General features: G+C 32.2%; 1 protein-coding gene across 1 annotated transcript; it reads left to right on the top strand.

Annotated features, from left to right (window-relative positions):
• The first annotated feature begins 19548 nt into the window (after positions 1 to 19548).
• LOC128992278 (neuroligin-4, Y-linked-like) lies at positions 19549 to 45225 on the top strand. Its single transcript, XM_054415768.1, has 16 exons — positions 19549 to 19596; positions 26525 to 26566; positions 27744 to 27932; positions 28427 to 28575; positions 28788 to 29005; positions 29165 to 29314; positions 30337 to 30534; positions 35362 to 35643; positions 36521 to 36791; positions 38093 to 38315; positions 39544 to 39695; positions 41123 to 41241; positions 42011 to 42153; positions 42923 to 43111; positions 43733 to 43961; positions 44412 to 45225. The coding sequence occupies exons 3-16, from the start codon at positions 27846 to 27848 to the stop codon at positions 44726 to 44728; spliced, it is 2727 nt and encodes a 908-aa protein (XP_054271743.1). The 5' UTR covers positions 19549 to 19596; positions 26525 to 26566; positions 27744 to 27845; the 3' UTR covers positions 44729 to 45225.
• The last annotated feature ends 26864 nt before the right edge of the window (positions 45226 to 72089 follow it).

Consider the following 72089-nt stretch of genomic DNA (forward strand, 5'->3'; position numbering starts at 1 on the left):
CGCACACATATGGTCGTTCTAGGAGATTCTCCATAATCTGAATCATCGAAATGTTATTAGTGTACTGACTAAATAATCTATTTCCCACTACTATTGAACACACATTTTTGTTCTGTTAGTACAACAGATAATGTTTATATTTGATGGAATATCTGTTTGTACACTACTAATACACCGAATGTAAATAAAAATCATTTACATATAACAACCACTTTAAATACTAAATTTGATACATAATACGATAGCTGGAGATGTATGTAACCCCACTACTAATTCACAAAAATTTAAATATGATAATTACATTAAATACTTTATTTGATAATTATAATATGTGATGAAGTGTCTGTTTCCGCACTACTAATGCACAAAATTGAAATGTAGTAATCACTATAAATACTATCTTTGATAATTAGTTGTATGAAATACTATTGTTTCCCACTACTACTTCACAAAACTAAAATGATTATTTTTATAAATATAATAATAAAATGCTTACATTTATCAATACTATTAAACGTAGTTTGAAATGTGATATTTAATAATCTTAGTTCACTTCTAAAATGGTTTACACTTATAATGAAAAGAAAAATTGTTATTTAATGATAAATACTTACAATTATTATTGTGATGATCCAATGATGACACAAAGCGCGAACTCGTGATGGATAAATTACTCGATTTAATAGAGTCACGAATACGTCTAATCACTGTGGTAGCTGGGAGCAGACTGGATAGAGATTGACGGGGGAGCGTGAGACGAGCGTCTTGTTGCTATGCGGAGAACTAAACTACTCTCTGATTGGTCAAAATAAGTTAACATCCTATTGGTGGTAAATAGTGTGCGCTATGCGGAGAACAAAGAATACAAGGGAGGAGCGGGGGGGCCGCTTGGAGCGCAGGTGTTGGGGAGCAGCTGCGGCTGACAGTGAGTGATGGTGTAGGGAGGGTTGGCTTGGAGACCTCCCACGATGCGTAGGGTGGTTCCAGACAACAAAGGATGACCTTGAACCTGCCCGATGGTGGTAGGGGTTAGCGACGGGGGTATGGGTAGCGTCGGGGGTGGCGTCGGGGGTGGCGTCGGGGGCGGCGTCGGGGGTGGGGGTGGCGTCGGGGGTGGAGGTGGCGTCGGGGGCGGGGGCGGCATCGTGTGACGTCACACGCTCACACGCTCAATCACGCTCAATCCCGCAGGAGCGGCAAAAACACCCTACTATGGATAATTTTCTTAATTTATGGCTAAGTTAAACGAAATTCCATAGTAAGTTCAAATTTACTTTAAAAGTTAATCATTAATTAACTAACGGTACAGGATATCAGGGATTGGACGATTAGTTTTTTTAATTTAGTTACTTATATAATTATGTAATTTTTTTATATAAGATATTTCGTTTAAAATGTATACCGAATAAATTGATATCTTTCGAAGTTGACGCTTTTAAAGTTCTCATCTATAGCTCGGCCGCTTAGAAAACGACCTGCGCGCTAATGCTAAACCAATGCTGGAGGAGGTCGTTTTCTAAGCGGCCGAACTATAGTTAAGGCAGATAATTTATCTTGCACTTACTAGTATATAATCGTAAATATAGTGTTATAAATGTCACAGTATTTTTATATATAATGATATGGGGTTTTAATGTCAATCCACTTATAACTGTATAAATATATTGCTGAGCTAAATGTTTATTGCAACGCTATTTATGAAATAATATTTCTAATTGATTACATTTCATTGTGGATGGGTTGGAAATGATACAACGAGTTGTTTAAAACAGATGACTATATAGTAACGGAAGAAAATACTCATATTTATTATTTTCATGTAAAAATGTTTGATGTAAGTCAAAGATGAAACCATTGCATACATTTTTCCGTTGGATGGAGTTCATTCAAATAGAGTATATATTCTAGACATAAACAAAAAGGGAAATAACACATATATACGTTGATCACACCAAATCTTTTATCTCTATAGGCTAGTGCAGTATATCATAAGTGTGCGGTACCTACAAACTCTACTATTACAAAGTCCAATTTATTATTTTCAAACAATCTTTTTTATAAACTTATCATTTTTAAACCCTTTTGTTTGATATTATTGGAAACACATTTTTAAGCCTTCAACTTATCTTTGGCTGAATAGTCGTAATTTTACAAGAACAGGTTTTTAACTCTTAATTTTATCGACTATTTTAAAACCCTACGGTAAAATAGTCACTGAACATTTTCTATATACGCCTAATCAGAATCATTCACCTTTTTTTACTGTTTTGCTTTAAATCTCACTACAAATTATTATATATACGTTGTTAAATAAGATTCAAAACAAAGTCACAATAGCAAGATAGCTAAAGAATCAAAGGTACAATTATTATCAAACAAACGTGCTATTGTATTGTAAAATTAAATCCAATTATAAAACTAACTATAACTACTTATAATTACTATATATTAGGTAAGATAGTTATCTCATTTACTTCAACCATGATATTGCAAATATAATTACTGTGACAATAACGGCGACGGGTAAAATTTGCCAATCAGGTGAAAAGTTAATTAAAGTTCAGTAGTTGTGTACTCAACTAGCGCCACTACTCATTAAATTTATGCAACCAATAGTTTCCTTATTACGCAAAATAGGTTTTTCCCAAATTAGTTTACTGTAATCTATATTATTTTCATGGATATTTAATCCTAAAATTGAATGGTATTTTTAACTATGATAATTTTTCCATGCATATATTGCGAATGGGTGATTAAATAAATGTTCCTGTTTGCTGAGGGTATTCGTTATAATGAGTTGTATGCCTTCCTGATAATGTAAAAAAATGAAATATTGAAAATATATTAACCAAAAAACCCCATTGGAATGTTTTAAAAATTTGCTTTTTAAAACTCAAACTGAACTAACAATATTATTAATGTAAAAAGTACCTAAATATTGATTGATGTTGTGAACTACAATCATGAAACGTCATCAACGTGGATGCATCAACTAACATCAGCTGATCTGATTGTAAGCGGTAGATAATCATCCATCTAGCCGCCAACACAGTCATTATCTAACTGATTAGTATAGTCATTAGTCCTTGCATTACTATCCAACTCTGGTGGACTGATCGAAGATTTGTGTTTAAAAAAATAGTCTCTGTTAAACCGAAGCTCCTATCTCATTGCTACACCTAAAAGCCACTTTTCCGCTGAAAACCAATAAAAAGTGAATTTGCTTTTATTATTTCTTTGAATATTGTTGTTCACGATTATAGTTTTTTTTTACATTCTTTTTTAATGGTAAACTAACACAAATTTACAATGAAATTGCTATATCACTATTATGAGGGGAACGAGCTGGGTTAGTGGTTAGAGCGCGGGACTTCAGTCCCTGAGATCCTGGGTTCGATCCCCGCCAAGTCACCAATGGATTTTATCGAAGTGATAATGCCGCAACCCCTAGGTCTAGTCTGAATGTGAAAAACAATCCCAGACTCGTGCCTAGCGTCCTAGAAAATAAACGCTATAATGATATATTGGTTGAATAAATTATCTGCAACAGTCGAAGACTACCACCAATTATATTATTAAAGTAGTGCAAACATAATCAAACCTCTAACTACGCAAATCACGACGAAAATTAAATTTTTGTTTCTCAATTACAACAAAAGCTATAAATCATTACGATGATGGGTCCGTTAATATTGTAATATAAAATTCTCCCCGAAGCCAACTCCGGTATACCCTATTAACCTATCACCAGAAGTGCTACTGATAAACTGTAATTTTGTTGTAGATGGTTTATGTAAAATTGAATAAGCCTTAACCTGATGACGTACGCAAATTATATGGTAAGTCAATGTCTAAGAACGTAAAAATATAAACATGTTTTGGGTTGGCACCCCTAAACATTTAAAGGACATTTTTTTTAGCAGCAATAATTAACTAATTACGGAACCTAGTTCCGGTTATCTTTTTAACTGTAACAATAACATGGCATTAAGCTAGGTTTTTTTTATATTTAGCGAATTATTGTATAGATAGTTAATCAAATCCATTAACTAATTTTAAAATCAGGTATTGTATGCTGCATCAGCAATTTAAGTAATGATAATTAGATCAATTTACGGTGTTACATGTAAATAGATACTTTTGTTAAGAACCTTTGAGTTCAACACATCCAAAATAAACCCCCTCGTACTAAACCATATTACATTAGTATAATCCGTTTAAATAGTGAACAAAATGTTGTGTAGTAAACAAATTCGACTAAAAATAAAAACATATAGGCCTATCATAGCTGTGGCTCTTGTTCTTTTCCCTTTTTCATTTGGTACATTTAAATGTTTGTATTGCTTATAAAGCTATCATCCATAAAGACCTAGTATTCTTTTTAACATAATAAACACTAAACGAAGATTTAAACATAGATCTAAAATGCGCTTCGTTACTATATTTAGTTAACTTAAAAATATAATTGCATACAATTGGCGAGCATTGCTTATGAGTGTGTTGTGGCTACAGTTAATTATAGTGGACATGCAATGGGAGGGTCGACAGGCTGTTTATCTTAATATGTAGCATAGTCTTGTCTGCTACAATCAACCTGAGTGTGTATATGAGATGTTAGTGAACAAAAGAAGATAATACTATGACGAACTACGTTGGCTTCAGTAAAAGGTACCTATATCTAAATAAACAAACTCTATCACAAGCATTATGTAAGAAAAAACCGATATATTTAACGTTGAACAAGAAGAATATTACCGTTGTGGCATATTAAATGTCTAACCATATCAACTTAGTAACAGCATTTATGAAAACGCCCAGACATATAATTGTAATATTTGATGTTACCAGGGTATCTTAAAAAAACGTGTCTTAATGATGGGGCAGTTAATATATTTTTAGTTTCACATTTAAGTTTTGAGTCATCCATTTTTTATCAATGTTTGGCGTCACAACTCAAAATATTTAAAGTAATAGCGGAAAAAATAAAATCTTGTTAGAAACTGTTTACTGCCCCTAAAATTCCACGAAATGAAAAAAATGTAATAATATTTGTGCAAATATAATATAAATTTTAAAAGAATCGTTCTCAATATGATTTTTTATGTTTATGTTTGAATATGTAATCAAAAGGTGAATTGTTGGTGAAAATGTACGTTATAAGTAAGGTTATTTAGATGTTATCCAGACTATATTATGAAAAGAATTTGCTTGATAAAACTTTTAGGGAAATCCTAAATTTCGTAAATTGAAAGTATGCAAATATATAAATAAATGAATCACATTTAAAAACTCCATCAAGCAAAATATTTTAACATTATTGTAAAGTTCTACTTTAATAAACCACGATGTGCTAATAAAAGTTTGTCTTTTACTGCACCAGATACAAAAGCAATTCTCTCAAGTGCAATGCAAACGATAACTAACTGGGATCAACATTTGTTTTAACTATCTATCGTTTTACCAAGCATATGGTTAACGTTTATAACGTTTATTTCAACGCGAGTTTCACACTATATTCATTGATATTTTGTAAACAGCTCTAGGTTAATGATGTATAACGTAACGCAGTAACAAGGATAAGGTCTGAAACCTAACCTAACCTAAAAATATCAATGGCATTAATTACCACAAATAAAATAAAATTACAACCAAACAGTTTATGTAATAGTATCACATATTTCTGCCTAGATTATTATTTATGTGTAAACGAGTGAATCGATATTTTTATTGATATACAGGGTGGCTGTTTATCAGTGTTACAACATGTTTTTGGTGTAGGTAGAAAGTAAATTTATTTATTTATTCTCGACGGCAAACACAATTTTACAAACAATACATTAATACAATTCAATACATTAGTAAGCAAACAATACCAAAAGTAATTCTAAGGTATCAATCTAAGGTAAATGAAGTGTGATGATGCATATAAGAGTTTCCAAGTAAAAAAATTAGCTTCAAAAAATATATTTGAAGTTTAAAAAATAACAATTTTTTTAAACGCAGTACAGCGATTTCTCAATTACCTGTAAATGGATTACAATTTAAAATCCACTCTTTCACTTCATTTACTTTGTACTTACACCAAAATAAATTCGTAACACTGATGACCAGCCACCCTGTATAGTGGTCTATAGTAGTTAACCATTCAAATACAATTTTGGACCTGCTTTTTAGTTAAACCATAAAAAATTATTTTGAATATTGATAGATTCAGGGAATTACAATTAAATAAATTAATAATATGTTTAAAAAACCGGTGATTATATATATATATATTTTTATCCTCCACTTTTAATATACAGGAAGCTTTATACTCTTTTTATGTCACAAAGGTACGATTTCGCTTAATAAAATAGCTTTGTTTGTTTTACTCCGCACCGTTATATCCTTAGGAGAGAACCACTAAGCAAACGTTTACCCTTTATCCACACAAAGGCCTGTATTCTTTAGCCAGAATATACAAGAACGTAAGTGGTTTATATATAACTCACTGGACCCTATTTTCGCACCGACATTGACTCAGCTTACCTTTCTACTAATAAAATTGGAACCAGAAATCAATATTATATTGTTTTAGCATGATTATTATGTCATTTATTTAACAGTAGAACACAAACGTTAAGTTTTTATAGAAATACTTATCTTACTTACTAAATAAAAATAATCTATTGTTACAGTATATAAAATGTTATCTATATTGGATATTGGTTCAAATTGTTATATTATTACTCTTTAATTAATTAAATAATTACCTTTAACTACCACTGCGTTGCTGATGACCAGATAATTTGACAGGCTGTGTCAATAACAGGCTATCTTGGATTTCAGATGAATCCTCTTCATGGTTCCCTCATAAATTCGTCTACACCAAATAGTGGGTCTGCTAAGAGTCTCTCTCTCTCTCACTGGTCTAGTAGTAAAAGTAAATCGATAGTAAACGAAAAATTTTAAATATAATTCAGTATGATATTGCAAATATTTTTTTTCAAAATAAACACAAGAAAGTAACATAATTTAATAGAAAACGTATTTTTAGTATGTTTTGGTTTTACTAAAATGCCATTACAATTATACTAAACATTTACAGTCAACTGATTCCTTACTCAGTTGGATGTTTATTTCACTCATACTTAATGTATTTATGTGTGAACAACAGCATACATTCTGACATTATATTAATATTTCACGCCATTCCAGGATATGCTAGAGTGCGTGTGCTATTAGGCAGATTGTACAAAAGTGATAAGTTACCATGTTGTGATAATAGGTCCCAACTGTAACCTGATAATACGGCGATACTACATATTTTAAGTGTATATTTTTCCACAACCTCATGTATGACACATTAGGATGTAAATACAAATTAAATTTGTTATAAGTCCCAATTAATTGTAATTGTTTTAGAAGTTTTAGTAGTATGAACAATGTACACAATTGCAATAACATTGCTGTAATATTCCTTTGTATTTTGTGTTGTTTTTTTTATATTACTTATCATAATCTTATTTAATTCATAAAAATGACGAACACCTGTTTTGAAAAATACACTGTTTTAATTTGGTTGATAATTGAACATTATTAGGTCACAATATCTCAGAGTGGGGATACATGCAGACTGAATCAAAAGATTTCTTTTAAATAATTCAAATACTTAATAATATAAAGTTGAATGGTAATTTAAAATAAATAATTAGGCTAGACTTTGTGAACAATTTGGATTTTTATTGGATTTTGGTTCAAGCAGGTCCAAAATGTCTGCAGCTCCAATAAAAATTTTGAAACTTCTCATCAAACTTCGGTTAAATTGTCTTAATCAATCCCTCATTAGTGACGCGTTGATAAATTTTTCTTATGTATGCTGTGTGAAAAGATATAAGAGTATTGTTTTAATTCTATGACCGACAATAACCTCTTCATTTTAATAGTAGGTGCTTCTTCACCAATATGAAAAAGATAATTATTTTAAATATTAATTTTTTGCTTGAGTTTATTTACAAATAATATTTTCTCTGGTTATATTTTTTTCAAGAGTAAAAAATATAAAAATATCAAATACTATATAAACTATATACTGTAGCCCAGATCCACCCCCTACTTATTCAATATCATATGTGTTGTTAAACATGATCTCCTTCATCACACCTATTTATATTACAATTGAAATTTTTAAAAAATATCTATTATTTAAAAAGAAAAGACTACTAAAATACATTTCCTAAGCTACATGGTTTATGTTCTGTATAAACATTTTTTTGCGGTTTACTTACATCCCTCAGAAAACATATTAAACATATAAGAAATTCATAAGGCAATTGGCAAAGAGGCGTTTAGACTATCTCACAAATAAATTTGAAAATTAAAACACATCAAGCAGGTTTGATAATATTTCTGATAAAATAAACCAGAGTTTAGAAGAAAATACTTGTTATGTTAAATGAACATCTTCCCCAAAATTAAACGGGTTACCAAGCATTTTAGTCGTGTAAATGTTTTTGATGCTTTGCTTGTCCCCGGTGGCGTTGTTCAAGAGTAATACATATTATACGGTACTCATCCGAAGAATTTTTAATTTCATACTTTCAATGAGACATATAAAAAGATTTTTACTCAACGGGTTCTCAAATGTTCTAAAAAAAAAGCTATATGAACAACATAATAATTTTTAACAACAATTTAATTTACTACTGTCCAATGAATGAAGTCAAGCTCATTCAGATAACATTTTCAGTGTAAGGTATAAAATGTATGTTTCAGGAAAATACATGATAAATCCTAACTGAAACGTGAATGACTTATATGAAAATAGATCTGTCCTTCAACTTCTTGACACGCAAACGGTGATGCCAACATTTGGAACTGACGTTTCATGTAGAACTGTTATGAATCATCTGCGTTTATTTTTACTGTAAAAACATATTTACTACATACACGAATAAAGAATTACTGCGTACGATCATGATAGCTCAACCAATTTAATAAAAAAACCTACACCATTTTTAAGGGTTATAGCATGAGTAAAAAATAGTTAGTTTTCAACAATTTTATAAAAAGATTAGATTTTATAGCCATACATTTTATGCAACATACATTTTAATTAGTAACATGGAATGCATAAAATATTATGAAGGAATATTATTTTATACGTTATTACTTAGGATTATTACCTACTCAGAACCTAGTCTTGGCCATACATACATACATAATTTCCCTTTCTTTGTAATACAAAATTTAGTTCTAGATTCGAGTCCCTGAATAGTTTATAAGTCTTAAACGTAGTTATTATTAGTCAATAACAACACTGAAGGATTATAACACTATAATAAATAACTTCTTGCTCAGCATTGTACGTGTTATTAAATTTTATTTATTAAATTTCGATTGGACACTCCAATCATCATCAAAGCCAAAAGGCGAATTTGTCATTCGCCTATTGGCTCTGATGATAATTGGAGTGTCCAATCGAAATCGATCACCACTTACCATCTTTTTTGTATATTTATCGTCTTGTGAATAACAGTATAAGCGTAAATATATGTTTTAAGTGTTAAAAGACGTTTCTTTTATTTACTTTCGATACCTATAATAAAGGCAACGCATTACTGTTTCAACACTATAAAACAGTGTGGCCTCCTTCACTAATGTATATAATCTCTGCGACGGACAGGGGTCGGATATAACTGACTAATGACCACATCTTACACAGAGCTGGATCATATCCAATATTATGCAGATCATATTCCTCCCTTCAGACTAAACCAATGTGACTTGTTTCACCCTTGAAGAGTAAATAATCCAATCGTTATGTATTTAAACAATTACATTTTAGTATAAACTCGTGATTTGATGACTTTAAATGGTTAAAGATCAGCATCCTATAGAAATGATAAGCTATAGTACTTTTTTTCTTGACTAACATAATTAATTCTGTATTTAAATATGAAAAATGTTACTACCTTTATAATTTCTATATAATAATCCTTTAAGTGAACAGTACTTGATAATAAATATCCTATACATCAGAACTTTTTTGTAACGATGATACATTAATCTTAACACAATACAAGTTTTAATTCAATACATACACCTTTCACGAAAAAAGAAATATTAATTAAAAAACGTAAAAATTAATTAAATAAATTGGAATGTAAATAGTTTACATATTATTGAATAAGTAGATCATGTTATTGAGAACATGACAAAAGAAAGAAGAAACAAAAGAAAGAAGAAACAAAACAAAATGTAAATTTAAATTCAGCTGATTTGAACAACTTTTTACAATGCTTACTATCTTAAACTATAATCATGTTTAAAGGACTAACAATTCAGAATTTCTTTAGACCTGTTGGTTGCAATCAGGGTTTGGACGTGGCTTTGTGAGGGGCTATAAGCAGCCTGAACCATTTTTGTGGTGGGAAAATTTATTAAAGATTGGTTTTCCTTTGTCTTTATATACCAGATACAAACTATGGCCTGCCATTCCAACTCTCTGGGTAATACCATTGACTATTGGATACTATTGTTGTATTAATAGTCAAAGGTAATACTCTTTTGGACGATGTTTACACGACGGTTGGTAAATTTAATAACTTTGCGAGTTTCACAAGTTGATCTACCAACAGTCAGATAAATCTTGTTTAATACTTTACAATTGAATTTCGTTGTACTACTCATAATTAAATTTCACGTCAGGGTTTGTAACATGGTTCACAGCTGTTATTAGAGTTACATAAATTCCAAGAATTTAAAATTTTCGGTCTCACAATTTTTTTTATTGTGTGGCCGTTTAAAATTACACTTGGTGGTCTTGAAATACATTTTCTGTACTGAGGGAAGATTTCAATATATAATATGCTTATCTTATAACAATAACGTTGTAGCCCAGGATCATTCTAAGTATATAGTTTAGGGTAATTCAATGAGCTATTATCTCGGTTGAGCTGTCTTGTTATTTTTATCTGATTAGATATTAATTAATTTTGGAGGAAATCCTCTTTCAATTTAAGAAAACTAAATTTTGTAAGATATTTTCCAAAATATTTACATTAAACTTTTTGTAAAGACTGGAGTATTTTATAAAGCATCTTTTTTAATGATTATAAATCAATAATGTTCAATGTAACACAGTAATACACATAAACAGCACACACTATTAATCAGCTGTTGGTATAACCTGATCCAATAGTCAATTATAACTACTATGAGTAAATTGACACTATCATATAATATACAATATTATATAATAGAACTGTTGTAAAGTTCTATTAAGGAAGAGGGGTTCCAGTGACCATTACGTAGATCTAAAAGCACTCAACCTCTTCCACTTTTGATCCAACATCAAATAAACGGATGGTGAAAGTGCTATCCTATTTCATTTGAGTGTTGTTCCTGAATCTCTCTAAAAAACCGTACAGAAAAATTATACTTCTACATTATAATACATTATAGCTTACTCTTACCTTATAGTTGCATTATGTGTGTAATAATAATATGTGTGCATAATAGTACAGTACACAAGACTTAACAACAAAACAATCACTTAAGAATTAACAAATTACTAAATTAATGAAATTAAACGTTTGTCTAGCTGTACATTTTCTCCTATATGCTGTGTTGCATAAGTTATTTGTATCTTGTTGCAGATCGGTTTCTTTCATGATGATGTTTTTGATGGTACCATTGAAATATTAAAAGATGATTTTTATATATTTAAGTAGCAGCAGTAAATGATCTAGCTGGCATGAGGAACATTAAAACTGAATTTTCTAAAATAACAAATTCTTTTGTTTATTTTTTACTACTTATTTGTTTTAATTTTACTTTTTAAATGATTTTTCAGTATTTTCTCATTTAAATTTGGTATAGATATTATTAAATAATTTTAATCACACAATAAAAACTATTATATAATTGTTTTGTGTCTGCTTTTAACGAAAAAGAAATCAAGTCAATAAAGTATTTATTTATTTATTTATTTTAGTATTTCTTATTCGTTCAATCAGTTTCAATTACTTATTAATTTGTAAAAAAAATTATTCAAAATTACCTTTTAAAAGAAGCGTATAGGATCTCATGTATTATTGTACCCAAATTATCTGTCCTGCCGTGCAAATACAATATTTGTTGACCGTTCGTCCGGATAAGCTGGTGACATTGGATGTACGGGAAGCCATAAATAAACAACAGAGGATTTAACTCCCATGAGGCCAAATACTACTTCGGATTCATGGGCAGAATTACCTTGTATATTTACAATCAATTGAGTTCTTATTATAATGTTGTAGAAATATTCAAGTGAATGTGTAACATTTACGTTTACGCTTATCATGACAAATTTAAAATTGAATTAAAATCGTACTTTAGTGAAATACATAAAATAAGTATATATATCATAGTGTTAACCATACATTGAGTTAAATAAAGATGCAACAGAAGATGTCATCATTTTTTAGATTAACTTCTTCCTTAAAAGGAACGAGTTTATAATAATACAGGTATTTTTGATACAAAGAATAATGTTAAATTGAGTTATAAGCATGTAATATGTTAAGTTCCACGCTATTCCGAAATAGAATATGGTGTAATAATGTTCTTAACTGCTTTTGTAGAAATAGTTAGATAGGTTTGGTATGCAGACTCTGGATATATATTTAGGATTAAAATAATGTACATTTTTATTATAGATTAAAATTAGTCTTATTAAATTGTTTCATAGCACTCGTTTTGTGTTTATCTCTTTGCAATCTTTACATTATTGAAATGAAACTTTAAAAACAAAGTAAAATGTATAAAATAACTTTACCCATAGTATTTTATTAATTTTCATTAAAGGTTTTTATGTTGTCAATTATTTATGTCCTCACAAAAGTAACCCTTTTATTATGATACATTCGCATTCCGTAGAAAATAATATATTACATATAATTTTAACTTTGGAAGGGTTGTTTGGATGTGCAAAAATTATGTACAACATGGTTCACAATGTCATACGAGCTATATAAACATTGTATAAATACACCGTTTTTAGTCTATTGTAATGGATATACTTACATCAAGTGTTATAAGGGGAGAAAGAGTAGAACTATGGGGGCTTCACTAACTAGGTGTTTGTATAAGGGTGGGTGAAGCCCTCATGTTTATATAACACACACGACGGATAACAATAATTACATTATGTAGATACTACAGTTTTGTTTAACATACAGTCATTAGTTATACGTCATTGAAATTACGATTAGTAAAGTAATTTTTTTGGGATGAATCACTATGTACGTAAAGAAGTTATAATGGCGTTTCAATAAAAGTTAATTTAGGTTTGCCAACTTCTTTAATTGTTATTTGTAATTATCTTAGATACTTCAGTATTATTGAATATATTGAAACCATTAATGTTTCTACCCATAAAACCCTTGGATACTATCATTAGACTCAACAAAAATCCAATTACACGTTCTGTCTATAGCGTGATATCTACATCTAAATCCTTGGTTTGTGATGTATTATCTTAGATTCCACACCAAGTAAAAACATACTCATATTATAAATATTAGTCCCAAAAAGGTAGCAGAAAGGCTAAGCAGGTGTAATACAACTGAGTATATTACCTGAGTATCACGCCATCTTGTAATCTATTAAATGGCGACTCGACACGATATTTCAGGTAATGTGCCACTAGGTGCCACTGTAATAACTAAATAGATTAGTAAGAATTCTGAAAATGGTACCTTTTTGCATAAACGTTTTAGGAAAAATTTAAACTATAACATGAAAAGAAAAAATACATTTAGCAGGCCACGTAAGCTATGAACGATATGAAGATATTTTACAACTATACATAGTTAAATGCTTAATTGCCACTGGTTGTGATATTTATTAGTTCCAATCTGACTACGCAATGAATCGAAATTGTTACGGTTGCAAATTCGTAGGTCGGAATTACTATTGAACTTCAATAATTCCAAAAATGAATCCAATGTTTGGAATGTTATTGTAATGTAGAGATAATCGTAAAAGACATCCAATTTCAATTCAACAATCAAACTATTTAAAACAAATTTCAAATGTTTCTTTTATTATACTGTACTTTTACATATCAAAATTGCAAATAATTAAAAAATTTCCTAATATAATATATTTGAAATTGTTGTTAAGCTCTTTGATGGTATGGAAATAATGTTTAATAAATATTTTATCTTATACAAATCTTATAGCCCCTAAAATACCAATACATATTTACACTGTCCATTCTTAAAATCTTCTGTTATAATATTTCAAAAGGTATTCAAACGATGAACCAAGTATTGATTTTCTCTATTCATAAAACGTACTAGGATTATTTTCATCAACCATGTACTTACTAAGGATTCTATTGACGTTTTACATTTCTTACAACCCGTTGTTTTATGAGCAAATAAAAATATTTATTTTGATACAGTGGTAGTATATAAATATAAATAACTTCTGTTACTATTTTGATATTACAGTAGTAAATACTGTTCATTACAACAAAAATGTAAAGCGGCGAAGTAAAATCTACCGGGTATTTAACAAGGTTGCTTTAAATTCTTGATTTTTATCAGATTTAATACGCCTGGCCTTGTTAAGAAACACGCCATTATTATAACATGTGTGATCATAAGTTAGCAGGAACGCAAATCATTAAATATAAAGTAGGGTTTTTTATATTTAATTTAAAATCTTTTGTTCAGCCAGCTTCTATTTTTATTTAAAAAAAAGGACTATATTAGCACAAATTTCTTATTATTTTAATTGTTTTAGCTAGTGATATTCATGAATGAGTATGAAACAATGGACTAAATATGTAAATAAGTGTACAGGATAATTTAATGAAACATTACACATAGATAGAGACGTTTTTAAAAGTAAAATTGCTACTGAATAACTTCTGTCAACTTGTTTTACAATGGAAGCGAATTTATGGCCCCGCCTTTTTAATTGCTATTCTTGACGCTCTTTGCCTATAATTCAACTCGCCATTTTAAGCTTTGTTTCCACTGCTGTAATTCCCTAAATGCTGTTGAGTTTTCCAACATGATTTGCATTTTTATCTTACAGTTCTAAATTGTATTTTTAATTGCCAGACCAAAGATTTTAAACCTAATGCATTTTAACGATATGGATTATTTTTGAAATCTTTGCCTATGTGATATTAATTTGCCTTTTCTGTTGCAGGAAAAATAATTAATTATTGACAAGAGGCAATACTTTTAAAGGTAAGATCCACAATTAATTAAAGTTTTTTGTTGGCTTTTAAGTTTATATTCATGTAAGATTTGGTTATGAGATGCACATGTTTCCCATATATTTGTTTGTATATGTAATATTTTCTAGAAATAAGAGCTAAAAAGTAAACTGTTAAATACCATCCAATGTCAAACTTAACAAAATAAAAGTTGTGTTAATAATGCCTGTTTATGGTTGTATCCAACGGGTAAACAATAAAATAGATTTCTGTCTAGCACGATTGCTAAATCAGCATTCAAACAATGTATGGTAGGTCTTCTTCAAATATAATACGTATTAAAATAATATAAAATACATTATAATTTATAAGAATTTATAGCTTATTTTGAGTCATAAAGTTATAGGGACATTCCTTAAAAGTTTTCAAACTTAGGTACATACAAAATCAATTTGTCTTTAAAAAACGCACTTTGCAAAACTACAGATCAGGACCATTTTTTTTACACTTAACCATCAAAATCGGACTAAAAATGTGGAAGGAGTTCTTTTCACATAAATTGGCTTAGCGTATTATATAGATATATAGATAGATGTGATAAATAGGTTTTTATAATCCGACAAAACTGCTCCAATAGTACATGTAGGTTGTTTACATGTTTCGGCTTCCACCCGCTATGTCAACACATTGCAGTTGGATGAAAAAATACTTGTCTTTGTTTACTAATGCAAAGGTATACTCGTATATATCATACGATACAATTTACATAATAAAACTATTTTTTCTTCCCCAAATGGGAATAAAGTTTGCAGGACTGCTGCGGCGGGAGTATTTTGTTATTATTTAATGTCACAGCAAATCGCTTTAACTGTTATAGTGAAATTCTGTTTTAGAATATAAGATGAATCGGCGTTAATTATAACTCGCCTTCCAGTCCAAATTCTTGGGTCGCTAGCGGCACGGTAGAAAATTGGTGGGTCGCATCCGGCACGGGTCGCTTCTGGCACGGTCGCTTCTGGAACGGTCGCTTCTGGCACGGGTCGCTTCTGGCACGGTCGCTTCTGGAACGGTCGCTTCTGGCACGGTCGCTTCTAGAACGGTCGCTTCTGGCACGGTCGCTTCTGGCACGGGTCGCTTCTGGCACGGTCGCATCTGGCACGGTCGCATCTGGCACGGGTCGCTTCTGGCACGACACCCCTGGTTACTGTCACAAACTTTTATCCGTACAGTTCACCTTTGTACTGTACCGGCTCACCCCTTGATTTGCTGGATACGTTCCACGCGCAGATCTGTAGTCTTTGGACGGGCAAATGCAAGGTGAAAAGAGGCCGCAAACCTCTTAAAAAAAATAATTTTTATATATAGGGTATAAACTATAACAGCAGGTCTCATGGTAACACCTAGTGACGGGATTGATTTACTTTTTTCGTTTTGAGGTCCCTAGAAGCCAAAAACATGATCAATTCAAATTTATACATATAACACAATAACTGGAGTAGATTTTTTTTTCAACGTAACACTAATGTGTAAGCCTGTGTATATTTGAACGAGTTCATGAACCAGGGGTGAAACAAAATTTTAATTTCATGACAAAATCACAGCTTTGAGGAACTATAACACAATTATTATATATTTAGCAGACATTTTTAACATTAATACCCTATGGATTGAAATACTAAGTAAGGTACATTTAATGTGTGGCAAGAACAATTTACATATCAATTGTCAAGTCCTACGTATAAAGTATGTTTGACGCAATACATATAATATACTATAAGTTTGACTGGGACGGTGGCGTCGTCCTGTAATCCAGCTACTAGGAGGTCACGAATTGTGGATATTTATAGGCATGCACTGTGGATGCAACACTCCCTGGTGTTGATTAACGGTGTCCGGACAGTTGCGGACACGGAAAATTGGGGACACGTCTTAAAAACCGATAATTACGGACACTAGGCCTGCTTAATTTGATTTTAAACACGCCAAAATTATTTTACCATTTTGACAGTCCAAAGCCTGTGTAAAGTGTGACGGAAATCAGTCTTAAAATCATATATCATGTATGTATCTGCTCTTTAGGTGGAAATCACACTCTTTCCAGAACATGTGTCCGCAGTTGTCCGGCAGTGAAATAATTGTAGAGACCTGTCAAACTCTTGTCAGGTAGCATTAATCCCTAGTGTCCACAATTGTCCGGTTTTAAGACGTGTCCCCAATGGTGCGGTATTCTGATTAACGTCCGCACTAGTGAGTACTACGATTACCTGCAGTGCTATCCTGATAACTAGACCAATTCGTTAATACCAATGCAAAAATTTGGTTCGGATTCCACTATAAACTGTAGGTTCCTTAGTTGCCATTAGCTGTATGGGCTATTAATTAACAGCTGTGTCTCAGGAAGTGTCGGTATAGTCACTAACAAGAATGAAATGACACAAAGTTAATCATAAAATTATTATAGGTTATAAACTTAAAACTATATGAAACTTTTGCATTTTTTATTGAAATGGGATGTAACATTAAATTATCTAGTAAAACGTTTTAGAAATAGTAATAAATAACAGGTTTTCACAAATAAATACAAAACCATAAAAGAATCGTCACCGATTTTCCGGTGTCTGTAAGATTAATTTTGCAGTAGGTGCTGACGTTTAGACAACGCTGGCCCATTTGTTTCTTGCTTGGGAGGCGCCGTCTGAAAATAGACAATGGCAAACAATCCTGTTCATACCCATAGTTCCCCAATTCATTTAGGGCGACAGTTTTGAAGATAGCGATATAAAAGTAAGTTATTTGTATTCACTTTTAAATAAAAGGTTTTGTGAAAGAAAACATGTAACAGATAATTTTTCCGTTGCATTAGTAATTAAATATGCAAGCATTTTCAAAAATAATATTTATCGGGTTAAATTAAAGCACTACAGTATTCAACTGTGCAAAACAGTATGTAGATAGCATAAATTAACAACTCTATTCATTACAACCTAAACTTTACCTTCCTAATCTAAACTAACTTAAAACAAACTTAATATAATCATGAATCTACATAACACCCGACCTACCTACCTAACATGTTTAAATAAGAACTGATTAGTTCACATTCATAATAAACGCCCAATTGCATTTACAAATGCCTCTACTGGTTTGTCCTCTTTGTATAAACTTAATGTTTTGTCGTCTTAGATTTCTTCTTCTTCCCTAGACGATCATTTCAATCATTCATGTTTTTGATAGTATTCAATTCACTTAACACAGAAATGGCAACAGAGACAAGCAGACAAGAGGCATTACAGTAATAAGATTTAAACGATCGTAGTTTATTCAGTTTTTTTTTCACAGTAGGTGTTTTTGCCCCATTGTTTTCAGTTAAAAATCTAGTTTATAATGATGTATAAATTACTATAGGTTCCCATTGTCGCCTAATGCATTATTTCCGTAAAAAACTATGTATGCAATTATAAGGTATATAAAAACAGACGTTTAACCCAATTAAAAATTAAGATAGTCGACTACAAAAAGAAACTGTTGTCCGTGCCATATTTTGTTGTTGAATGCACTGAGTTGTATTCTTACCTATTGCCAGTGATTTTAAGATGCAATATTGTGTTGTATTTTTGTATTAATTGCAAATAAAGCCTATCAATAAAGTCAAAAAGGTCTTCCAGCCAAGGGGTCATTTCTGCGTAAAGCTTAACTTGATAACTACGATCTCGTCTATAACTACTTATAGCTCTGCATTTATACACAGAAAAAGAATTTTAGTAGTTAAAATTCTAAATAAAGGTTTCCTTAATAGAGGGTTATTTTTTATTTTTACATCATGGTATCTAAATCTAAATGTAACACCAAAGATTGGTTTACAAATGCATGAACCGTTATCGATTTTCTAGCCCACTGAAGCATGTATTAGCGATGATTAAGCTCGGTATCATCCTGTAGTAAATATTAGATCTATAGTGCATAGTTTATAAACACTGGTTGGTTTACAGCCCTTCCACATGTTTAAAAGTATGCCTATGTATTGTACACTTTTATTCGATTGCCTAAATTTGCCCATCATAAATATGAAAGTTTTGAACTCAGAAGAGTGAAAATAAATAGTTTACCCTGCTGGAATGTCTTACATCTATCCAACTATGTCTTAACTACTTGTCTCCAAAACATTTCAAAATCTGTCGATTCATTGGATCGAATTTCCAAGGGCTCGTCGTATATAATCTTTAAGGACATAAATAGTCCAGCTTACCTGAAAGTACTCATTAAGAAAATCCTGAACCTTTTCACATAGATTGTGTACAACAAATTAATGTGGGTATCGAATTAAAAAAATAAATAAATAACTATGTTTCAGGTGCTGAGCAATATCGACAGACTCTCTGCTGTTGACTAGGCAAAAGGTAATTTCTCAATTTTGGCCTATAAACCTTATATTTAAGTCAAAATAGTTGGTTTTGATTTCAGCAAACACATTTTAGTAAGAATATCGTAAATCATATGGTAAAATATACAAAACAGATTTAATTCATTCAAGATAAACGAGAAAGTATTGTACTTGACTTTAGTAGTATGGTCTAGAAACTCTCCACCTACCACTTCAGTGATCCGAGAATGAAATCGGGGTCTTCCTGCATGCACTTAAAGGGTTTTCCATTGTAGTCTGTAGGCAGCACTACCCACAGCCACATTTATTGAGCAATTTGTATGGTAACATGTTAATAAAGCTCCCGGACAGCTAAACATTGTACTTGTTATAATGAGACAGAAAAGTTTCTGAACGGAATACAGATCTCTCACCACCCACACCAATATGTAGCCTTACCACATAAACGAACGATCAGTGCATGAGCTTCCTACCTCCCTTAACTCAAGGCCGATCAATGTCCGACCAATTTCTAAGATTGTTGGATTCGGCCACTGCCAGAATCTCAATGTCGTCAGCATATTCCCTCAACGAATGTGCCTCTGTCAGAGAAGATTAGGTTACCACAATGTTCCAGAGGAGGAGAGGCAGAACATTCCCTTTGGGATACCCTCGTTTATTTCTAAGCTAAACGTAAGCTAGATTTTAGGTAATTGTTAGGTAGGTTGTGTTTTATCGTGTGAAATTCACCAGCTGTTTTCGACGTATGAGCTTTCTAATGAGAACTGGCTTATTAGATAAGGCACATTTCGTCCAGGGTATTCTAGGTTATAAAGTAACAGAATGCCGGAAACAGTGGGAGCGCTAGGGCTTAGGTCACATGTTGGCCTGTTGATAAAATGTGACAAACAATTCCAGGTCTGCGTCCAACAGAGTAGAGGGTTTTTTTAGTGAGTAGTATGATCCTCTCAGGAATCTAACACCACACTGTGTGCGTAAAAGACGAACCGTTGTTTACCGTAACACCGCCCACCAGCGCGCCTTCCCCCACCACCGCGTCAAACGCCCGCCATGTTTGCGTGAGGCCGGAGTTGGTGCGAAATTTAAATTGCGTGTTAATAAATGGGCTGATGGCTCGTGTTCAACCTTCGAGTTCTTACTAGAAAAAAAAATAAATGAGTTTTATTGTGATAACATTTCTGTTAATAATAGTCTTTATTTACAATTACCTGACATAGCCAAAAATTCAGAGATACATGTAATATATCTACATGATTAATTGATTTGAACATCTGAACGTGAAGGTTTTCATTGCATATTCAGTTCTTGGGGCCAAAAATTCTAAACATATTTATAATCAAGCTTCTAGTATGGCAAGCATTCCTTTTTTTTATAACTAGAGAGTATATCCTGGCTAAAAATCATACTTTAACGTTTCTAACTAATTATTAATGACCTAAAAGTTATAGATGTAGTTTTTTTTATACAGTTATAATTTTGATTATAACAATCTGTTAGCACTGCAGAACTGTATGTAAAAGCAAATAAAAGTAATATATTATTTTATTAAGGTGTGACCATGAATGCATTTTAAGGCCTATTACTGTAGGCTATGATTCACTCACAAATAGGCTACATTTACAAGATTCTTGAATTTGTTTTCAAACTTTTAAAGACACAATACCAGAAGTTATTCCTTACTAGATTAGAATCACAATTTTAAGGGTGATTAAATGAATTTCAAAATTGGAATTGGAATCAAATGGAACTGTACAATTCCAATGCTGAAGGACAGAATGAAAATATTAAAAAATAATGACTGTGAAATAAAACAAATATATTTTGCAAGAGTAACTTAACTAATTTAGAAACAGGCACAATAGGAATTTTATTGATGAGGAAGTTGAGGTTTAGTAAATAAAACAAATTAATTAGTCAAATACAGTGTATTTAAACATTTCACAAAAACAAAGTGAATCTTCTTTTATCCAAGTCTTAGATCATTACATTTGGAGTTTTTTTCATTGGAGAAACTGATCTATCAATTTGAGTGTGTTTGCTGTGGTGGATTTGGCTGATGTCCGTTTGATTTTCACTGTGCTTTGTCTTGGCGTCTTAATCTCCATGGGTTCAATTGGAGTCTGAAACAAAAAAGGCCTTAGTTTTTTTATAACATTACTCGATAAAAAAAGTAAGAGGTGGTCCTTTACTGATTCAGATTTTTAAACTGTTTCAATCAAAAAACCAATCAAGATTAAACCAAACTAGACAAAACTGTGAGTGTGAGATAATAATTCGCTTCTACTGAAATGAGCTGTAAAAATTTAAAAATCAAGGCTACACTTGCGCTGACACCAGGTAGAAGTAATAAAAGTAAAAATAATAGAAAACTAAATCAGGTATAGTTAGGTTTCAAAGTTCCGTCAGATAACAAAATTACTTTACACTAAATACTTCCATGTTGCTGTGCCACAGGCCTTATATCACAGAAAATGTACTACTATAACCCAGAATGCCAACCGCATGGTAAAAAGCATTAAGCGTTTTGAGAGAGTTTTGCCTGTCAATCCGTAGGCAGCGCCACCAGCGTTGCTATGCTATTGCATGGCAACGCTGGTGGCGCTGGCTACGGATTGACAGGCAAAGCTCTCTCAAAACGCTTAATGCTTTTTACCATGCGGTTGGCATTCTGGGTTATAGTAGTACGTTTTCTGTGCTTATATGTAAGTTCAACCAAAATTAGCTAATACAATTTATTGTTTTTTTTTACAGGGATTTCATTAAAATTACAGCCACTATTAACTGCCACAGTGAGAGTAATAAGTTAGTGTCACTATTACTCTCACTGTGGCAGTTAGGCCTATGTTAGGTAATGTTGTCCCCAGATTCATATGGCAGATATCGATCCGGAAGGAAAAATTTAGGATAATCTGAGGACTTTAAAACATTGCATGAATAACGATAAGACACTTAGTACCTAAAATGTTTACACTGTAGGCTAAATTGTATTCTTTAATAGGACAACAGCCTAATTATTTCTGAATATTATAGTAGGTAGTATTGTAGTTCTGATAGGGTTATAGGTAAATATGACGCAGTCATACCGATATCATCGGTCAACGACATAGACTTCAAGTATCCAAGTAAGTTAGGTCTGCTTGAGTTTTAAGGCCAAAATATTATCATAAGTTATAAGTTAGCTGATAAGCACCAATTTCTGTGTCTGTGAAATTTTGCGATGCCAGCTTATTTTTTCCTCAAATTAAGTGGGCCTATTCGTACGATCTTATAATACATGAAAACAACCTTAACATTTTTCTAAGGCACAGAAGACTTTCATTTTAAGGTATTTTAACCCTCCAAGTGTCCATAGTAATGGTATTAATGTCCGCCCATTTATTGCGCAATCGCAGGACTTTATTAAAATGTACCTTATGTAAATGTAACTGAAAAACACTCTAAAGTATACTTTTTTATATATCATATTGTTTGGAAAATTATGGGCTTCAATGTTATATATAGCCTAAAACATGACAAAAAAAATTTTCTAACACTTTTGCGGGGTTATTATTTTTCAAATTTATAAAATAAATAAAACAATTTTATGTTTGCGCTTGATAAATGTTTATAATTCATAGGTCTACAAATTTTTTAAATAGCCACTTTGTTCAAAATTTTACGAGGATTCCAAAAATATAGTAATATAAGGAAGTAGGTTTGCAAATAAATAAGTTATGGGTGAAAAACAGATTTCGTACATTTAGCGTTAGCTAGCCTAACCATAGCTAGGAATCTGGCGGATGATTTACATCAATATCACTACATCATCAACCAGCCCTTCAAAATCACTTAAATCTTCTCATAATGCACCACGCATCTCACAACATTTTATTTTTAACACTAAAACAATGATAAACGTAATAAAACACATCAGTCATCGGTGCGAGGTTAACCAAGTTGTTTACAAATACGCACGTCATCTGTCTGCTACAATATATTCGGAATTAAAATGAAAAGCGTCTAGTAACAGACATCAGGAGAAAGCTTAGAATCTGCTGAATACAACGATACCAATCTCGATCCAGTTCAATCTGATTCAGTCGGTGCCAGAGCCTTTGCCGTAAACGATGTTTGTATGTCGCAAAAGCGACGCATAACACCACGGCGGGTGTGTTGTGCGTCGATTACGCGATGCTTAACACTCCGAGGGTTAAAGATGGACTGCTTCTCTGGTGGAGTAATACCAAACGGGGGCACGACCACTGGCAACGATTACATTTCAAATGGTCAGTCAGTCACTGTCAAACAACCTAGGCCTTATTTTTTCTGTAACCCCCTGAAATATCACTGTACAGCGCTTTGCAGAGTTAGGTTAGGTTTATTATGATCATTATGTTATTATGATAAAACCTTAACTTAATATGTATTTAAGATGTAAAAGATCTTACCTCAACAATATCAGGCTATCCATAGAAAAGTTGTCCACGGCGGCGTTTTTTTTTTTCTGAATTGCTGTACATAATCGGTGAGCACAGCGTCATCTTTAAGGAGCTTGACAATTGCTCCAAGTCTTATCTAACTTAAACTTCATCGTCGTGTCATCAGATAAATGTTTACTGCAAAGAATCAATACTAAACAGTTTCGCAATAATTATCGCATACTAATTATCGCAATGATTACAAATAAACATTTTTACCAACAAACTAACAAAGACGAGACACTATGAAAACAAAACAACACGCCGTGCAGACGACACCGACACCAGCTTACAGCAGACAGCAGACGCGTTTGGCAAGGAGGCGCAGTGGTGGGGGAAGGCGCGCTGGTGGGCGGTGTTACGGTAAACAACGGTTCGTCGTAAAAGCATTTTCCCTCCATTCCAAAAAAAAGAAGAATAATAATAGGAACTGGCGGTTTTAACATTTGTCTAGTTTGATCACATATAATAATTAATTATATTTATTACACCTTAGGTTAGGTTAGGATTACACCTTTAAATTGATGAATTTTCTCATATATTTTATTGTTAAGACTTCCATAACCCTCAAATATCTCATAACTATATGGAAATACCTTAGTATTCATAGCTTAAATGTTGTAGTGCACGATACGCTATATTGTAATACTATATGATAAAGTAGTATATTCCCATTGAGAAATATTTAGTTTGGATAGAATACCAAGTTAAATTAACAGTCGGTTATTATGAGAATTTACTTTTAAATATCCTGTTTAAATGTAGTTTGAACACCAGCTAGTAATATAGGACTTGCAGATAGTACTAGCAGTGTTACTGGGCCACTGACTCTCTCGAGAAACGTTAATGGCAGATATAACGGCACTGATACAAGTACAATAACGTAGCACCGCCATTGATAAATACTTCTCTTTGTTCTTGCTTTTTGTTAAGCTAAATAATTTGTTTAGCTATCTGAATAATTAATTTAATTTTTATTGTTTCCAACTTTAATGGCAGGTTTATACGACAAACCAATAATTTTCTATCAATATGTTCAAGGTTGTAGGCAAAAGCGTCTGAGAAAATTGGACGAATTGTTGAAAATTTTAATAGTAGTTGTAAATAGAGTAAATACAAAAATTAAAAAGTGTCCACTTGGTATTGTTGAGTTTTATGATATTTAATGTAAGTAAGGAGGCTTTACATGACATTTAGGACTCTAAAATGGCTTTGTAGTAACCATGATTTACAGTCTACTGTTTATGATTGACAACATTTGGACTTAAATGTGAAAATGAAAATAAATTAAGTCCAAACCATTTTGTGTATTATGCGAAAGGGTAAGTGGATAATTTCATTTTAGGAATGTTTAGAGTAAATGGTAGATAACAATACGATCTTTTATAAAAATTCATTGTTCATTGTTAGTTTTATATGTTGTACTATTAAAGAGAATTATTTTTTACTAAATACGGTATATACAAATTAGGTTTAGTATTTAAAATATATTTAAAAGTTTAATATTTAGTAAAATATACTGGCACTACACCTGAATATAATAGATTTACATGTTTTCCATAGTTGAAAATAACTCCTAAATTAATCAGTTAATGTTTTACAAATTAAATTCATTTATTTATTACCGATAGAAATTTATTGCTTATAAAAAATTATTAAGTTATACATATTGCCATATTGCTGACCTATCATTGAATGATATTATCTATGGTTTATAGGAACTCAATTACGTTTACGTTTGGTAACTCTAATATCATTATATTATTTCTTAAATGCTTAGTTTTTTTCCTAAGACACCGTGGTGTAGGAAACTAAGTAACCGGGAATAGATTAATACAAATACAAATAGGAAAAACAATTGTCAAAGATAACATTTTTTATGTTTTTCATAGTAAGCGGGTGGGATGGTAAATATACATAAAGAAAAAGTTACTTTTGTATTTTATTCACATTGTTGTCTCCTTAATTTCGATCGTATTTTGTTATCATTTAGTGTTTTAATCTCCCAAACATGTTCACCTAAAGCCCCCCAAATAAACAACATTTAAATCTCAAGCAGGTATTTACGTAGTTATAATTCATGTTAATTAATATCTGAAGCATAATGTGTTGTTCAGAATAACGGATGTAACAAGCAACGATATCTCTAAATGGAGCAATTCTAGTGGGAAATCTCTCAGCTTTGAGTGCACCCATGGGAAATGGGAACACAGCGAGGAGTGATTACATACAGGCTAGAAAATATTTTTCATTTCAAGATTGTTAAAACGTAACAGTTCGGTTGGAATGGTGTTACAAGTGTAATATGTTGAAAATATGATGAATAAGAACAAGCTTTCATTGTCTTAAATATTGTAGGTAAATAATTTCATGATATAAATAGAAGAGAGTGTATGTATTCAAAAGTTCGAATTTTTATTGATAATCTAATAAAGTGTTCCATGCGAAGTCATTGTCCTGTTCATTTCAAAGAATGCTTTGTTACAGGTTCTGGAAAGACTTACGACTTGTTCCAACTTTGAGTAAAACGTGAGTGTGAAATTGATGTTTAGTACTTTCACCTAGTTTGTACATCTGAAAAACAATTGTATTGCGTTTGTGTTTACTTTTTATCCTTATATTGTGGGTTACCTAACATTGCATTACTTATTTTAAGGAGAAATCATTGTCCATTTAACGCTAAATCCATTTTATTGGGCTTTGCTATAGATATTAAAATGAATTAACTTAGGGTAAAGAAATAGTGGAAAACAATATAAATTTAATTCCCTAAGCTAAGAGGAATGAGTGAAATAACATAAATGATTTTTTATTTGAAAGCATGGAAAAACAGTGGTTGGGTGAAATGGTTTATTGCAATTTACTCTAGTTCAAGTATAAACATGGTGTTTTTGTGTGTGTTGGTTTATTCACAAAAGTTCGTAGCTACTGACATTCCTTGAAGATGACTGTGTTCATTGTCAGCTATCCTACGTAATTTTGAGCCTACAAATATTGACTACCAAACGAGAGCAGCAAAACATGCCTATTTTCATGCGTAGAGGTTTACGTGTGGTTAATGAGGTCGGGTTATATAAATTGCTTTTTCTGAAATATGATTAAACATTTACTTGTTTATTTGTGTTTTAAACATGTATTTGAGTACTTGTGACCCGTGAATATCCACATGAAGTAGGAATATCACCCTTCATTCCATGTTGAACTTACTGGATTATTTTTTTTTGTCCAGCAACCCTGTGTCTATTGATTCTAGCTCTCTTGAAAACGATGGTTGTTGTGGGTACGAGTACTTTAGTCTAAATTTGAGGGGCCTTTCTATTCCAACCTACCTCTTACACACCATGTGCAAGCAAGGGATAACAGTTAATTATGAAAGTGTCTGGTTCAGTGGCTTGTTTAATGTGTTTAAGATGCAAATGCGGTCCTAATCAGTTATAGTGGCACTACATGCAGTACCCATTCGGATAACATGGGTCCCCATCGAATCCCATCTGATAACAGTAAATAAAGATACATAAAATTTTCTACAGCTGGAATAAAGCACCCGAAATGAAAAAAAAAACTACAAGTGCTCACAGTGTCTTTAGATTATTCGGTCATAAAATGCATGCTGAAATTTTCTGGAGTTGTATAGTTCAAATTATACAATAAGCTTCACAACTAATTGAAATAAACATTGTATAATTTTGTGTTGATGTTATTTCAGAATAGCAATGGCTCTCAAGTACAGTGAACGATAAAGGCCACCTCTGCCCCAGCAATGAGACCATGGGACGCATGGAGGTGACACAGAGCTCAGTGTAAGACTATGATCCTGCGACGAACGGAAACTACTCGACGGAGGCGCAGCAAGTGTCTGTGGCTGGCACTAGCAGGGATGCTCCTGATGGGAGAGGTGAGCGGAAGTTTGTAAATACTTATATTCCAACTATGGTTTTGAGATTCTGGATCTAACTCACATTATGTTATTATGTTTTCTGGTTATGAGAAATCGTGAGTGCAATGTAAAGGAAAATACTAAATTGAGGTAATTTTTGTTTATTGCATTGATAAAGCCTACTGCAATAGGCATGTGAAATACAGTAACTTATTCAAACAGATCTGAAAAATCAGTGGAACCTAGTTGGAAGTTTACTACCAATAAAGTGGGTGTGCTTAGTTTTTGTGTTGTGTCGAGCATTTAATAAACTACAGATTTTCCAACCTAGGTCTTAATCTAGCATTTTTCAACATTTAGTCCACTTCATTACTGTGGAAGGAGCTCGTTAATTTGAGAATGAGCGATTTATTTCTAAAACTAGTATTGTATTTGTGAATTATATATGGTGAAATTCTTAACTTTTATTACAAATATTCGTATAAGTTACAATTCTACTTTTCTTTTGATAGGTGGTCCAAGGGTTCGTAGCAAGTAGGGTAGTGAGGACGAAGAACGGAGAGGTTTCAGGACTGGTTGTCCAACCAGAGAGTAGACATCTTGACCCAGTGGAGGTATACAGAGGGGTTCCTTACGCATCTCCACCCACAGGGGTTCTCAGGTAAATTACAAACATATTTATTTTATTTTTATCTATTTCCTTTTATAAAAAATAAGCATCCTTATGTAAATGTGACATTGTTTGTCTGTATTCTACTGTCAAAAAGATCTTATAGTAGGCACTTAGTTTTGTAAACGTAGATGATAGCTAATTATGTATAAGTAAATATTTGTCTATAATAAAATACGCCAATGTGTATAAAACATTTCCAGGTTCATGCCCCCCGTGACCGGTGCTCTCTGGTCTGGAGTGAAGAACGCCGATCGTTTCAGCCCAGTGTGTCCCCAGAGGCTCCCTGACATCCACAACGAGACGGCAGCTCTCAAGAAGATGCCGAGGGGACGGTTAGAGTATTTGAAGAGGCTTTTGCCTTACCTGAGCAATCAGAGCGAAGACTGTCTTTACCTAAATATCTACGCCCCAGTGCAAGGTATATACACTAAAAACACAAATTATTAATAATCACGATCGTATGTATCACACCTAAAGATAGATTATGTAAACTATCTTCTCTTATCACCATATAATGTTTCTTCAAAGGATATATTTATAAGACATTGTTGAATTCTAACAGTTTGTTCCTATTTAGACAGGGATACGCTCGCCAAATATCCAGTCCTCGTGTTTATCCACGGGGAGTCGTACGAATGGAACTCTGGGAACGTGTATGATGGCAGCGTGTTGGCTAGCTACGGAGGACTTGTGGTGGTCACTGTTAACTACAGGCTTGGAATACTAGGTAAGTGATATATTTAAAAGTAGGGAATGAAAAAAATTACAAGTCATAGAATACATGTAAAATCATTTACGTGGAATCATAAATTGTTAGATCCTTTATACTGTTCTTCTATGCAATCAGGATAAACTTCGTCCTTACTTGAGTTAAGACGGCTATTAGCGAACTTTTATTATCAAAACTATCCTTATTGAACTAACGAGAACCTTTCAAAGTTTCGTACAACTCATACAACTAAGTTAAGCGAACTTCTAACCTATTAGGAGTGCTATCTTTCTCCCCGGGTGAAAGCCTTTCAAAAGTTTCAAGATTACCTAATTTTGTAAGAGAACAATACTGTTAGGTACAATTTACAATAATTGTAGCCTACTTAAAAGATAATAAATACATTTATTGAATAGATAAATGGTATATAGGAATTATACCTATTAGAAATCCTTTTACGGTAATTTATATCCATTTATGAAATAGTTTGACAAGTATTGTTAGATAAATACTGTTAGATGCTATATAAAGTGGTATTACTATAATTTCATGCTAAAAATCAATTTAATTGTTTTATGAATCAGCACTAATGTAAAATATTAAGTAATCTGTATTTTTTTCTCACGGTTTTGTAGACCCATGATCCTTAGTGATAGTAAAAATTTATTTTACAATTACACATGTCATAAAAATTCACATATTCAATAATATTTTACATTATTAACAATTATTTCAATTTTTTTTTACATTGTATAAAACAAATAATAAATACAATAAAAAAAATCTAAGAACAATCAAAAATTACAAGAGCTACCTTTGAATAACAATTTTAATCATTTATCAGTTTATCAGTTTATAAAAAAATGTCAATATGTTATCTAACTTTTAGGAGATTTTGGCTTAGTATTCCATATCTTTTATACCATGACCTACAAAATTATTACTTTATTTCCTAGCAAAAAGGTTCCAAACGATATCCATAACATTTTACTCATATTATATTTTTACGGGTGTATGGTACTTATGAACTACAATTTCAGGTTTTCTAAACGCCAATACGGACTTGCATTCAAGATCTCCAGCAAATTACGGCCTCATGGACCAGATAGCAGCACTGCACTGGATCCAGGAGAACGTCGCCTTCTTTGGTGGAGACCCTAGCAATGTCACCCTCGTAGGTCATGGCACAGGAGCGGCCTGTGTGCACTTCCTCATGACCTCCAGTGCTGTGCCGGACGGTATGCCACAAACTATATGAATGTTTTATTTTATTTTATGATCTGTTTCTATTGAGAAGTAAAACCAGTTTGATAAACAATAACTAACGTCAGTTTAGTTTTAAAAAGATGCCAATGATAAAAAAACACTCATAAACGATTTCAATGGAATGTAAGTAACTATCTTGTTCGAAGCCTTGATTTTAGATTAGCTTATACACTAAATAATACCAATTCCATTTTAATATCAAACAAATTTAATAATGCTCGCCTAGTAATCAAATGGTCGCCGGTTCGATCCTGAGATAAGTTAGTAGCTTTTTGATGGTTCGAAACTGGACCCAGCTGTTCCTGATCATTGGGCTTTAACCTCTTATTGCCCAAATTATTATACAAATGAGTTAAAAGTTATTTCCTATCGTTTTTATGTTTAATAAGGTTTAATATTAACTAGTAATTTTTTTCAAATTTTTTATTACACGTTGTATACCTTTTTTGGGTACGTGTAAAATTTTACACATCGGGCAGTTAGGGAGTTATCGCATTATAAATAAAATGATTATTTTTCAGGTTATAAAATGTGTTTTACTTGTGACTATTTGTAAAAATACAATGCAAGAAAGCTTATGACTATAAAGATAACTTGTAAAAACAGCTTCCTTCATGTACCAAAGACCACAAACTCTATTATATATGAAAAGTTGAAGTGAAGCAGTTTCTTTCCTTAGTTAGGCAAAGATGTACTTGACATTTTCCACACTTAATTGTACTCTGTCCTTTACATCCAGGTTTCTTGCACCTCTGCCTATCTCCAGTGGCGATTGGCCAGTGACCAATGCCATCTCTTCTCTCGTTGAAGCATGGAATAGGTTTTGCTGGGCCTCGATGCTTCTTTTGTTCATAATCAGCATCCACTCTGTCATACGAAGGGCGTCCTCTTTTTCTCTCACTATCCTTTCCTTCCCTGCATAAAGCACTGAAGATTTCACTTTTGAACTCAAGCAGGTCCACAATATACTTCTTTGGAAGGTTTCTCCTGTGACAATCATTTCTGTACCTCAACCACCCATTCACAATAGCCATGTCAACAAAATGAAAAATAAGTCTCAGGTAGTACTTTTTTGATCTTATTTTTATCCTGTAGTACGCTATCAGCCCATTTAGAAGATCCACTCCTCCCATGAATTTGTTGTATGTCTTTATCATTCTAGGACAAGGCACGTCTACATTTCTTTTTGATGATCTGTCAAATCTTGTAATTTGAGAAACAGGCATTGCACTCTCAAAAGTACTGGCGATTGTTACACCTCGGTTGTCCAACCACTTCAAAGCTCGCACATCCACACCTTCGAAATTTACTTCAACTTCCACCAGAGAACCTCTTCCATTCTGTTTCATTTCACTGTCTGAGGGAAAAGTTAGCCCAGGAAACCTTTCCTTCTGGATTGTTCCTAAAGCTCCGATTCCATCTTGTGCCAAAGTAGTAAATAACCGAAGTGAGGCAAACCAGTTGTCGAAATATACTAAATATCCTTTATGCTTTGGGACAACTTGTGTCATTCTCAAAACAACATTCGAACTCGCACCCAGATCAGGAGCTCCTGTCACAGGTTCAATGTGTCCAGTGTATACTTCGAAATTGTGAACCAAACCTGTGGTATCACAAAGTATAAACAGTTTATAACCCCACTTATAAGGCTTCTTAGGGTTGTATTGTTTCAGTCCCGATTTTCCTTTGAATGGCACAATCTGTTCATCCACACATAGCATCTGTGGCTTTGGTAAGGCTTGAAACTTTGCTTGAAAATGATCGATAAGTGGTCTTACTTTGAATAATTTGTCTCTGTCTGGATGTCCAACTGGTAGAATGTTGGCGTTGTCGTTACAATGAATGTTTCTTTTTATTTCTTCCCATCTGTTTCGTGACATTACTGAGCTGACTTTTTCCACATTCGTATTTTTAGCCCAAAACATTCTTGATCGTGGTAAGCGGTAAATAGACATTCCAACGCAAATCCCCAAAAACTGCTCTAGTTCATTCTTTGACATGTTTAGTGGCTTGTTTGGGTCTTTCTGGACACTGTAAAGGTTGGACTGATTTACCATACTGTCCAAAATGTCTGTGTCAAAAAAATATCTAAAATAATCTATTGGGGTTTGAATTTCCCCTAGTTCAGGTTCGACGTCATCCCATATTACCGGTGGTTTTTCACTTGAGTCTGCGTCAACTTCAATCCATTTTGGAAGATCCTTTTTTTTCGTTTTTCCTTTCGAACCTCTTGCACCTCCTTTGCTTGTTTGTATTTGATGTATTAGATCTTCATTTGTATTTGATCCATTATCCCGATTTAGATTCACACCAGCACCTGAAATTCATTCATGGGAATATAATAAAACTGAATAGGCCTATTATGTACATAGTAATACAGTATGTATAACTATCGTAAACAAGTTTTCATGAGAGATAACCGATCAACGAGACAATTTAGTAATGATTAAAATAAAATATTACCTGAAGTGTTTCTCTGGCAATAGTCATGCTCAGTAGCTCCAGGCATACTGGTGATACGCCGGAGTCCAGTAGTATTACATGTAGCGCCAGATGTCGTGGGCATGTCTGGATCAAATTCGGCTGGATCGTCCGGATTGTCGCCATCATCATCATCTATGAAACGCCTACTACTTAGACCATCAACTATTCGCTGTAGACGATCTGTATTTGCATGTTCAATGGGCTCATAATCGGGATCAGCGTCGCTGTCATCCATGGCACTCTCATCGCTGTCTTCTGGAATAAGGAAGGCTTCCTTCAATCTTCCTGGTGCATTCCGCACAAGTCTTCTTGGCCGATCCATCTAGAAAAGATAAGATGGTATAAGTTTGCGTTTCAATAAACCTTATACATATGTTCTGTAGTTGCCCATAGTGTAATAAACTACACAAACCTTCTGTCAGTCAGAATATCCATTGCTGCCCAATGTGTAAAAAATTACACAAACCAATTTTGGTCGATATTATGTAAATTAGAATATATTAGATCAAAGTTATATGCTAGGTATGATCTACAAACACTATAATGACTAAATTAAATTTTTATTTGGCTAGACTCACCTGTTTTTATGGTCTTTTATATGTTGTAAACAACATAACCTCCAAAAGGCGTCAATAATGGGATGCACCAAATGTGGAAGTGAGCTTGATCACTGAAAAAAGCTCCAGTGCTGCCAACTCAACAAAACTTTTTCACCAGTAGTGTAGAAACATGAAAAAACTGTTTCCATAGAGATACAAAATTAAAAAACAATGTAGTAAATACAATTGTAGAACGTGTAAAAAATTACACAATGGGCAATAAATGATCCTGACTAATGAAACCGCTGATCTTAGTCAGTAACAAAGCTACACCGGTCATCACACACCATTCTACACTCATCCTTCACACATATTTGGGTTAAAATACGCACCTAGGTGGCGTCCCCATCTCAATAATTGATTGAGTGATTGATTGATTGAATATCGTAAAAACTTAAACTACATAGTAGTTCTTTAAATTTAATATTTTTGTGTAATTCAAATGTGAAATTGTTTATGAAGTTTCAAAACAAGCAAGTTTCTATCCAACCCTTCTAACATCCCCGTTTGTTACACCGACGTAACACAAAGTATGTAAGAGTAGCTCCCCGGTCATGTACAACACAGATGAAGTTTCCAAGGACTAATCTCAACAGAGAAATCCTTCCACAAGAACTTCTCCTGGGGGAAATGCAGTGAAACAGAATCTATCTCTGTGAAACTTTACCACTTACCTTTATTACATCCAACATGTTATCTTGTTGTTGTAGGGAATTATAGTACTTTTAGTTGATTTATTTAAACTACTTTTCAAATTTTCACCAGTTAAGTACTTAAATAAAATTGTATAAACTACTCTCCTTAAACTACTTCCTTACATCTATTTACATTTAATTTCTGATGTTAGCATTGAAAAAATTTTTTCCTAGTTTGATTAAACTATTTTAGGATAGTTATACAAATAATAATACATTTAATCAAACTGGACTCAATGATCTTAGTCAATGACAAAGCTATACGGATCATCTGACGCCTTTCTACACTCATCCTTCACTCATATTTGGGAATACGCACCTAAGTGGCAACCCCATCTCAATAATTGATTTTCAATAACAAATTTTGGTACTTTCCTGTTAAAGGGAACATTCATTATTATCGATGATTTTTTTCTCGATATATCGGTGTTTTCGTTTTCCGATCCATTACAAATTGACAACAACTAACTGATCTTGTTTAGGCTAAAATAGTCTATTATATGGATTAGGAAATGAAACTGTTCTATGCTAACCTAACATAACCAACCAAACTTGCTGTACCATTAAAAAAAATCTTTTGGGTGTGAATTTAAAGGCTAGTTATAAACACGGAATTTTTTAATGTTACAGCAAGTTTGGTTAGTGATGTTAGGTTATTTTTTTAGGACAGTTTCATTTCATTAATATTTGTTGATACTGAACAATTTTTTTCGTAGTTGTCAGCTGAAATGTTTCAATTTGTTAATATCGATACATCGAGAAAAAAATCATCGATAATAAAGAATGTTCCCTTTATCAGGAAAGTACCCAAATTTTTTATAATCAACTAATAATTATTAATAAATGATTATCGGACTATTGCTAATTTATAGTTTTAAGGGTTTTTTACTAAGCATAATAATAATACTATTCGCCCATTTGCCTGACTATAATAGTCACACGAAATCAACTGTATACCATTTTCGTATAAGTATTTTTAATATTTCGTAGTATATTTTCATATAACTAACTATTTTCCCAGGTTTGTTGTTCCACCGAGCCATCCTAATGTCAGGGTCCGCTCTAAGTCCCTGGGCACTAGTCCGAGAGCCAGCTCGCTTCGCTCGACAAGTTGCCAAGCACGTCAACTGCTCGCCCGAGATGCCTCACCCCCACTTGCTCAAATGTTTGCGTGAACGTCCACTTGAGGCGCTGCTGTCCACTCCCATCGATGTCCCTGAGTTTTCTACTGCCTTTGGTCCTTCTGTGGACGGTGTTGTTATAGACAATGGTAACCCAGAGCCTAGACCATCTAGCAATCAAGGTAACTTTTGTTCACATACCATCACAATGTTAGATTTGTTTGTCCATCTATTTCCAAGGTCATTTTGTTAACGAAATATACTTTACGTTAACCTTTTATATCTTTAAAAATGTCGAGAACACAAACCGTTACGTAGGAGAGCTTTTTAAATAAAATTCTGCTTATCCTGTTAAATCTTTGGTTCAGGGTATGGATCACTGAGATAAAAAAAACGTGTCAGATGTGTTGCAGTCATTTTCGAGTAAAGGTCGATTCACATACATCAGTCCAGTCACAGTTCGGTTACAGTCCAGTCACAGTTGCATCCGCAATTTCTCAGTCGATTGTCCGTCAGTTGGTTTCAGTCAGTCTTCCGTCTCTAATATTTACAGTAATTTACAGTCAAAAATTTAAATTTTAAACCTATATTCTATTAAATTATCACTGTCCATCTTGTTGATTGTTACAATCAGTACTCAAAATACAAACGCAACCATTTAAATAACAATAACACTATTTTCTAGTCTCAAACAGTTCCGTCAGGCGTCAGAAGAATCAAAAAGTATCGTTAGAAAGAAATCTGAAATTGACTGACGGATGCCAGCAGAGTGACTGACGGGACTGCAACGGATGAGTGTAGATAGCGCAATAGAATATCCATCAAAGAATATTTTTGTTAACTGTGACGTGCCTGAAGTGACTTTACTGTGCCGTAACTGATGTGTGCGAATCGACCTTAAGAAGTACGGTGATAAGTCTTAGCTATGCATCACCGGCTGTAAATTACTTTAAAAATATGATTCTTCAACAAATTTTAGTGCTATATTATGTTGCCTCATGAACACTCACGAAATAGTGAAGTATCTAATGCAAATCAATATGGTTTTATCCAAAACAGAAAGCAGCCATGGTCAGTACAACGAGTACAGTGCAAGTGGTCCAGGCAGGCCAGCTGCACCTGCCCATGACCCTCATACAGGGGGATACATCAATCTCAACAACCCACTGGCCAGGAAGGCCATGGTGGCCAAGATGTCCAGGTATGACCTGCTACTGGGAGTGGTCAAGGCGGAGGCTTACACAACCTTTAGTGGGGATGACGTCCAGTACGGCATAGAGAGCGAGCGACGCACTAGGATACTCAGGACTTTCGTCAGGAACACCTACAGGTAAATTAATCTAGAGCTTAAAATCTTGGACCTATTCAACAGGAAATTTTGATAAGCTGCAAATTAGAATCTATATCTATACACTATATTCTCACTAATACTATGGCCACACTATGGCAAAGAATAAATCGGACCAGAATTTTATTCACAATAACCATGTGATATCATCAAATGCAACATTAGTTAGAATTATGTATTTATGATGTTTACGAGTCAGATCCGTACCAAGGTGTTTTATCATCAAGTATTTTTTTCAAATCCCCAAAAAACCCAATCTTGTTTACACAGTAATTCTTTATTTTTACCAGGTTTAATATTACAAGTACACAAATGCATTTCTACCAACACCCACCCGTATTTTTAAAGCACACACATTTGGTCTGACCAGAAATTTAGCTGAGAGAAACTGTTTGGATACACAATATACCCCCGCCACAGCAAACCTCCAGACTAAGCGAATTTCCATTTGACTGATTGGATTTACACTGAAATGTCTACTTAAAAATATAACATTTATTTCCGATTTAAATAGAATTAGTTTAACAAGTACTTAGGTTTGCTGCATCAGGGAGGGTAAAACTGTTTTTTTTTTTTTTTTTTTGTAAAATGTTAGTAGTTAGTAAGAAATAAAAACATTTTCCAAATTTGATCAAAATATGTTCATAAACAAGCAAACTACAACAGTTTACTTATTCTCCATAAGAATAACATGGGAATTTTAAATTTACAATTTTTTTTAATTTTCTCCGTAACCATTAGGCGCATAATAACGCTTCAATATACTAAATTATTTGTTTTTTTTAAGCTCTACTAAATGGTTTGGAAAGAAATTGCTAAATTTTATGTTTTTTGGGTCAAAAATGGGAAAAACCAATTTTTACCCCATAAAACCCCCCGTAAACCCCCGTTTCCATGGTCCGATCATGCTGGATCGCGAACTCGTTCAAATAAGCGTAGGTTTACACGTTTGTACCAAATTTCATCAAAATTGGATCATTTTTGCTCGAGTTATCGTGCTAACGGACACACACACACACATATATATATATATATAAATTAAAACATATATAACAAAGTACCCTTTTAGTAATTATTTTATTATATTAGTAGCCCTAAAAATGCAAGAAAATAATATATATAAATATATATATGAATTTGAACGGATGGTGTTTTTGGCCTCTAGGGACCTCAAAACGAAAAAAAATCGGTCCCGCGTCCAGGTCTTACCATGAGTACTACGGTAATAGCTTATTCCCTATATGGGAAATTCGCTAAAAACCTCAAAGTATTGTTTATCTTAGGTATCACCTCTCAGAGATCCTAGCCACGATTGCCAACGAGTACACGGACTGGGAACGCCCCGTCCAACATCCCATCAACATCCGCGACGAGACTCTAGAGGCGCTCAGCGACGCGCAGGTGGTGGCTCCCGTCATACACACCGCAGACCTGCACTCCTCGGCGAGAAGAAACTCATATCTGTATGTCTTCGACTACCAGAGCAAATTTGGAGACTATCCTCAGGTAGGGAGGATATGTGAAGAGGCAACGGTGGTAGGGAAGACTAAAGAAATATTGTATTGAATGTACTTTTTGTGAGCGAGATCTCTTCGGTGTAAATATTTACCCTTTCATAGGATTGATTAACTGTTTTAAGGTCACAAAAAAAACTGAAAGAAAGATTCCAATGTATTGTGTCCAATGTAAAATGTAGGCATATCGATTGGTTATTATTCAAGTAAACACAGACAGCGTAAGCAGAAAGCCATGACGTAACTAGTACTGTATCTATGAAACTTATTACGTTTTGTTAGAAGTGTATTTTTAGTAGTGGTGAAATTGTGTTATTTGAGCGTTTACTTCAGACTCTTTATATCACATATTGTGAAGGAAAAAAAGAACAAAAAGGTTTTTATGAAGTTTTGAGATCGAAAATACGGGATAAAAATTTTTGTTTCTAAAACGTCGTGAAAGTTAGTATTTTCCTATCCATGATGGATATCGGCCAATATAATATCTTAAATAACTTACACCCTTCTTTATAAGCAGTGCTCTTTATTATCATAACAGGCTGAGCACCGTATTAATACGAAATATTGACAAACTGAATACCTTTTAGAGATAATAAAACACATTAGTGTAGGGGAAAATATTTGGAAAGTCTTAACGGTAAATATTTTATCAATTATCATTCATTGAGCTGGAGAAGCTACCTATGTGTGGATTTTAACCCAAATATATGTGTAGAATAGTAGTAAGATTATCTTTGTAGCTTTGTTAGGGTTATAATACTTATGCTACCATAAAACGACTGAAAATGCCTTGGATGAAATCCCCTACACGATTTATTTATTTATTTAATTATATCTGTATGTAAAGTGTTAATGTTTTGTTCAATAATTACAAACGACATCACAATAAGGATTCAGACTAGGGAAGTTTACTAACAAACATAGACGATGTTTAAAGTAACTCTGAACAATTTCAATTATATAACAATGTTTCAAAGAAACTATAATGTTTAACTTATCTCTACAAAGATGTACGACCTAAACAAATCACAGACAATCTCAAATTTAAATTTTACAGCGTATAGTGTATTTTTAAGCCTAAAGAATACAATCACTATGAAGTACTTACAATCACACAGTGTTTATTTCCTTGGAGTAATATCTATTGTAAAGCGTAATAGATATTAAACCGTCAAGCAGCTGGCTATTCCCTGAGCTCCATGTGTTTTGTATTGTTACAGCGCCAGGGTTGTATCCATGGGGAGGAGCTGCCTTACGTGTTCGGAGCGCCCCTAGTGGCTGGTATGATGCATTTCCCCAGAAACTACACTAAGGCAGAAATACTACTCTCTGAAGCCACTATTCTGTATTGGAGCAACTTTGCTAGGACTGGGTGAGTAATATAGAAATATGTTACACACCTTTCTATCCGCATTGGTTTACAGTAATCAAATAACAATAAAACTTTGTAATAGTGGCATAACAACCTTGGTCATGCATTATAATCTGTCACAATGTAAAGTATTAAAGCATTAAAAATTGCTTTAATAAATTGTTTCAATTAGTACTGAAATGTTACTTAGATGCATCAAAGGGTTAAGATGTGAGTTTAATGTAGTTAATTACGGTAACAATGAAACATAAATTTGTAAAATCCAGTTATTATAAAACAATACGTTACATAATTAGTCTATGGTATTTTTTTTTTTTGACAAAGTGTCTCTATTATTTCATATTGTATTTTAATCACAATACTAAAGTTAAATAACTAATTCCCCAATTGTTAAGAAGAATCTCCTTGTTGATATTTTGGTAGAAATGTACTTTTATAAGTTTAAGTTATATTTAAACCCTAAGGTTAAACTAGCTTTGATGGAATACAAATTTCTTAGTTTTAAAAGGAAGTGTGTGTTAAGAAAAGAAAAATTAACCTCAAGTAAATTCAATGTGAAATACTGTATGTTTTAGGTTAAATTACTCTGAATACAGGACAGAACTGTAATTTTAAATATTTTTTTTTGTAATAATTCAATCAGGCAAAGGAAAATTCTCTTAATCTGAATATTTTCTGTTCAGGGATTTTTTTTAGTTATCAAGGAAACGCCTCTTATTTTTATTCCGTGTAAAACCTAAACATTAAAGGATGTAATACAGAATGTTTGATAGACTAAGTACTTTAGAAGTAAAACCATGATTGAAAACAAATAGAAAACCAAATTATTTTCATAGAAACATATCATAAATTTTATTTGTCAGAATTTTATTTCAAGAAATTCCAACTTTGACCCTCCTTATCCTTCAGAGCTTCAACATCAGTTCCCTATCTGCCTTCTCCAGACATCCCAACATCTTTGCAGAAACTGCGACATTACTTTCTTCTGTAGCCACTATCAAAACCTACGTCTCAAACTCCTTTAGATCTTGGTCCTTGAAATCGAAAACGGGAAACCTTCAGACTTTGTTTCATGTTCCCTCTTATCCTCCTTTTCCTTTACCCTTGAAACGTAGCTAACATACACGATGGCTCAAGTGGTCAATATGTTGGTGATAATGTACAGAGGCCGAGATAAAACATAGCTATAATTGAGAAATTCGTAAATAATATCGAATATCATGACTAAAGAAATTGGTTTAAAGTTCGGTAGAAATGTTCGTTTGAATGAGGTCGTCTATGAAAATGTATGTCCCTTTAAAGTTTAAATTTAGTTTGCTATGGTAAAATTATTGATATGCACGATTGTTGAATATTTTAAAATGTAAAATAAAAGATAAAGAATAAATCTACCTCTCTTCTATACAAATAATTTTTGTTTGTTTTAGGAATCCTAACGAACCGCAGGATACTGATCTCGTGCATGGTTTTAGACAAGAGAAGAATCGATTCAAGAACATTGAATGGGCTCCATATGAATCCGTTCATAAAAAATATATTTGTCTTGGTAAATTTATAAAATATTTTAGTCATAGTATTAAGACAAATCTCTATACTATTTAAAGGCTTGAAATAAAGTCGAGAATTCAAAATCAATCAGAGAGAAAACCTTTTCAAGATTAATAACAGTAAATCTAAATCATTCACTCAATCGCACACATTTTTATAAGATATTTTCCTTTTTTTCTGAAAGAACTTTTGAAGCAGTTCAATTTAATTATGTGCTCTAACAAATTTTCTGCTTAAATTTTCCTTACTACGCTGAACGTAATTCGATCAAATACGCTTAGGTGCCTTTATTATGTTCTAAAATTAAACCTTCAAAGCTTGTTATTGCTTGGTTGATTTTTAATTACATTTAGTATCAGGACTCTAAAAAGTATTTAAAATGTTCTGAGGATATTCCTTTCATCATAAAATAAAAAAAATATATCATGTAATATTTTTTTTGTGAATTTGGAAAAATTTTATTAATCATGTGTATGATTTGACAATATGGTTGTTTAAAACAAAATGACCAAAAATATGAATCTAATAAATTTTGGATGTGTGAATTTTATTGTGGTATGTAGGTTATGTTAATTCTAATACAGAACTGACACAATGGGATTTTGTATATGAGTTATTATATTGAGTTTCCAGTTAATTTCCAGGTGTAGTTTAATCAAAACAACTCAATACAGATTCTCTTTTTTTTACTTTAACAATTACTTTTACAACAATTACTTTAACAAATAATGAATTATTGCTAATGGTATCTTCTTTTCTCTCTGCAGATATAAAACCAAAGCTCAAGAACCACTACAGGGCCCACCGTCTCTCCTTCTGGCTGAACCTTGTCCCGGATCTCCACAGACCAGGCGGAGACGACGTTCCTCGGACTCATCATCAGCTGGAGACAGACGACCATCCTCATTTGGTAACTACCAAGCTTTTATTATGAACAATGTACTCGTTTAAATTTCTCTGCTCAATTGTATGATGTATATAAGGGAGTTAAGAAACCATATATGTTATGGGTATTAACTAACTACTAGAAACATCCAAACAAAGGATTGTTAGCGAAAAATTTGCAACCCTTTGGACTTATATTTCGGGGATTGTTCTTATTACCTTGGTAAAATTGCAATTGAGGCTCCCAAAGAAACGTCAGGATAGATTTAGTTAACTCAGCCAATGCGATTTACAAATTTTACTTGGAATACGCTTGTAGACTTTCGCATATTACATGGATAAAAAAATTATTCAGTGATAATCTTTAAATATACAATGTAGATAATACTTTACACTGCATTTTAAGGCTGTATGAACTTTTGGAAAAATTGAGTCAGCAACGAAAATATAAATTACCAACTTTGAACAAAAGTGCGAACATTAAAGCGGAGAAAACTGAAAGGATTTAGTGGCATAGGAAAAACCTATGACAGGAAATCAAATTATTTAAATTTGTGAACTCAGTGAATCACTGATCCAACTAGGTCTTTAAATGGTTCAAATTTTTAGAAGGCCTAAATCATTATTTTTCACATAACATATTTACATTATTATTACACATTACAAACATCATAATATTTACTTGATCATAATAAATTCAGAGATTTTCCTGGATATAACAAATTAAACTCAAAATATAGCACATGTCAATCTACTCAAAATAAAATAAATAATTATTTATCTTGTTGTACCAGTTTCCAGCTGTGCCATCCTCTCGTAAGCCTCCACACGACACCACGACTGTCAGTGTGGGCCAGGGAGTTCTGCCTTCACCTTCCTACGACAACAGTTCCCTGGGACTCTACATGCCACCGGTTGTGGTCGTCGCTCCCTCTTCCTCCGACAGAGGCTCTGCCGCACAGGAGTCTTCGGACAGTCAGCAGGTAATACATAGAATGTTAACGTTTTTATTTAGTTCTGTGCTGTATATTATTTATGTAAGAAATCCATCACTCTGTTTAGGCCTATTTTGAAGAAGAATTAAATGTTAGGAGTGCTATGAGAATTCGTATTCTCGTCCAAAGGTCATATAAAAGGAAACATCGAAATAAGATATTGTTAATGTTCAAGTCATTTTCAAGTGCTAGATCCTTAGGCCTACTTAATAATGGTTGTATGGTTTTATCAATATTCCTGTCATAGAACGAGATAAACAGACTAGATGTAGTCGCTGGAGAAAAAAAAGTAATGAATGATCCTGAACTAAAACAGAACGTAATTATTGAACAGCTTCCGAAATACATCTAACATTCATTGTTTTGCACGATTGCAAGCTAAGATGCCCTGACCACGAGAGATTTTCACCGCGATCGCGAGAGAGGCCCACGATTTTTTTCACTATTGGGGCAAATGAGGTTCTCATTAAACTTTTATTTTTAAGCTTGAACCGGGTTTTCCTAATTAGAGTAAGTAAAATCAACCATTTTAAGACATGTAGTATGTTCGTCCGTGCTGTTATTCAATTGTATAATTTACAATCAAGTACTAACACATATTGTTATTAGGAGGATGGGTTTGCCGCCTACTCTACAGCGTTGAGCGTTACGATAGCCATCGGTTGCTCTCTGCTGCTCCTCAATGTCCTGATCTTCGCTGGCGTTTACTACCAGAGAGACAAAGGAAGACACGGTGACTCGAGTCCGGCCAGTAACAACTCCACAGCCTCCTGCAACTCCACGCTCAAGAAGCGGCAGGAGAATGGTGGACCTATGAGCAATATCTGTGTAACTGGAGGTGAGGGAGTTGTTATAATTTAAACATCGCAATGTTAGTAAATGATATTGGGATAGCGACATTTGATGGATATTAGGACAGTATTGTAAAACATGATATGCATCTATAACTAAATGATCGAAAAGGTTGATTAGTATATCAGTTATATTTCCTGCAGAAATAATATTGTCAGTAATTGTGGTCACTAAGCTTTCACTTGTCTAATCACAACATTAGTCATAAACTTATACATCATTTAGGGAAGAATACATAGATTTATAAAACAAGTTGATGCACAGCCCAGATAACCTCAGCATACTTTAGCTTTAATATAACATCGATAACCTTTACCTAGAGGTTCTACGTAAATAGTTATTTCCCATCGGATATTTTTACACATACACATTATCACATACACATTAATATACAATGTACCTAAGCCATGAATTTGACTCGAATGTACATTTCTAGGACCTACGGAACTCCTGCAGATCATGGAAACTCGCACCCCTACCAGTATACCCTCCATCCTTAAGACTCCAACCTCGGACACAACCCTCTTGGTGCTCCAGCCTCCCCAGAGTCATCGTCTGCCTCCCGCGGAGTTCACTGACGGAGGAACCCTCCCTAGGCCTCCTCCACCCCCCAAGGTCGTCAAACCCCCGGCTCAAGCAGAGACCCAGCCACTCCTAGCACCTCATGGGAGTATCCAGCTCATCAGCACCCATCCGGGTACTCTGGGGCGGAAACACACCCAGGGAAAGCCAATGGAGGAGCTAAGGGTGTGACAAATCGAGCGACAGGTCGACTTCCGGTGCCTGGCCAACGACCTGAACCGGATATGTGACCAGTTGAACCGGAGCAAACCGGAAACGGAAGACGCGCTGTATCATGTGTGACCCGTGTATAGTGTATATAGTGTTAAAGCGGACGATAGTGTTATGGTTTCAGTGTTTTCTTTCTTTTCGTCGTGTCTTTTCTTGATGTGACAAAAACTCCTACCAATAATTTTGTTATTTATCGAATGGTTTATAAATAATATCTTTTAAAATGGTTCGTATGTTCCAAAAAGTTCTTAAAACATAAAAAAATTGTCTTAAAATGTATTTTTTCGTATTAAAATTAAATTTCAAATTGCAACATGATTACACATTTATTGATATTTATTATAAGGCCTTCTGTGATTTTTAAATCATTCAAAAATTTAATCAATCCAGGTTATATTACACTGTTGAAAAACTGGATTTTAAGGATGTATAAATAAAATTAACCACAAACAAATGATTTTTTTTTAATAAGTCAACGATATTATAAATTTGTAAAATTGAACTTTTGCTAACTTAAATATTATCTTATGTACTAAAAGATCTTCTTAATTAAATTCATGGTAGTTTTCCTGATAATCCTTTAACATATGTTTCTATCCCTCCTATTACTTTATCAATTTGTATGTATTCCTTCCCAAGTTCGTATTTGTTTTTATCTAGCGGCTGTTGCTGAGTGTTTTCAGCGAATGATGATAAAGGTGATAATAAGGACTCATGTATGTGTATAAAGTTGCTTACTGTAATGACGCAGTTGGCTTGTAAATAACATGTATTACTAATAAAACGTTTAATATTATTTTTGAAATAAAATAAATTGTTGAAAGTTATCGTGTACTTAAATTTTTCCATCATCCTTAATAATAGTTTATAGTAAGTTATAATAGATAAGAATGAACCAATCATATTTAGTAAAGTGTTGAATTACTGATAGGAACAATATATTCCCTCAAGCCAGAAACTATGTTTCCTTTACTGTCTGCTAGTCAGACTACTTAAACTTATCATAGTACATATTTAGAACACTAATAATAGTTGTTCTTTTCCTATTATTTAACACTAATACCGAAACCCCGGTCTGACAGGCCCACGGGAATTTTCACAAACGCATTATGGCAACACTGTTTACTTGGGAGATTCCATTCCCCCAATACCTTCCCCCCTTTTCCTCCCCTGCCTATTGATATACTGTTTGTTCATTTTGCATAGGTGCCATGACCTTGACAGGATGTCTGTTCATAACATGCCCGTCTCAGACGCCCAGCGTTAGTGTATTTTAAAGCGGGGTCTCACAGGCCGAGGGTTTCGGTTTGTGTTTGTCCAAGCGGGGTCCATTATCTTTCAAATGGGGTCTCACAGACCGGGGGTTTCGGTTAACGTCAGCCTAGGTAGGGTTTCGGTATTAGTGTTAAATCTAACATACCACAAAATAATTATTCAAGTAGTAAAATAACCATGGTTTGTCAACTTGAAGGAAAGCATTAACCCATAGTACTGTCCTGGTATTTTGTGACACTACTACTGGGGTGGGAGTTAACATTAACATCAGCTTAGAATGTTTAAAATATTTTACTTCACTTTCAACATAAAAAACATTAATCAACTAGTCACAGAGCAAGATCCCAAACAGAAACTTTCCACTGAAATTTGTTAAATTGTGTAATGTTGTCGAATACAGTTAGGAGGACTTAGATATTGGCGACATAAGTACGATACGTTGATAAATAAGTGAGCTAGAACATTACCATAACAAGTTCCAGTGAGTTATTTATAAACCATTTACGTTCTTGTATATTCTGGCTAAAGAATACAGGCCTTTGTGTGGATAAAGGGTAAACGTTTGCTTAGTGGTTCTCTCCAAAGGATATAACGGTGTGGAGTAAAACAAAGAAAGCTCAATTTTTTGCGAAATTTTATCTTTGTGACACTTATGACACTCATAAAGAGTATAGAGCTAACTTCAAAATTAAAAACAGAGTTTTAATAACGTTTTCAAAAGAAATAAAATATCTAATATTAGTTTTATAGCTTGTGAAATATAGTTCAATTGTGTTTCTTTATTTTTTAATCGGCATAATTACCACTAGCACCTTTTACCACCTAAACCAGTGGTTGTGATATAGTTATTTTCCATTTTAGCTTAACATCATTATGAAATAAAAATTCCCACATTTAAGGACAATACAAATATAGGCATCACATTTGAATTGTGACGCAAACGCCACAGCTTCATGGAGTGACGCGCGAACCTGCCGTTCAACATTTTCTTTTTTTCCGTATCCATCGTTTTTTTAAAGCTGAACCGTCTCGTCCCGTCTCTCGGTCTTGTCTTCCAACAACCTAACTACACCGTGAAGTCGAACACTTGCAACCTTCCTCAGAAACCTTTTATTTATGGAAGCTAAGTTTAGATTTTAAGCAACACTATGACATCATCCCAATTTGAATATAAAAATAGTAACAAGCTAATTAGCAAACAAGTAAATTTTGACTCTAGTTGTACGTAAACAAACCTCTTGTCCAGAACTTCCAGTAGCCAATAGGATGTAAGTACGCCATCGAGGATCTTGTCATTCAACATTTCTTAACAAAACATTTTTTTCAGGCTTTTTTATTACCTCCCCTAACTTATAATGGGAAATACATGTACATACAGTGGATTTAATCCATAGACTAGTGTTCTAATTCCACTACAATGGATAAAAGTAGGAAGAAAAATATCGCATCGCAAAACTGTTGTTGAAGGAGGACTTCAACCATATTGTATAGTATTACACAATGCAATCCGTTTGAGTGGAAAGTTGTGGAGGAGATTCCACGACTGGACTTATTTGTTGAATCAATAACAGTGTCTCAGTTAGTAGCAACGTTCTTAAATCCCAGTATCGTACAATACGTACTTCATCTTCATTGAATACGGCAGAAGTTTGCACCTACAACTTAAATTACTTATTAAAATAACACAATATAACATTGTCCTGCAATCTATTAGTTAATTAGAAAGGCCTTTAAATCCACTTCTTCAAAATCAACAGTCTCTAACAGTCTAGTTGACACCGGAGTATACAATTTATCATGCAGCAACTGTCCAAAAATTTACATAGTGTCTTGAATGAAGGCCGTTAATTCAAGAAAAGGTTTAACGAACACCTCCCCGAACCGGAATTGCGAGCTCAACATTCCAAGTTTGCTGAACACCTGATCAACAATAACCACAATGTTAATAGATGTAATTTGAAATTCAAAATTCAGCCATTAAACATTACAGTAATAGGCTATGTATAATATTTATAATTCAATTAAATACAAATACAATACATCAGAGATTGGTTAGCAATAAAATCAAACCAGTGTAGTGATAACCTTCAGGATATAGACTTCACTAATCACTAATACCTTGCGGAACACGAGATATGCCCAGTGGTATATCTATGCTTCTCAGGCGAGCAGTGAGATGGATTCTATGGTCGACTTCTATGGTTCCCCATCGTAATTTTAGAGGAGTATCTCTGGTGTAATGTCAGTTGAAGGGTGGTGCCTGTAAAGTGCCATATAAAGTGTTTTCCTGTGCAATATGCAGGTTATTAGTCGTTGCTGTTGCATTCAAAATTTCACCTAATGTCTTTTACACACTTATGTTCATATTTATCATTGTTATGTGTTTTTGTATAGCTTTATTGTCATTGTTATATATATTTTGTCACTCAATTTATTGTTTTTTCATATTACATGTTCAATTAATCGGTGGAAAATTCGTTTTTGCATTTGCATAAGTACCTGATTTTAACATTTCATCATTGTTCTTGCTTGATTCTCGTTATCGTTGTTATTGCTATATTTTTATAATGTTATATTGCATTTTTTTCAATTTATTTTCTTATGGTTATTATATTTTCATGTAAAATGGTGCAAAAATATGCCTCGCATATGAATAAATACGAGAAATACAAACTGTGAAATCCGTAAACATAAAATTAAATCACTATTAAACTCCTGTGTGTGAATATTGCTAGGGCAAGCACTAGCTAAGACAGCCTATAATGGCCTTTGTTTCCACCGTATAATCTGGAACGAGGGAAGTCAATATCGTTATCCTTACGTTATTGGCAAGATATCAAACTTACGTCGATATCAGCTTAACGACAACTCTAACTTTGTTTGTTGCCCTAAAATATGGTTACTACTAACCCAATAACGCTTTAAAGGTGATATAACTCAATAAAAAAATTGTTGTGTTTTTAATATTAATAAACAAATAATACAAAAAATAGAAAACATAATACAGCCTGAACTACTACTGGTACAACAATTTTATTTTTAATTAGATGTATACATTTGATGTTTAAACTAAACTGATTCAGCCATATTCAACTCTATAACATGTATTGGCATACCTGTTTAAATGACTTTAGATGATTATTGAAATTTATTTTCTTCATAAAATTAGTTTTAAAACGTCCAATATGAATATCGTAAAAAGCGACCATTTATTTTACAAGATAATGTCGATTATACGATTTGGAAAACACTACCAGAAAGTAAATATTATCCTTTATTGAAGAAGATTAAGTAGGATGTCATCGAATGTTTTAGTTACTTACTGCTTTTTAGATGTTAATCGTCATATGCAAAATTTTTTCTGCGCATCTGATTAATAATATCATTTACTGAATTGTATAAGTAAACGTATAAACGTACACAACGTGTACGGTATGTTATCAATTTTTGTTAAACATATTACGCGTTTCATTCTAAAGCTCAAACCATTACCTTAAGTAAGACAAACACAAATGGTAATGTGATACATGTTATGGTCCCACATTTGGCAAAACTTTAACTATAACGATTCTTTTATGGCCATACCAACATTTATGAAAGAACAGAACACACGGGGATAAGTTCTTATAAAAACATAAAGTTCTTTTACCGCAAAAACTATAATAAGAAATACCTCCACAGCAAACCTGCGGACTGAGCGAATTTCCATTTGCCTGGCTGGATTTCCACTAAAATATACCTTTAAAATTGTCAGATTGATTTCCTATAATAGTTTCAATGATTACATAAGTTTGATGCTACAGGGGAGGTCAAATAATGTGTTTTCTATTGAAATGTCGATAGCTTAGTATAAAATTATTAAAACATTTTAAAAATGTCGATGAAAATATAAAAACTAAACAATCAAACCACAACATTTTATTTATTTACTATAAGAATAACATGGGAATTTGATTATGTATATAATTTTGGTATTTTTATTGTAATCATTAAGCATACAACAATGCTTCAGTACACTACATCATATGTTTTCTTAAACTCTACAAAATGGTTTAAAAATGAATAGAACTTTTTTTGAGGGGTCGAAAATGAGAAAATTAATTTTTAACCAATAAAATCCTTCTAAAACAAACCGTGAAAATGACTTAATGTTCTTTAAAACTATGAGTTAAAACAATATGCTCCTTAACAATGTGTTAGGTATTTATTTACTGTCAGTTTTATTATTTGGCCAAGTTTTTAGGCTTACGTAAAACCACGATTACTACGTAAAACTAATATAAAATATTTTCAGCATTTATAATTATTGTTACGCACTGTATACCCATTTTATTAAAAGCCAAATAAAAAAATTGGCTTGCGCATAATATACCGTGGACCAAGATAAACAAATAATAAAAACTGTACTAATTGTACATAGGGTAACCAGAGTAAGTGAAAAAATATCAAAAACACAGATTTGTAAATGGATAATGAATCGTAATCGTCCATTAATGTTTAAAAATTATACTGTCAACGTTGTTAAGCCTACAACTGGGTCAAGCACACATGCCATGAACTCCAGATTGGTTAGATTGCACTTAGTAACTGATTCAGAGGTGTTGATAGGGTTAGTACTATCCAAAATGAACTTTAGATATTCCGTAAGTAATTTAATATTTATAAATTGCAGTGGCATGTTCTAAGTGTGTACTACTAGTAAGTGGTTTGTCGTATTTTATGGATTAATATTTATTAACATACATTAACCCAATAAACACAATGATGTTATATCATGTTATTTCTAGTTACAATACCAAGACATTTAACGATAAACTGTAAACTAAATGCACGTAAAAATCTGAATCATTGTTAGTGTAAGGTTTTTTGTTTTGTTTTAAGTATAACAAAGGGGCATTTTAACGCCGCCGGTTAAATCACAATACTTATAGCTTTGAATTTCACTACTATTAAATTTTGTTGTGTATCAACAACCAAAGTATTTTCTACATACTTAAGTTAGTTTAATGTTGAATATCGATATAATCGATATTGCAAACACAGATTAAACTCATAAGTGTTTTCTCATGTTTATAAATTCAATAAGATAGAGTAAAACCTGTCATGATAGTTTTAAAGAAGTTAAACTGATTGTACTTAACTTTCCTGACTTAATCTGTCTAGGTTTATTTTATATTTAAAGCATTAGTGGGGTTTCAATATTCGAATGCAGGTTTAAATTAGAATATGCTATCTGTCAAAACGTGTATGTGAATTTAATTTAAATAAGTTTTTATACAAATCCTGTAATTTCGTAAAATGTTTTACAGGGTATAAAACCCTCTAACCGTAGTACAGTTACTTGTCTCTCAACTATAGTTTACATATACTATTACCTGTATTGTATTTTGATGATACATTATTTTTACCAAATACCGTTAATGTGGTTTTTGGGACATTCAAGTTCACCGGAATGTAACCATAAACCTGTTTTTGGTGAGCTAGAAGTCTGATCGGACTGTAATTGGTTTACCCTTACCACGTACGATATCCCTAAATCACCTGACTCATTACTTTGAACTATGTTTTGTGTTTTAAATACAAAATAATGTGTACACAGCCTAATATTCTTAAGGGGAACATTTTTATAATAATACATTAAATTAAAATAAAATGTTTTCTGGTTAATGTACTAAATTAATTGTTATGTACTCAATTATAACTTTTTAAAATTTCAAAATTAATACCTATTGTACAGGAAGCTGTACATGTCCAAAAACTAATCATCTCTACACCTGATTGACCTATGACATGTTCGGTATTATTTAGTAATCCGAATATCACCATGATGCCTAAATTGCTAACAATCAAATATGGTAACAATCAAACAAATATTTAAGCATTTCGTGTCTAGTTTGTGACATTTAAGATTACTTGTAGCCTATTTTAACTATTAATCTTTCCCACGTGTATATTGTAAGGATATAATTTTACCCATACTTATATAACAATTTAAGTATTACTTTACTAGCATCAACATTATTTTGATTAAAAGCTTTAGCTTGAAACGTTTTACAACAAAAAAACACATGATTGATGTAAGATTGCTTTAATCTGCCATGTTTGGAGTTTGGCACTATGTGCCATTTTAAATGTTTAGATACATGATTTGGGCTTATTCTATTAATTTTTCTTGCATGGTTGAAGCTACGCAATAAACTATTAGAGCACATAAAAATTAGAAAATTAAAACTATACTCAAAGCAAGAACAAAAAGAGTTTTAGCGTTATGAAATAAGATGTAATAATACAATATAAACTCAATGTTTAGATTGCATTACAAACTGTTACATTTTGATGATAAAAAACAAAGTCAGTCATGCAGTGTGACGGTTCTGGTAGGTCTCTGTGTGTAACCTGAACTTTGGTGGTGCTGTGGTGTATAAACCAGATACACTTTTGTGATTTGATTTGAACAAAAGCTTCCCCAGATATAAAAGGTAAGCAAAGTGATTTGGAGCCAAAGTTTAAATTTGCCGTTGTAAACGTCCCTTATATGAAAAGGATTTAAAAATTTTGTTAACCAAGTTATTTTAAAACTTTTTGATTGACCTGCAAAAAACTAACAGCTGTTTACAGAATGTTGCATCATACAACACAAAAATATTATGTTGTCTTCAGTTGTGTAGACAGTTATATTTTCCTCAGTACAGTTATTGCACAAAACAGCTGATTTCTCAACATGCTACTCTGTGCAATTTTATGGCAAATTTGTTGTGTTTAGTTGTCATTTAGAGTTAAGAATATTTGTCAGCTAAGTCAAAATATTACTATTAATACTTTTCTGACTCCGGATGATAACTAAAGCAAATTTAGCTTTAGTTTATACAGGGTGTTGAAAATGTCTGGAACCAACATTATATCTGGTGAGTGGTTAAAGAAAAACAAATGATATTTTGTGTACGGATATACTATAGTTTTACCTATCTTTTGGTGCCTTATGAAATTTTTTACCACTTATAGGGAACGTCCTGTGGAGGATGCAGTAAAAAGTTTTAATGGAAGCCTATGGTAAATGATACTTCATTTTAAAGGCCATTTTATTCTGAGTAAGGAGCCACAAGTTTCATCTCAAAAAGACCACCCTAGCAAAAATGGCGACTGTTTGAAATTTAAAAACCCACTCATATGGAACGTCCTGATGCAGTAAAAAGTGTTAAAGTAAAAAGTATTTTTAAACAAATAATACAGTTATAAAACATAATTGTCTTGCTGTACATTTACTAAACACTTACTGAAAAAAAAACATTTAACTAAATTGTCTGTGCTGTTTTACTAAACTTATTTTTAACAGAAAAAACCAATTAAGCTTTCTATTTTCAAAAACTTCAAACAGTCGCCATTTTCGCTAGGGTGGTCCTTTTGAGATGAAACTTGTGGCTCCTTACTCAGAAAAAAATGGCCTTTTTAAATGATGTATCATTTACCATAGGCTTCCATTAAAACTTTTTACTGCATCCTCCGCAGGACGTTCCCTATTAGTGGTTTTTTAAATTTCAAACAGTCGCCATTTTTGCTAGGGTGGTCCTTTTGAGATGAAACTTGTGGCTCCTTACTCAGAATAAAATGGCCTTTAAAATGAAGTATCATTTACCATAGGCTTCCATTAAAACTTTTTACTGCATCCTCCACAGGACGTTCCCAATAAGTGGTAAGAAATTTCATAAGGCACCAAAAGATAGGCAAAACCATAGTATATCCGTACACAAAATATCAGTTGTTTTTCTTTAACCACTCACCAGATATAATGTTGGTTCCAGACATTTTCAACACCCTGTATTCATTTTAGTAATTCCAAATTCTGTGTTCCCTGGTTCACCAATTGACCGTAGCGAACAAATATGTAAATTAATAATCTCACTATTACATATTTCTACTCTTCTTTTACTATCAAGCATACTTTTTTCAAATTTCATCCGTAATAACAAACGTCGGGTGGTTATTTATTTTAGTGTAAATTTAAAACGTATTTAAAATGTCTATGACTCAGTAATACTTAGGAGAATCAGTTTTAGTGTAGTATTAATTTGATAATTTTTTTTTTTAATAGTACAATAAAAATGCTACATTATTTCTTCCTATGTTTTAAACTGTTTTCCTTTTTTTCTTAGTTTGAAATTCCTACTAAGAATGTTATTTATGAAAGAATATACTTGACTTTAAAGGGTCGCCGTGTATATCTATGATGTGCTTAACATGTTATATTTATTTTTACAACTTTCTACACTTATTCAACAATATGTCCTCTTTTATAATTTCAGTCATAATTACATCAAGTGACGGGTGTATCTATAAAAGTTGTCAAACAAATGTTTAGTATTAATATAGTGATCTGATAACTAGTGAGACCTTACTACTGCAACGGCTTTTCACTGTTCATACCTTTCTGACTCTGGATTACAACTAATGCAGCTTTAGGTTTAGTTTATATTCTTTGTACAGTATGCCAAACTGCATGCCAACTGTACAGTATTCAAACTGCTATACAGTATGCCAAATATCACACGCAATCTAGAATATCCCAAAATCGCGATCAGCTGATTATTTTAATTTCAAATATTCCACTGTTGTGGTTCAAACATTGATATTTAGATATGCATAAACGATAACTGTGTAAATATTCAGTGTATAATTCTTGTTCAGTATCATTGTAAGATAAAATTGGTTTTTAAAGAACAGTACGTAGTCAATTCACAAGTACAAACATGCGTGTTTGTAATAAACAACATCTGTATGTATTCAAAAGTCAAGAGCTTGGCTTATTTATTTACTATCGTTATTTTTTATAACTTTTAAATATAATATGTTCTATGATATAGGTTTCAATTATATAGGTATATGATATACGGTACACTGAAACAAATAAGCTTTACATTTAAAGCTCAAAAAAGTTGTTTTTAATTTTACTGATACTCAAAAACTGCCAAACAAATGCATAATAATAATGATTATTTAATTCATTATTTTATAGAGGATGATCAAGAAAACATGTTTAGAGACCAGGCAGTGGGCAATTATTATCTGAAGTGCTCATGACGCGTTTTAAAAACAACGTTGTGTTTTGATTCCACTCGTATCCATAATGGAGTTGCGTTTGAAAACAATGCTTGGTGTATGACGAGGTAAAAATATCAATTAATTCTAACAACAAAACCAGTTATCATTGAACCAGACCAAGTTTTACAGTTATTTTTTTTATTTAAATACCCTTAGATTTATATGTATGTTTGTAATTATGAAAAGTTATATACACACATAGCTTTTAATGAAATTGAATATCTATATATAACTTAGTTGCAACAAACTATTTAAATATGAACTATTACATTCTCTTACTTAATTTTTGTTTTAATTATTTTTTTATTTAGACATGATACTAAATTAACTGAATCCTTAAAAAAGAAAAAAAAACGTAAAGAGAATATTTTAGTTTTTGTTATTTAAAACTGTTCATCCACTATAAAGGTTTTTAACAGTCTGGTTAAAGTGTTATTTTGACGGTGTTATGAGTTTCTCAAACGATTTGACTAAGGTATTACCATTTTAGTTCTGAAAATGATATTATTAAATTAGTAAAAGTTGTGTGACTTAAAATTCAATCCACATGTTGTAAACTCATTCCCTTTTTAGTAATGATAATGAGGTACAACTTAACTATTAATTAGTATTTATGTTCACTACCAAAACGATGACCTGTTTGAACTATGCAATTGATTGTGATCAAAAGATCCAGTATTAACTATTAAAGACTGAAAGTAATTTGACTGACTTAGCGTATATTGGCTTAATCTATCACCAAAATGTATTGAGATAAAGTAACAAGCAATTTGCTAACATGTACAAGGATTAGTGTCATACTATAACTCTGACTTGTAGCTGTGATTTGTACCTGGTTTTGCATAGGGAGCAAATGGGACATCCTACGTATGACCACATTTTCCCCGATACACGTTTTTGAACACTTTTTGCCAATTTTGTAACCAATCTATAATATCCACCTATGAAGAAAATAGTATCCACGTGTATATTTAACTTTTTGGAGAATTTAGTGTTATTATCAGCCTTTTTTTACCACCAATTATTTTTATAATTTTCACTTCACTTCAAATTTCCGGTTTATTACTCGCATCGATCAATTCACAACTGTATAGTTAAATTTTGATAAATTTGACAACAATTCTGATAAATTTCTATTACGGGTAGACTACATGTTAAAGGAACCGGAGTTTAGGGAGTCGTTATTAAAAGCACTTCACTTTGACATTGCCAGTTTTTTTTTCTAGTATTAATAAATGCAGAACGCGGGGTACCTTGTGATCTAAGGCTGGTTAAAACTGTCTTTGTGGTTAAAACACAATAATTGGGATTTTGGGTTCACATGCTCTCTTCTATGATTTAAAAAGAGTTATCTAGTTTGTGAAGGGGCTTGCTGAGATAGAAAGAGTCCCACTAATACTACGCAGAGAGATTGATGATGGAAAATACATTTTAATATTAAAGAATATACCTAATAAAATATCAATCGTTCAATAATTACAAAAGAAATAGATTTTATAATCAAGAATTTACGCAATGTTGAAAGTAAAATTCCTTAAAAAAAATGAATATGTGCCTACTTTAAAACAACAATTTTCTGTACTGTCTTAGATGATTTTATTTATATTGACTAGAAATAATTCTTTCCATATAAAATTGATTCTATATAAAAGTGATTGTCTTCCTATATCAAATATTTATGTGACATGATATTTGTAATATTATTTAATTAGTGCCATTAAAACAATGCTAAAACATCGTAATACTCACCGGACCAAATTGTTTTAATAAATAAGTAAGATGAGTAACAATGGTATATAGCAATTTACAGTCAGTTATTTATAAACCACTTACGTTCTTGTATATTCTGGCTAAAGAATACACGCCTTTGTGTGGATAAAGGGTAAATGTTTGCTTAGTGGTTCTCTCATAAGGATAAAACGGTGAGAAGTCAAACAAACAAAGCTCCATTTTATTAAGCGAAATCGTACCTTTGTGACACTCATAAAGAGTATAGAGAAATCTTCAAAACTAAAAACCGAGTTTTAATAACGTTTAAAATACAAATAAAATGTCTGATTATAGTAGTATAGCTTGGGAATATGGTTATAGTACTTTCCTATTTTTAATCGTTATACTCATTGACTTCCTAAAACAATGGTTTGTGATAAGTTATTTTCCATTTGAGCTTAAGAGCATTATGACATTGAAATTTGGAATTCGTTTAGCAATAAAAGTGTATGCATAACACGTGAATTCAAACTTTATGTTTCCTCGGGATATAAAATCTGCAAAAAATGCATAGGATTAAAAGATATAAAACTATATTAACATCATAATATTAGTCTATACAATTGTATTGTAGGTTACAACTTGCATTATGATGATAAAATTTACTACAGATAATTATTTCAACAGATTTTTCAATAGAAAGAAATATTTTTATCTAGAGTTACATTTAAAATAAGTAATTAATCAGTAATGAAAAATCCAAGTGTAAACCTTGTGATAAAGAAATCGTTATTCAATACGTTTGGTTAATGGTAGATAGTTAAAACGAATGTGCTTTCCCATTTAGTTGTCGTTTGTATTGTACTTGGGAGAATTGCTTTTGTATTTACGGCAGTTAAAAGACAAACTTTCATCAGCACAATGTGCGACAATTTATCGAATTAGAACTATAGATTATAGATAAGGGGGTGTAGGTTATTTGAAAGGAAATGATTCATTCTCAAGCAATCCTTTGGATTTGTACATTATGTTTCATGTAAATAAAATTTGTTGGAATTTTTTGTATGATTATAATAGTTTGTTTGATTATGTGTTATTATGTTATAAGTTCAATGTTGTGTTATTATGTTCTATCTTATTATTTACTGTGTATTATGTGTTAAATAACTATCTGTAAAATATATTTTCATAACACGTATATGGGATTATATAAAAATTTCCTTCCAGGATGTTTTATTTTGCTGTATAATTTTAAGTTCTAATTACATAATACCAATGAATAAGGTATATCATTCAGATATATGATATGTAATGTCAACCAGTTTGTATCGACATTAAACGAATCACCTTACCTACTTTTGCAAATTAGTTTTACTCAAACAAACGTAGACCGTAATTAAATATTATACAGGCTAAGTTTGTTTTAGGTGATACGTAAACAAATGATAACGCTGTCAAAATGTATTATCTAAATGATTTTTTTAAGTGTACCTAAAACCAACGTATATGCTCATAAAATGTATTATTTAAACTACGTTTGAAAATATGGATTAGTAAAACCAACGAACAACGTCAAAAATATCCAATTCACATATAGGTATAGTTGTTAATTTAGCGTAATTCGTTAATAAATGTATATAATAAACTATGATTGTTACGCTAATATGTCATATTCATTTTCAGGTGACATGATTGGCCACCTACTCAGATGAACAGCTAGTTGACCCTACTATTACATGTCAAATGTAATTAACTGTATACATAACACCTTCCCACACAATGCTCAGCGTTTTTTTTTTGTTTTTTTTTTCAATACAAAAACACCATAAAGACATACATGTAAGACTGTTACATGTAAGATTGTTAAATATTTTTTTCCCAAAGTTGGTTTTAAGATATTTGATGAATTTATTGAATACATTTTGGAGATAATTACTATAGATTTTGTGTACGAGTTATTCTTGACCCATTTTATGTCACAAAGACTACGAAATTGCTATGAAAAATCTGTATGTTGGCAGTACTTATATAACAATAGATAATAAATAGACAACATAAGGAATACACGGAAAAGGACGCAAATCAAGATTTTTAGTCGTTTTTACTTGGTCCAGAATGCAATCACAACGCACAAGTATCCCTCATATTAACTGTTTAGTGTAGGCCTTTAAAGTATGTTCAATTCTATGCATTTTCTAACGCAATGATTTTTGTCCCTAAGAATCATAAACGTTAATCTGTGGGTTAACGTATATTCTCTTCTTCAGCCTGTATAACTAGTAAATCAGTTAATAGATTTTGGTCGAATAATCCTAAAATCCAACATCATAAATAACATATTTCAAATCAAATCAGTTTTATTTCCACAATATATGCAAAATGTACAATTTTTCAAAAAATAAAATACGAATATATATAGTCTTGAAGCATTATACAGTACAGTGTTTACGTAAAATAATTCAAGTAAAATAAAATGTATAAAGTTATAATAGTATAAACTTAAATACACTAGTTGAAATATGTTTGCTCCGGCTTGAATAATAACTAATGTAATAGGTAATGGAAATGTGTCTACATAGCCTCAGTGGTCTGTGCGTAGACTCGAGTTGTAAAATTTTTTTTTTAGCTAATTTTCAATTGAAGAAAAGTTTAAAATAAAAAAAAATTACTATGTGCTATGGGCACGTGTAAAGATAAAGATAAAGTTTAATGATTTATTTTACTTATTTACTTCCGAATTCATTTCAACAAAACATTTTGTTAGTATTGCCTTATTAATAGTTTTGCATTAAATTAAAAATATGCTTGCACACCAAATTGCCCACTTATTTAAAAAAGTAAATTTTACACATTATTACATAACTTGTTTACTCAGGTAGTATTTAGTTTCAAGAAATATGTTTAATTAACGTTTAACTGACCCTATATATTTTAAATCATGAAATTATCTTAATATTTTGCAAATATCATAACCACATCTAATCTAATTTAATTTACATTTAGTTAATTCTTGGTTTGGTGCACAGGTGAATAGACCTCTCATGCTCTCATAAATGTTTCTCTCGCCTCTCTGAATTTCTTGATAAAATACCCAATCGATATTATGATTATGAAAATATCATAGTGTTTTAATTTTTCAAAGTAAACTGTTGAATTAAAAATCTGCTTAAATAGATAATCTGTAGCTAATTAAGTCAATTTATGGAAGGTTAGCATAAAACAACCAAAATTCAGCATTCTGTTTTTATTCACGTGGACTTGAAACCTAAATTGTGTATGTTATTAGGCTAAGGATTATATTAGAGTTAAATTATTTACCTTTTAGTGATGATTTTAAAATAGTGGTTTATCTGTAGGATCTTTGGGAATATGTAAATATACTAGAGTTGGCAAGCGGGGAGCATGTTATGCAGATAGTAACGGCGCCATTATTGTTAGGAAGAGTAGGTTTTGTTGTTACTATAAGGCTACCCTTTAAACTCTGTTGTGATTTCATATTTGCAGTTTTTCCTGTGTTAACTTTAATAACCTAGTTTTCATTAGTATTTCAGCGTTCTGGATAGTAAGATTTTAAAATTGTTGATTAGATAATCTTAGTAAATAGATAAACTATTATTATGTGGCCTTAAACAATATAATACAAATTGTTTTGTTTCTTTTTTATAAACAAAACGTAATATCGGTTTAGTATTTCTCAACGAAATTATCCTCGTAAAAAATATTGTACAATTTTATAATGTAGTAAAATATCCTTTTACAGTTCCAAGGCCGTATTTTAAAGTAACCGTATTTTATTTTTTTTACATTATTTTATTACTCTAAATTATTTATTTGGTTAAGTTTATTTTATCAGAAAGTCCGCGTTAAAAACGTGCATTGTTAGAACTTGGAACAAATTTCATTTATATTAGATTGTTCTAAATGAGCCAAACTATCAATATTTTTTTCATACTACATACTACTGCATACTAACGTGCTACCGAAGTATGCCTACATCAAACTAATACAAGTAACTTGACAGGAGAAGAAACATTTTTTTTTGGACAGCCAAGTAAGTATTTAATGTATTTATATAACACATGGTTAAATAAACCATTTACTGACTTACTACCGTTGAAGTTCTCTTTTGTATTTTGATTTGTCATACCTGAAAGCTTAAGAAATATATATGAAGTGATAAAATATACTTAGTCTAGTAGCTGGCAAATCTGTCATAGGAACTGAATATCTACTATAAAGTGGAATATTTATAAGATAAAACTGTAGCCTACTTACTAATAAAAACAGGCTTCCGAACGTTTAAAGAACTAAAATCTAAAAATATCTAGTATTATTATTTTTTTGAATAAAAAATTTATGTATGCTATTTTACATATTTAAATATAGATTGACAACAAACAACTTGTTTGTAATGTAATAGTTTTCACTACACGTTTTCTTGTACGCGATGATAATCAATTGTATACATGTTACATTAACGAAATTGAATCATCGCTCAGGCCACCAGAGTTGGATAGTAATGCAAGGACTAACGACTACACTAATCAATTAGATAATGACTGTGTTGGCTGCTAGATGGATGATTATCTACCGCTTACAATCATATCAGCTGATATGGGTTCGTTATGACTAAGTCTCTCGCGTTGATGACGTTTGATGATTGTCATTTTGCTGTATAATGTACTCCACAGAAAAAAAATCCATTCAAATTCCTATATGTGTATATAAATGTCCGTTTTGCCCTACAAAAATTAAGGTTTGCATTTTGCAGACCTTAAAAAACTAATAAATTATGATTATTGAAGCGTTTGTGTATATGACAAATATTGATGTTTAATTGCATTTTGTATACATATTGTATATGAAAATATTTCTTTATAAGCTTTCGCAACACCAGATTTTGGTTTAATAACTTTTTGTAGCAACTGATTATCAAACAACTTTATTAATCGTTTGTAAATTCGTAGAAATACCCTTTTCATTGCTTAAAATTAACACAAATATCGCAATCTATTTTTATGTACTAGTACCAAAATTGCCTGATTTAACTTTTTAATAACATCCCATTATTATTGTCGTAGCATAACTACACGGTTAATCTTCTCTAAAAATAACGTATAAAATCCATCTGTGGGAATTGAATAAGACTCCCCGCAACAAAGCAATGCATTTTAAAGTAGATACTGACACTAAGCCACGTATACTTACTTTCTTGTAAGATTGGATACGAAGAATGCAACTCCTACATATATATACAAATATTAGTGTACTTGTATTGTTAAAAGTTGTAAACCAATTAATTACCGATTAAACGGTTTTTTGTTTTTTTTAATTTTTTTTTATTTTTTGAATTTCTTTTTCGTCTTACTTCTTACTACTTTTTTTCGGACGCAGGCACGAGCCCGGGATTGTTTTTCACATTACTAAGGGCTAGACCTATTGGCTGCAGCATTATCACTTAATAAAATCCATTTGTGATTTGGCAGACAAAAATGTGAAATGTTACAGTAATAACAAAAATGGTGAAATATTTACTAAAATACTCTACTAAAAAAGTCCATCTCGTCCAGCCGCTACAGAATACTTTGACGAGGTACAGCTAACTGTGTCAAAAGTATAATCAAAAAATTCAAAAAATTTAAAAAAAAAATTCAAAAAATAAAAAAATATATAAACAAAATATTTTTTGGTTTCGGATTGAGCGGACTTTCGGATTACCGAAGTTCGGATTATCGGGACTCCACTGTACAACTTTTTTGGGAACCGATGCATAAACTTTATTGGTGAACTGTTTTACGCATGTTTGTTGTTTCTGTAGTCCTAATTATATGAGAATAATTGTGGTATACCTTATACAATTTATTAGTGTTTTTTACACTATGAACCATTTCTCACTAATGTGTATAAGCTCTGCGACCGACAGGGGTCCGATGTAACTGACTAATGACCACATCTTACACAGAGCTGGATCGTATCAGATATTATGCAGATCATATTCCTCCCTTCAGACTAAACCAACGTGAAATGTTTCACCCACAAAGAGCAGGTAATATCAACAATCCCAATCCCAACAAGCCCCATTTATAGAAAAATACTATTAAAGAAGGTAGCCTACTTTTTTATACTCATTATCTATATACTTGTAAAGTCTGTTAATTGTACTTTAAGTAACAGCAGGTAAGAGTACTACGGACTTCAGACTTCAGTCTTTTGCAAAGACACAACGTTTGTATCATGTAACATTAAAGAATACATGGACTGACATTTCAGATGATTGAAAAGAAATCACGTAGGCCTATATTTCATTAAGCTGGATAATAATTCTAACAATCTTAAGCATTAATTCAGCGTATTTTATTCACATATTTCATATTCAAATAAATTTGACCACAAAACTACAAACCACTAAAGAGACTATTAGCATACAAAATTACCTATCATAAATAATTTATAATTTCAATATATTATATCTTAATTAAAAAATCTTCTCAAAATATAATATGTAAATGATTTAAAATGTATGAAACAATTAATTTCCTTAAGGAGACTCGAAGGGGTGAAAGAAGACGTGAGCGAACATGAGCTATAGCAATTCTACCACCTCGTTGGAAGGGTCGCGAAACAAGCAAATGCGTCGATCCTCAAGATCGTGTTGCGTCGTTGGAAGGGAGGAAGAAGAGTTGGAAGTACATCAAGGTATCCGTTAGATTCCGACGATCGCGATTGATGTATTCGGGTATTTCCTTAAGTTACTTTCTGAGTTTAACTTAAGTTTTAACCAGAGGGATGTAAGAAAGAAAATTAACCCTATACCCACGGTGATAATGTACGCAGACACTCAGTTCACATTACACTTAGATGACCAGTTGGTGCGAAAAGAGTTGAACAGTAGCATGAGCATCGAAAAAAAAGAATTTTCAGAAAAAAAAATAAAGGGATAAATCACGTGTATAAACACGAAATAAATTATCTCTCTTGTATTATTGTACCCAAATTAGTTGTCCTGGCTGTGCAAATACAATATTTGTTGACCGTTCGCCCGGATAAGCTGGTGACATTGGATGTACGGGAAGCCATAAATAAACAAGAGAGGATTTAACTCCCATGAGGCCAAATACTACTTCGGATTCATGGGCAGAATTACCTTGTATGTTTACCATCAGTCAAGTTTATAATTTGATTTCATAGATGAATGTTTGTTCTTCTACTGAAAAAATACTAATACAATGCAAATTAAATAGTTAATTTACTAAGTAAAATTAAAATTGTAACTTGAACTACAAAAGAAAGTTAAATTGCCTTAGGCTCTGTTCCTTCTAAAGCATTTTTCTTAAATTCAATATTAATGTCAAAAGGCTAGGTCGGAGTAGTAAGATTGAAAAAATTACTTTAGTATCACGCCATCATGTAATCTATTACATGGTGACTGGACACGATATCTCAGATAAGGGACGCTAGGTGCTACAGTAACAAACTATCCTACTTTGTGTGACATTTGATCTTAGGCTTTATTTACAAATGCGACATTGAATAGGAACATAATTATTATTGCATAATTATTAATACACTTTAGTAATTTAATTTAAAAGGTATTCACGCTTAAATACCACTAGCTGTGATAGAGAGGTCGACTTAGTCTGTTTTGTGTTTAGGAAATCTTTAATCTCAAGAATAATTCGAAGTTACTGAAGTTTTTAATGTGTTATAACAGAATGTTATAGATTAAACTGTTTAGTTAAATGATCTACCATCCAAATAATGGAACTGTTTGGAATAATTTTAAACACATATATTTTTAAAATAAATATTAAAAATTTTTAACTGTAAATTACTTAATGTGGCCCAATTATTTTTCCGATCACTTTGTAATCATTTCATTTTTTTTGTATATCCAAATATCACTATGGTTGTTTAATATATGGATTATATTGCCACGGAAAACGTATATTTTATTACCATTAGTTATATTTACATATGAATTATAATTAATAAATTAATAATGAACCAATGAAACATCTTTTAATTCACAGAACGTCATGCAAATGCCAAGCCAGAAACTTTAAAACTTCGGATTCTAATCATGTTTTGGTTTTCACGCTCCAATTTAAAATATACAAAAATAAGTTATTCATTGTAAAGCTTATTCATTTATTTTTTCAGTAATTTACCTTTCAATGCTCTCAGGCCCGTTTTAAACAACCAAAGAAAATAAAAGTGGAAACAAGTTTAAAGATGAATTATCTAACTATATTAACAAACATAATAAATAATACAGTCAGATGTAAATCGAAGATCGTTCATGTTTTTTTGCTAAAATACTGCCCTATGTTTATAAACATAAAAAAATGTGTACACTCATAGCCAAAACTACAATATAAGCCGGCGAATTATAAGCTACAAAGTATTTAAACAAATTTACTTTTAAGTAGAAACAACAACAACACCAAGTAGAAGGTTGTTATAGTTTTCTATCAGATTTACTACGTTTGCCTTGTTAAGGATCACGCAATTAGTATAACACATACCAGCCTGTTATGCATGATACGAATCACAATAATAAGTTACCTGAAACTCACGACATAACTGTAACACAACTGTAGTTATTTTATTTGAGAGCAAATTTTAAAAAGGAACCAACTGTGCAAATAGTTTCATAGCCATAAATTCGTGTTATAATGTGTTGTATTAAATCAATCTGTACAGTGGTTTGATTAATATAAAATGCTAGTATAATAAATAGTGACCAAAATGGATTGTTGTTATTTTCAAATTTAAGTATCTTTTAGTTTAATTAAGCCTATACAAAAATGGCGATAAAAATTTTAATATGCGATTAACAGATAATGACTCTATGGTGTGTTTAATTGTTAAAATTGAGGCTCAACACATGTTGATCTGATATTATAGTTAACCCGTTATTGAAAAAATACACTGGTACTTCATTTTTTCAAAAATAAATATTAAACTTAACTTACAATAAATAAATAGAGAACGAATAATATAATAATTAATAAAAATCTTAAAACTGTTCTTTAGTCATAACATGATTTGAGATGCATTCCTTCTTAGATAACTAAATGTTATTTTGCTAAAAGAAATAAAAACAGACTGTCTCATTTGTAAAAAGAATATGATTGGATATTATAGTCATCAGTGCAATGATTTAACGTATTTGTATGTTTGTAAATTCACAACAACTAGAATAACTAAATATCTTTATTGGAACCCCCATATAGTATTATAGAACAATATTAATTTATTAGCACTTTTTAGAGTTGTAAAATTGTACAGTAGTTTACCACTGTACGATTGTACTTTAACGTCGTCAGTGACGAGAATATCCATTCATTAACATAATGGATGGCAACTGACGACTACAACTCTTTCACCCTCAACGGTATATTTTTATGAGGAGGCTAGACTAAAAGGATAAAACAGCTGTATGGTAGAAGAAGTTTTTCCCCATTAATTGTTTTAATTTTATTGTTTAAAACTGCATTAAAATAAAAAAAATATGAGCATAATGGTTATCATTCCAAAATTATAAAGTGACTTAAGATTTTTCAGTGAGATAATAGTGAAAATTTTTGTATTTTTTTGTTAAAGAAATCTAATGGTTTCAGGTATTATAGGATTCTAGATACAACCTCTAATTGAAATCCTTAACATTAAGTTAATACTTTTACAATTATAAATTATGCTATTGCATTCCATTTGAATAATAAATTATAAAAAAGGTCACACCTAGGAATCTTGCTCACTAAAATATAGCTAAAATTATCAGAAACTGTTTTTTTCTATTTACGTGCTCTTATAAAATCTGTTAACTGTTTTATATGGGGACGTTACAGTTATACGCCTTCAAGCACCTTTTATACAACAATCTTTACATTATAAAAATAGTACCTTAAATGTACATTATAATGGAACTTGACACCAATAAAAGCAATTCGATCCAAACATGTTTGTTTTTAGCAATGTAACTCTTAAAGCGCTTTTAAACGTTTCCACAAGCTTCAGTAGATAAGATTTGTTCAATGATTCTATGTAACGGAAATTTGTATTCATTATTTGAGTTTCTATTTGAATTTGGAGGTAAATATAAGGAACGTTTATAGTCAAATTCCGATAGCTGTAGTACCTAAGAATGTATTGGAGAACTCTGTGAACGCTGCAACATACACTGCTGAGTTATGATAAATATCTCAATAGCTGCATCAGCACTGTACAAACTGGAATGTAATATTACCTTGCATATGGACAAATTCCTTGAATACACGTATACAACGCTTTTTTCGTTCGATCTTTCAACAATTTGGTCACATGCTAAAAGCTATATTAAGTTGTTTACAATTTTACCTCATAACATGGAAATATAATTTTTTCCAAATAAGTAACATGCGTTGTGTTGAAAAAGATTTTTATAGCGTACAAATAGTAGTACGCTACCATATATTATTCTCATAAAGTCAGACATAGGAACATGGGGAAATCTGAAATAGTAGTGTTAAAGTAAATAGTAACTTTAAATCGAAGGCATATCATAAAAAATTCGATAAGTTTTGTAATAAAGAAAATAATTATTTATTGTAGGGTGGCGAAAAGTAACGTTCAAAACACGAATGAAAGTGGGTCTATACATATTTTTAACCATTAACTCCATATACTCGATAAAACTCGCAATTCATACATAGTCTCAAATATTTAATGACTCACTTTCTATTCTTATCATGAAATATACTTTTTTATCTTTTTTAAGAATCGAAGACTTGGATTATAAGTTTAAGTTATGGGTTATAATGCTTTGGTAGCTTAAAACAGTTTTTAATGTTCCGTGTTATACCAGTAGTAATAAAATAAGTAAATATTTTAATACAGTTGATACCTTATTAGTGGTTTTAGGAATAGGAATTTTATTAGTACATTTACAATCCATCTCTTAGAAAAAGGATTTGCCTTTTTTAAACTGCAGGTAGTCCAGTTGTCTTTATGCATTTATATCAATTGATATTGGCCATCATGGCCATCTAAATGTGTTGTAGGTTTCCATTAAGGAAGGAGAGTTCTGTGACCATTATGTAGATCTAAGAGAGTAGTGGCCTAGGGTCACTCCTATCACACCAGCTGATTTGACCATCTGGAGATAATTGCTTTAAAAAGGCGGAAATGACGTAGAGTTGGGTTTTATGCGGGTGGTTGGGGTCCTACGTCACTTGTGACGTATGTGGGTAGTGACGTAGGTTGTTGAGATCATTTGTGGGTGTTTAAAAGAATGGGAAACTACTTTACACTTATAAGTGTAGGATAGCTTCTTTCTTTTGTTTATTGGTTATTTATAGAAAACACAGAACCTTGCAGGAAAAAGTATCAAAGATACGATTTGGATTAGTTTCTCGTAATACACTGTAGTAGTAGAAAAGGATTATGCAAGACTTGTAACATATACTTTGGTGAGATTGTAATTACAAGTCAAAACTGCAGACTTTGAATGTATGCTCAACCCAGTGCAGTCCAACAGCAGTGAAGAGGAGCATACAGGAAAATAAGATTTCGATTAGTTTCTTGTGATTTTGTTGTCAGCTCATGACGACAAAAGATTCGTAATGGAGAACGAGGTTAAGTTTGACTAAACTCGAGTGTAAATGGAATAAGTCAGAAATAGAGACTTGAGTGTAAGATTGGAAATAGCTGAAAAATTGATTGCCAAACCAAACTTTATAGATCGAACAGTGTACAATGAGATCTTGGGAAGGTCATCTTTTCTTTTTTTACAGAACAACTGGCAGCTGTACATATGAGTAAGAGCAAACTTCTATATATTAGATTTGAGCAAAGTACGAATGCATGACTTTTACTACGATATTATAAAGCCTCACGGTTGGTGTTTATTGTTGTTTATATATAAAATTTGGTACTTTTAAACAATTTCCCAGTTGAAATTACCCCCATTAGCTTATTTGCTACGTACCGTACAGAGTATAATTGACCACCTGCCTGTATGATGTACAAAAAGGTTGTATTCAGTAGAGCAGTACACTACTGTTGAATGCAAAAACTGGAACCCGCATTAATCGTTCTGTTGGTGGACACACACACACACACACACCTGCGGGCGGTGTCGGTAAAGCAGTACAGTACTTGGAATGTGAACTATCCAAGTCGGTAATATAGTATTGTGCTAGCAGCTGTGTGGAGAAATTTTTCCAGCTCTAAACATCCATGATCACAGTTTAGTATTTTACTTTTAATTCTGTAGGTTAATTCTGCTCTGTAAGCGGTAGTTGTTTAATACCCGAGATCTGGAAATACAATGACGGAGACAATATTCACTAAAAGAAGCCCCTCGTTGCCCCCCTCCCTCCCTCCTTGTATCGTAGTGGGAGTAGCGTGAGTCGTTGATCTAAGAGGTTTGCGGGTTCGATCCTTACCAATCACAAAAAATTAAATTTTTTTTTTATTTCATTTTATACATATCTACTTGCTGTAGTACATAACAAATGCAAAACAAATGATAATTCATGTATCCAATGTTAAAAACAACTGAAAGAAGGCTTAAGTGTAACTTTACCGTTGAGTATAAAAAAAATGGCCTTTGTAAAGGCCACCAAAATGTTGGATGTTAAATTTACATTTCATAGATGTTATGTACTCTTGGGATGATGGGTGGTCTGAATTTATGTTTCTTCCTAGTAGTTGACTGTGTATGAGACTGTGTATGAGACTGTGTATGAGCCAGAAGTTCACGGGTTCGATCCTTACCAATCACCAACACGTTTAATTTACAGTTGGAGTAATATGTTGATTTTTTGTATGATATTGTATCGTAGTGGGAGTAGCGTGAGTCGTTGATCTAAGAGGTTTGCGGGTTCGATCCTTACCAATCACAAAAAAATTATATTTTTTTTTTCTTTTATTTTATACATATCTACTTGCTGTAGTCCATAACAAATGCAAACAAATGATAATTCATGTATCCAATGTTAAAAACAACTGAAAGAAGGCTTAAGTGGAACTTTACAGTTGGATATAAAAAATGGCCTTTGTAAAGGCCACCAATGTTCGATGTTAAATTTACATTTCGTAGGTGTTATGTACTCTTGGGATGATGGGTGGTCTGAATTTATGTTTCTTCCTAGTAGTTGGCTGTGTATGAGACTGTGTATGAGCCAGAAGTTCACGGGTTCGATCCTTACTAATCACCAATCGTTTAATTTACAGTTGGAGTAATATGTTGATTTTTGGTATGATATTGTTATCGTAGTGGCAGTAGCGTGAGTCTATGATCTAAGAGGTTTGCGGGTTTAATCCTTACCAATCACAAAAAAAAATTATATTTTTTATTTTATTTTATACATATCTACTTGCTGTAGTCCATAACAAATAATAATTCTTGTATCCAATGTTAAAAACAACCGACGAGAATTATTTAAAGGCACGGCAAATTTTTTTACTAATTTTACTGGTCTAAGTGGTCAGCAAACTGGTTTTTAGTGGACGGTAAACACTAAAACAAATGCATTTCGCTAATGCAAGTGTTTCATACTAGCACAAGATGCTAACCTTGAGTTAATGAGCTTTCATCTCATCCCACCATTCCTAACTGTCCAAATAGTATTAAAAAAAACAGCAGGGCTAATAACTGGTCACTGCTTTTAAAGATGTAGATGGTGTTATGATGCTTAATCGTTAGTATGATTTCAAAACTCCAAGATGGTTTAACTATAGTGAGTATCCAATATGTTGTAAGATTACCTTAAAAATACACTATTGAAACTGTACTATTATAATATTACTAGTACTGATGCCCACCTAGCGGTGTAAGCAAAGAGAAATGTATTGTTTAAGGGTAATGTTGGACCATTGTGGAATATTTAAAATTAAGGTAAGCTGAAATCAGAAACAAAAGTAGATACAGTTGTCAAGTTAATATGCTGCTCCTGTTTGAATCAAAAGTATTTCAACATCATTCCAGCTCATCAATTTCCGGTTCTAGTCTGAAAAACAGAAAGGTTTGTTTGTATTGTGAAAATTTGACACCCATATGAGACAATGCATCTTTGAGCTACCAGATGTTTACGTCGAGGTTCACACAAGGCCACACTCAAATTTCTTCCCTGGAGTGCTCAGAGGGAGCCGAGAAAAAAATCCAGAGGACGATACGAAGTTGCCATGGCTTTGACTGATCAATTTATTAAAATTTAAGCGAAGATTCAGAGCTCTAGAAGCGCTCAGGAAATCCTGCAGACGCTCACCTTCTTCAAAGTGTTTTGGATCATTTTGCCTAACTTTTGAATGGCTCTGTAGGGTCGACTAGTATTCAATCTTAAGTCAATGTGATATGGATACCCGTATTAAACCTTAAAATAATTAACTAAAAGCTCTAGTAAAATTAATAAAAATTCCACGATCGAATGAACAAAATCTAGAATAAAATTCCTACAGAGTTGTCGGGGTCTAATTAATATAATCGAACGGAGAATTTATCGCGATATGGTTTAAAACCAATTTTATATTAATATTCGTAGCTGATTGTTCGAATCAACCTACTCTTAAGACTTGGTACTTTCACCCGCCAAAAAAAACAAAAAAACAACGGGGTTTAGAACTCAGATGACGAGTCTCGGGGTATTAAAACAACGAATTAACTCAAATAAACGTACGTAACAATTATTCGTTAAGCGAACGGAACAAAATGTACTTTCGTAGCTAATTGATCCAAACAAACCGAAATATATCCACCGCTATTTCACTGGCAGGTAGGAACTGGTGGGGATTTATACGAGTCGGCGAAACTAAGTTACTAAAATCTAGATATTGAAAATCTAATTTGGAGCGGGTAACATAAGTGGCAGATGAGTATGCGTAAGTTATAACGGAAAATAAACGTAGCTAACCTTCGTAATAAAATCGTAGCGTTATGTTGCGCGTCGTCGTATACTTCGTGTGAGAGGCTTGTTCGGAGCTAGTCGGCGGTCTGGATGAAAGTATGTGTCAGATTGCTGTTTATTTGAATTTTGTTAACAATACTATTTTTGAGACGGTTAAGGAAGTGGTATTTAACATGTCGCGTGACTAATTGATTATGCTGATTACTTGATTACTTGACTACGCTATTAAAGTTGGGAAAAGCCCTTTCGAATTAGGCTAGAATGGTCTTGATAAGACACTATGGTAGAGTTCTGTAGCTGTCGATAATCTAGAATATTAGAACCAAAAATTAATTTTAATTATATTAGATATT

Source organism: Macrosteles quadrilineatus, unplaced genomic scaffold (genome assembly GCF_028750875.1).
Source record: "Macrosteles quadrilineatus isolate MER2022 unplaced genomic scaffold, UCM_ALF_1.0 Scaffold_4__1_contigs__length_99947679, whole genome shotgun sequence".
NCBI classification, from domain to species: Eukaryota; Metazoa; Arthropoda; class Insecta; order Hemiptera; family Cicadellidae; genus Macrosteles; species Macrosteles quadrilineatus.

Bases quoted from the DNA above. Each gene is read 5' to 3' on its own strand.
- LOC128992278 (XM_054415768.1), top strand. From the start codon at position 27,846: ATGATCCTGCGACGAACGGAAACTACTCGACGGAGGCGCAGCAAGTGT. The intron at 29,006-29,164 runs GTATATACACTA...GTTCCTATTTAG, and splicing joins TATCTACGCCCCAGTGCAAG to ACAGGGATACGCTCGCCAAA. The intron at 35,644-36,520 runs GTAACTTTTGTT...TATCCAAAACAG, and splicing joins TAGACCATCTAGCAATCAAG to AAAGCAGCCATGGTCAGTAC.